The sequence below is a fragment of the Hypanus sabinus genome, chromosome 1, assembly GCF_030144855.1.
Source record: "Hypanus sabinus isolate sHypSab1 chromosome 1, sHypSab1.hap1, whole genome shotgun sequence".
NCBI lineage: Eukaryota > Metazoa > Chordata > Chondrichthyes > Myliobatiformes > Dasyatidae > Hypanus > Hypanus sabinus.
The window spans coordinates 91,917,361-91,989,449 of NC_082706.1; the positions used below are offsets into that span (position 1 = coordinate 91,917,361).

At 39.6% G+C, this 72,089-nt stretch overlaps 1 protein-coding gene across 2 annotated transcripts; it reads right to left on the reverse strand.

Annotated features, from left to right (window-relative positions):
• Window positions 1-8,059: 8,059 nt before the first annotated feature.
• LOC132395467 (antizyme inhibitor 1-like) lies at window positions 8,060-56,838 on the reverse strand. 2 transcript variants are annotated; one of them, XM_059972129.1, is made up of 13 exons: window positions 56,643-56,838; window positions 38,011-38,151; window positions 36,323-36,375; window positions 33,880-34,084; window positions 22,943-23,119; window positions 22,651-22,823; window positions 20,464-20,598; window positions 16,954-17,035; window positions 13,150-13,230; window positions 12,363-12,528; window positions 10,540-10,652; window positions 9,357-9,568; window positions 8,060-8,507 (listed from the first exon to the last, which is right to left on the reverse strand). In XM_059972129.1, the coding sequence occupies exons 4-13, from the start codon at window positions 33,985-33,987 to the stop codon at window positions 8,378-8,380; spliced, it is 1,377 nt and encodes a 458-aa protein (XP_059828112.1). In that variant the 5' UTR covers window positions 33,988-34,084; window positions 36,323-36,375; window positions 38,011-38,151; window positions 56,643-56,838; the 3' UTR covers window positions 8,060-8,377. The 2 variants fall into 2 exon arrangements, with proteins under 2 accessions (XP_059828112.1, XP_059828122.1); XM_059972139.1 differs by lacking the exon at window positions 36,323-36,375.
• Window positions 56,839-72,089: the final 15,251 nt, after the last annotated feature.

Genomic DNA, 72,089 nt, shown 5'->3' on the forward strand with positions numbered 1-72,089 from the left:
CAGAATAGCTCAAGCTGATGGTAACTCAAATAACCATGTTACAATGGTGGTGTGCATCTCTAAATGCACAACACGTTGAACCTTGAAGTGGATGGATTACGGCAGCAGAAGACCTAATAAAGTGACCACTGAGTGTATGTACTGCTGGGTGTCAATATAGCATTCTATCCAATGGGCCGAATGGATGGCTCTGTGCCCTTTATCAGCTGCTCTCTCTTCCACTGGCTGCACATTCGACTCGGTATTACCATTCACACCACACAATTGCCAGAAGAGTGACAATAACTAGCAAGAACAAATCCCCGCTCATTGATTGACTTGGTCGTCCGTGGTGTCCATCCATGACAAGAAATCTGTGTGGGAGAGTTTTAAAGTGGAAAAGCCACTGCACTGGGGCAGTTCCACTCTCTCAACCTCAGATGTCCAGGTCCAGAAGTATGAGTAGTCGGGCTGGGGCTTTTCTTGCTTGCGGTGGATGACTCAGACTTCTGTGCCTGGCCATGCCCCTCGCTTTCAATGAATCATTGCAGAACCTCCTTCCCGCCTGTTTGATCTCTGTGTTATTATTATCCACCCGAGCCAAAGCTGACTTCCTATGCTAGGACAGGCATGTCCCTGTTTCACCGGGATATGAGGCCTGCTGGCTATCCTCAACTAGTTTAGCCCACCCATCAAAGCAGTGCACCGGGGTGTGGCTACTGTTACATGCAAACAGCCACAGAGCCACAAGTGAGAGCTGGGACTAAAGATGAATGAGCTGCCTCAATAGATACACCAATCCCCTTCACCAGAGATACTGCCCCTCCCTGGTCACCACATACTCTCCTCCATGCTGTTACCATCACTGAATCCTAGGAGTGATTATTGAGCAGATACTGAAGTGCAGTAGTCAGGTGTATACAGGTTACTGTAACAGCAGATCAGATGCAATTGTATACATTGATTCTATTGTATTTCTTTGTTCTACTATGAATGCCTGCAAGAAAATAAATCTCAGGGTAGTATATAGTGGCATATGTGCACAGTGGCCTGTTCGTGGTCTTCTGCTGCTGTGGGTCGTCCACTTCAAGGTTCAACAAACCGTGTATTCAAAGATGATCTTCTGCACATCCCCGTTGTAACAAGTAGTTATTTGAGTTACTGTCACCTTGAACTTGTCTGGCCAATCTCCTCAACTCTCTCATTAACAAGGCATTTTTGCCCACAGAACTGCCACTTGCTGGATGCTGTTTGTATTTCGCACCACTCTCTGTAAACTCAAGAGCTGGGGTTCCAACCATTTTTATACAATGGACTAATACCATTACCTAAGAGGTCTGTGGACCCCGTGTTGGAAACTCCTGCCCTAGAGGCTGTTGAGTGTGAAAATCCCAGGAGATCAGCAGTTTCTGAAATACTGCTGGCACCAACGATCACATTTCTTCCCCATTCTGAAGTTTGGTCTGGACAACAACTGAACCACTTGACCATGTCTGCATACCTTTATGCATTGAGTTGCTGTCATTTGATTGCATTTATGAGCAGGTGTAGATGTGTACCTAAAAAAAAAAGTGGCCACTGAACGCACATACTTTGATAATAAATTTAATTTTAAGTTTAAACTTTTGCATTTTGAGAAATCCTGTGGTAACTCATTATCTAACTCCCCAAAGCCTATTTACCATCTACAAGACTCAAGTCCAGAGTGAGATGGAATATTTTCCGCTTGCCTAGATGAGTGTAGCTTCAACTACACTCAAGATGATGAACAGGGTAGTCCACTTGATGGGCATCCCATCCGCAACCATTCAACCACTCCTGACTGCTCCAAGTTCAGTTTCTGCTCAATGATCATCCCCAGGATTCAGTCATGGTAATTCCATTGAGGAGTGTATAGGCTGTACAGGTAGGGGTAGCACCTCTGGTGAAGGGGCTTGTCATGTCCATTCTGGGGCAGATCACTTCCCTTTGATCTCCATGGACACTCAGCACATGTAGCAGCTTTTGTACCATCTGCAGAGTGTGCAGCAGCGACTAATCAAGACTCGCTGGACAGTACTTTCCAAACAACTTCTACCAGCTGGAAGGACAAGGGGAGCAGATGCATGGGGAACACCACCAGCTGGAAGTTGCCCTCCAAGCCATGCACCATCCCAACTTGGAAATAGATGACTGTTCCTTCACATTCACTGAATCCAAATCCTGGATGCTGGATGCTGGGTTTACCCACAACTTATGAATTGCGAAGGTTCATGAAGGCAGTTTCTCAATGGCAACTATGGATGGGCAATTAAATGCCATCTTAGCTTGCAATGCCCACATTCCTTGAATGAATATTTTTTTTAAAAACTTGTACATCCTGCTGTCGATCACATCGATTACAGGCACTGTGCTTTGGGGAAGACTTGGAACAATCATTTCAATCTCACTCAGGCCCACTCCCACAGCTCTTTCTCCAGGAAATTGGTGAGCTGTCAATGCTGCCTTCTGCTCGTGTGCAGAGTGGCAAAATTTCCATTTTTCACCAAAGACTCACCTTCACAAAATCCATCTCTGACACTTCCTCTCCCTTGCTGGATCACTCCACCTGCATCTCAAAGCACAGACTGGTTACAAGAAAATAGACACCCCCAACCATCTTGAGTATACTTCTTGGATGCTGCCTGGACCAGAAAGCATGTCTTATGAGGACAGGCTGAGTGAGCTGAGGCTTTTCTCTTTGGTGCAAAGGAGAATGAGAAGTGACTTGATAGAGGTGAAAAAGATAAGAGCCCTTGGAGCGGACAGTCAGAGACATTTTTCTAGGGTGGGATGGCTAGTACAAGGGGCATAATTTCAAGGTGATTCGAGAAATGTATAAGGGGAATGTCAGAGTTAAGGTTTTTTTTTGCAAGTAAGTGGCAAGGACATGGAATGCAGTGACCGGGTGGTGGTAGAGGCAGAGACACTGGAGCACTTAAGGAACTCTTACATAGGCACATGGATGATAGAAAATGGAGGGTTATGTAGAAGAGAACAGTTAGATTGATCATAGAGTAGGTTAAAGAGTCAGCACAACATCGTGGACTGTAGAGTGCCGTAACGTTCTATGTTCCCACCATGCTTCCTGTAAGAAGTACATTCTACTCCCTCAGTTCCTGTCTCTGTCACCTTAACTCTGATTATGTGATTTTCCACACAAGTACTTCTGAAATGTTTAGTTGTCCCTGAACTGAGGTTTCCACTTTACCATAGTGGACAAAGCCTTTAACAGCATCTTCACCCTGTCTCCTACTGGAACGAGCAAGGAGGGAGCTTGTTCTCAACTTCCACTCACCAGTCGTCAGTGGATCATCCTCTGAATTTCTGCCAGCCTCATCAAGATTTCAGAATCAGACACATATTCCTACCCTTTCAGTTTTTCAAGGGGGTCACTTAACCTGTGACTCCATGGTCCACTCTTCCACCAACCACTCAGAGAACTTTCTCAAACAATTACAGGTGCAAAACCTAAGCTTTTACTCTTCCCTTCCACTGACCCAAACATTCCTTTCAGAACATAAAACATTACAGCACAGAGCAGACTCTCTGGCTCATGTTTTAACCTACTCTAAGTTCAACTTAACCCTTTCATCCTACACAGCCCTGTTTTTCTATCATCCCTGTACTTACCTAAGAGTTACTTAAATGTCCCTAATGTACTTGCCTCTACCACCACCCCTGGCAGGGTGTTCCCACTATTCTCTGTATAAAGAACATACCTTTAACATCCCCCCCCCAAACCTTCCTCAAAGTACGCCCCCTCACATTAGCTCTTTCTGCCCTGGGAAAATGTCTCTGGCTATCCACCCAAATTGCTCCTCGTATCATCTTGTACATCTCTATCAAGTCACCTCTCACCTCCTTCGCTCCAAAGAGAAAAACCCCTAAGCTCACTCGGCCTATCCTGATAAGACATGCTCTCTAATCCAGGCAGCATCCTGGGAAATCTGCTCTGCAGCTTCTCTAAAGTTTCCACATCTTTCCTACAATGAGACAACCAGAACTGAACACAATATGCTAAGAGTAGTCTGACAAGGATTTTATAGAGCTGCAACATTTTCTTGAAGGTCTTGACTTCAGTCCCCCTATAATGAAGGCTAACACACCACATGCTTCAATTTTTCTGCACTTATTTTAGTCTAGTGTACTGCATTCACAAGGTGGTTTCCTCTACATTGGAGAAACCAAGAAAAGAGTGGCTGACTGCTTTTGTGGAGCATCCGTGTTCAGTCCACAGAGCCACCTAAAGCCAGCCACTATCATTCCCTCTGTGGACTCCTGCTGTGAGGTTCACTGCCAGTTTTAAGACCACCACCTCTTCTTCCATCTGGGCACTTCTTCAACTTTAAAGTTTTCACTTTCTTCCTGTTTGTATCAGTACTGTCATCTTGGCTCTGTTTTTCTATTTTTAAAATTATGTTCTTTGTACTCTCTGCTGTCCTGTGGTCATGTCATACAACTACCCAAAGAAGCCTGGTCTGATTTTAACTTCCCCCCCAAACAGCCACATTAGGTCATTTGATTTCACTTTGTCAGAGACATTTTCGTTGGTTCACCACCCCTTTTCCCACCTTCTTAGACTAAATTGCTTCTCTCTTACTCAGTTCTGACAAAAAGTTCTTGGACCTGAAACATTGAACCTTGAAGTGGATGGGCTATAGCGGCAGAAGACTATGAACATACACTCAGTGTATTTCCTATTACATGCACTGATTTCACATTCCCTGAATGGCCTAATTCTGCTGCTATGTCTTATATCCTGCTCTATCCCACTGGCTGCACCATCAAGGATTAGCAAACTCAATTGTGAGACCCATACAGTCCAAAATGTGGCCACTTTATTGGATACCTCCTGTACATAACTACAGCGGCTAGTGAGTGCATGTTTGTGGTCTTCCGCTGCTGTACCCCTTCCCCTTCAAGGTTTGACGTGTTGTGCATTCAATGATGCTCTTTTGAACTCCACTGTTGTAACACGTTTTTTTTTGAGTTACTGTTGCCTTCCTGTCAGCTTGAACATGTCTGGACATTCTCCTCTGACCTCTAAAGACATTTTTGCCCACAGAACTACCACTCACTGGATTTTTTTTGCACTATTCTCTGTAAGCTGATGACTGATATTTGAGTTAACGAGCAGGCATACAAGTGACCACTGAGTGCAGGTAGGATTTCACAGGTGAGCATTAACATCTCTGAAGGTCTATCCTGCACCCAACATACAGTATTGGTGCAATTACAAAGGAGGCAGGCCACTGTCTATATTTCATTAGGAGTTTGAGGAGATTTCGTATGTCACCAAAGCATATAGAATGCTCTGGTTAAGCTTTATACTGCTATGCTGTAGGTATTTCAACAGTTTTCTACAAAAGCAGTGTGCACTGCTGGTAGAATGTTTTGGTTTTAGCTAGATAAGAGCCCTGCTGTTCCGCTTAGGAATGTGTGTGAGCTAATCAGGATGCTGGTAGCGGGAGAAAGCTCCAGAGAGTTTTGGTGACAGAGTGGGGTTCACAGCTCTTTTGGTGGGAGCTGGAAGGATAGCTGAGAATGCTGTGGGAAGGAGCGTCTCCTTTGCATGAGGTACTCTGTGCAGACGAATGCTCCCAAGGAGGAAGGGCCAATACTCCGGAGAGCCCATTTGTTTGAGCAAAGCTTGGAATGTGGTTTGTGCTTTTACGCAAGCTCCAAGATGAACTTTATATGCACATTTGGACCGGTTTAACTGTAATGGGCACCTTTCTTTTCCTACTAACTGCTCTATGAAGCTGAAATTTTAAAATATACTTTATAATTTTATGTGGTGTATGATCTTTAATTTCTTGCTGATTGACAAATGTGTATGGGCAGTTTTTACACTGCATTCGCTCAAATTGAATTTTCTTTAATTGGAGTATCACAACGTTCCTGTTTGGTTGAACCTGCTGTACATTACTTATGAAAGGTGGCCTTCCCACCACTGAGTTCCATGGCTGTTAGCGAGTTTAGTGAGGGGGTTACACATATTTCTACTGCTGGTAACACTGTCTGGTATGGAGGAGGGGCCACTGCACAGGATCGGACAAACTGCAATGGGTTATAGACTCAGCCAGTTCCATCATAGGCACAAGCCTCACAACCATTGAGACAATCTTCAAAAGGCAATATCTCAAAAAGAAATCAGCATCCATCATTAAGAACCCTCACCACCAAGCACAATCTCTTCTCATTGCTACCATCAAGGAGGTACAACACCCTAAAGATACAGTCAATGATTTTGGAACAGCAGCCTCCCCTCTGCTATCACATTTCTGAATAGTCCATGAACTTTTTTACTAAGTGAGGGTTCAGTGTCTGGCATGTGCCTACTGTAATAGTAGTGGAAGCACAAACAAGAGAAAAATCTGCAGATGCTGGAAATCGAAGCAACACACACAAAATGCTGGAGGAACTCAGCAGGCCAGGCAGCATCTATGGAAAAGAGTAAGGAATTTACATTTGGTGCTGAGACCCTTCATCAGGACTGGAGGAAATAAAAAAAAAGCAATAGTAGTGGAGTCAGTTTAATTGTACCATTCAAAAAGAGTATCTGTGTGGCTTTGGGGAAAGGACTTGAAAAGCTCAGCCAGCCTCTTTCCTTGAAGTTTGCTATTCATTGAAGTTCTGTGAAGCAGACCTCACAATGTTCATTTATCATCACAAAGAGATATGCAGTTGTCTGTAGGGAGTTTGTACAAGTTGCCTGTAATCTCGTGGGTTTCCTCTGGTTTCTTCTCACATTCCAAGTATATTAATCGGTCACATTGGTGTGATTGGGCGGCACAGGCTCATTAGTCCAGAAGGACCTGTTACCATGCTGTATCTCCAAAACAAATAAACCACGGCTGTTTTGTCTGCTTGTTGAAAAGCCAATAGGTGCAGACAGTGGCAATCAGACAATACTCTAACTATGGTACAGGACACTAAGCTATTCCCATCAAGGCAGAGGAAGTCATGTTATTGATTCCAGAAATCTTATTATAAATCAGGAAGTACAGTATTTCTTCTTTCCAAGTGGAATCACCATTGCCAACCACTTATATTACCTCAATGAGGCAGAAGCACATGACTCATTATTTTCTGATTATAAATATTGGTAAAAGATGGGTATAGATATCTCGCTTGTAGAAGTCTAGAATTCCTAGCATATCTAGGCTTGGATTTTTGGTGTGGAAAAGGTTAATATTTCATATACAGTCAACTCAATGTGAACATGGGTAGCAAATAATATTAAAATAGCTACACAATTGTGGCTTTTAAAAACAGCTCTAAAAATATTCAGATGAAGCAGTCAAAACCTACTGCCGACCCTCTACCAACAGATTTCTGATTGGACAATTAACCAACCCATAACTACTACCTCACTATTTTCTTTCTCTTGTACTAAATTTAAAAAAATATGTATATATTTCCTATTGTAACTTAAAGTACATTGTGTAATGCACTTTTCTGCTGCCATGAAACAACAAATTTCACACCATATGGCTGTGATATTAAACCTGATTCTTCTCTGCTGGTAAGCACTGAAGTGATGAGATGTTATGATGTGATAAAACATTTTATCAATGCAAGTGCTCCGAAGAGAAACATGTCAGTCAGCTTGGATTCTTGTCTATTATTTGTAGTTTTATATTCATCCACTTTCAATAACAGAAGGAAAGAAAACTTGAGAAACTCACCTTTAATTGTGTAGCATTTTGTATAGCAGTATTTTAATCAGCAGATTTGCACTGTAATTCAAGTTTTCTCATCTTTAACAAGCTTTTGTTTATTTCAGGGTTTGATTAACCAAAACCCTGAGGTGAACAAAAATGAAATATAAATTTTATTGGAAGTCAGTAACAGGGACAATAGATCATATAAAGTTTGCTGCAATTTTACATTTATTAAACTACAGAATGAAGCACATATTTTACACATTCTAAACATTTTACACATCAAATCGCTCTGGTTATTCTGTTAAATGGGCAAATGAAAACCTCAAGACATCTATGACAAGAATATCTGTATAAAAATTGTGAATATGTAAACTGTTTAAGCAGTGATAGGATTCCATCTCTTCCAAGTCATCCATTTTGTTGCATATTTTATTGTTGGTTTGTGGGGGAAGGGAGGGAGGGAGAGAGAAAGTAAAAAGTTACATCAACTCACAGGCTTTGTTTCAGATGGTTAAATGCTAATTTCATTTTCTCGCATGACCACTGGTAGTTATTCTAGCCAATTTCTGCCTGGTCCCGATTAACTACATCGTGTTCAAGTTAAATTTTAAACAAAAACATTAAGAAAGCAAGATTGTTCCACTGGTTTCCTTCCGTGTTGGAATGTCAACCAGACATGCGACTGAACAGAATGGCAATTCTGTAACTTAAGCACTGATGCCAGACAAACCGGTAGCCGGAAAGCCACTTTCCCGGCTCAGCTGGAAACAAGAAGGCACACATGAAGAGTTCTTCACTGATGTTTCCAGTGTTAAACCAACTTCCTGCATCCAACACCTGGGACAAAAGAAAATCAAAGATAAAGGATTAAAATAAAACAACCATCTGCCTAAGTTCAGCAGTGGTCATCACCACGGTTTCTCCCACTCCCATCAGGAAAGTTGCTATGCAGGATCCACACCAGAACCACTGGACTCAAGTTACTTCACCCAAATCATCAAGCACATCAACATCTCCATCCATTAACTCACACCGGTACGACTACCTCCTCATCAGTCACTCCTCTCCAAAGCCCCGTAATACCCTTCATCTCCCCATGCATTGCCACTTCACACCTCACTGTCCTGCTGCTACTGAGAGCTACCTAGTGTTACTTCAAGCACACACACCCAGTCTATTTATACAAGCTAACCTTGTGTAGATATACATTGTGTTTTATAGGATTGCTTTTAGATTTCTATTTATTGCCTTGTTTTTAAAATGGTGTTCTTTATGTTTATTGTGTTTTTTTTTTGTGCTGCATCAGATCTGGAGTAACAATCATTTTGTTCTCCTTTGCACTTGTGTATTGAAAATTGACAATAAACAAACGTGAATCTTGAATAAATGCAGTGATTTATATAACAATTGTGTAGTACTGGTCTGATCTTGCGTGACTGGTTGCTACACTCTGAGAAAAATCTAATTGCATAGTACTACATTAGGTGCTAGTGGGCCTTCAAAAACCCTAGTATCGAAAGGAGGCAGTGAACAGAATGCACACTTCAGAAGAAACATTTTGTTTATAGGACAGAGAAAAAGGAAATATGAACAAAATATTTACTTGAGTAAGGACAATTCAAAATTCACCACTGTTAGGTTACTGCAAGTTAATACATTTAACAGGTCTAGCTTTGGGCTACTCACCAATCACTTACTGACATCACACAGTAAACGGGCAGTTTCTGGAACTCGTTAAAGGCAGATTGCTTCAATGTGTATGCTCCCATGTTTTCAAAGATGACCCAATCACCTACACTTAATTCAGGTAGGAGACAGTGCTCTACAACCTGATCAAGCCCATCACAGGATGGTCCCCACAGGCTACTGGCAAATACAGGCTCTCCTGAATTAAGCTTCTGATGGGGAAAAATAAATCAGAATGAATTTTCAGCTATATTGGATTATCCCATATTCATCCAGAAAACCAAACAGTGCTCCAAGTACATAATTAATACCAAGGGTGAATGGAAAGATATTCTTATGTATAACTGAGGCAGCACTAAATTAGTAGCTACCTTCATTATTTTCACTCCCAATGCAAGACAACTCAGAAGCTTTACATTCCTCTGCTATCAGTTCTTTGATAACAATTGGCTCGTCACATACAAGTGTTTGATGGCACTGGGCCTGTACTCACTGAAGTTTAAGAAGAATGACGGGGTGGATTTCATGGAAACATATCGAATATTGAAAGGCCTAGACAGAGTGGACATGGAGAGGAGACCTCAGAAGAGAAAGATACCCCTTTAGAACAGAGAGGGGGACGAACTTCTTTAGCCAGGCAGTAAATCTGTTGAATTCAATACTACAGTGGCAGTGGAGGCCAAGTCATTGGGTATATTTAAAGCACAAGTTCTTGATTAGTAAGGATATCAAACGTTACAGGGAAAAGGGCAGGAGAATGGAGTTGAGGGGGATAATAAATCAGCCACGATGGAATGGCAGAGCAAACTTGATTGGCCAAATGGCCTAATTCAGTTCCTACATCTTTACTGTCTTACCGGTTCAGAAAGATATTCTGTTTAGAGATACAGCATGGTAACAGTCTGTGCTACCCAATTATAACCATGTGACCTACTAATCCGTATGCCTTTGTAATGTGTGAGGAAACTGCAACAATGAAGGAAACCCACATGACCATGGGGAGCATTACAAACTCCTTACAGTCAGTGGCAGGAAGTGAACAGTGGTCATTGGTGCTGTAAAGTGACTGCATTAAGCACTACACTTACTGTATTAATACAGAGCAAAACCGCGTTCACGTTTAATATGTACGTAGTACTGAGCTTCATACTTTCACATGCTCTCTACAAAATTGTTAACCCACCTTGTGAAGAATTGGAATGGTATTCACAGTTCCATACAAGTTATTTGCAAAACAGCCATAAACACCGTCACTTATGTAATACATGAAGAATGGCTCATCGTTCAGAGAAGGAACTAAGACAGAAAGAAATCTTTATCGATACTCAGTCAACTTTTTGTTAATTCTCATTTAGTATAATTAAATGGTCACTGTAGACTGCAGATCAGGACATATGTACACAATTCTTCGAATGAAGTCAAATTCAATCCACACCAAGAGGATGAATATATAACAATTCAGTGAATTTATAAATAATATGGTTTCAAAGGAAAAGTTAGAGAAAAATTTTGGGACTTATTGAAGGAGAACTGTCACAATGATACACAAACATATGGATTAAAAATGTTAACTTTAAGCCTTACTTCAAAGATACACAATCAGGAAAGCTAAAGAAATGAGGCTAAATCTCTATCATGAAAAATATCAGAAACAGTCTTTTGGTAGGGCAAGCGATACAAATCATTTAAGATAAATAAATGGCATTTAAGAAATTGTAAGGTTGCATGGAAAGATGAGCTTCATTAGCTAATTCCCTCCCCCTCCCCGTATCTGTAGTAATATAAATTTTAGAGTTTCCAATAGGTTCAGTCTAATCCATTGAGAATTTAAAAATCCACAGGAGAAATGTGAATTCTCTTTTCGAGAAACTTGAACATACAGAGAGATGGGTGGTGGTGAGGAGGAGAACTGGGAATGAACTATTGAATACAGGGAACTTATTTTGTATACAGGTGTCCCCCACTTTACAAAAGTTTGTTTTACGCCACTTCGCTTTTACGAAAGACTTACATTAGTACCTGTTTTTGCTAACCGAAAGAAATCCGAAGAGGATTTTCACTTTTGCAAAAAAGGCGCCCACTTTAAATTTGTGTTTACCCCGAGAAAGACTACCATAACCGCAAAGCCTTGCGCGGGCAGGTGTGTGCGCATGCGTGTATGTGCCAATTTTTGGTATGATTTGGTAGGTTATTTTTTTGGTCTGGGAATGCTCAAAAAATTTTCCCATATAAATTAATGGTAATTGCTTCTTTGCTTTATGCCATTTTGGCTTACGAAAGGTTTCACAGGAACGCTCTGCTTTCGGATAGTGGGGAATACCTGTATTATTGGTGAAAAAAATAGCATTCTATTCAAAAACTGACAGCATGAACATAGATTTTTCCCACTTCTGGTAATTTCTCCTTCCTCCCTTTCTCCATTCCCCATTCTGACTCCCCTTTTAACCTTCTCTTCTCATCTGTCCATCAGCTCCGTCTAGTGCCCTCTTCCTTCCCTTCCAAGGTTGGCCACCAGATTCCTTCTCCTTCAGCCCTTTACCTCGTCCACCTATAACTTCCCAACTTTTCACCATGATCCTGCTCCCCCACCCATTCACCTTCCCCCTCACCTGGCTTCACTTATCAGCTTACACACATTCCTCTCCCCTGACCTTATTGTGATTCCTTTCCCTTTCCTTTCCAGTCCTGAAGGATCTCAGTCTGAAACATTGTCTCTTTATTCCTTCCCATTGATGCTGTCTGGCCTGCCGAGTTCCTTCAGCATTTTGTGTGTGTTGTTCTATTCAAAAACTAATGCTACACCCAATCTTTTGCACGGGCTGATAAAAGCTATTTCCAGTATATCAAAGCAAAAAGCACTTGTCATTAAAACATACAAAGATAATAATTTAACATGAAAGTCAATTATTGGGATGGTATTACATATATCCTATATCTTACGAGTGAATTGCATACATGGAGCAAAAAGCATATTAATAATGACACAGTAGAAACCCACAGGATTACCTTCAGACTGATTCTTTAAGTCTCTTGCAATAGTCTTCTTGGCTACTATGTTAACTGCTAGTGTGAATGCAGAATTCACATAGTAGCTACCAGGTTCAGCAATAATTTTAATATCACTTTCAGGAGGGAAGTAAATCTCAAGGAGTGGATTTATGGCATCAAAAACCTAGAATTGGAGAATAGTAAGTAATGAAAACTCAGTCACTTCCACTGTGTCTAGACTCAGACATATGATCTATATATGCATATGTATTTACATTTATTGTGCTTTTTTTGTACTGCATTGGATCCAGAGTAATAATTATTTTATTTTCCTTTACTGGAAATGATGTTAAACAATCTTGAATCTTGTTATATTAATTCTTAGGTTTACTAGATATAGCTCTACGAATCAACCATTAAAGGACAAACTACTGATATACAAAATCTTTACAATTTATTTTATAGACAAGGTTTGTGCAATACGCAAACTAAGATAAGACAAATCTCTTCCAAAATTTTATGTAGTTTATTACATTATACATAGTCTATGGGAAACATTAGGTAAGCTTCCAAAAAATTTGGAGGGGTGATATGTAGTAGAGTAAACTTATCAGGCTTTTGCAAGTGAGGCTTCCAAACAGCCATTATCATGCACACAAGAACAGTTTTGAAGTTTTCCTACACTTGTCAATTGTTCACAAGCAAAGATATTGAGCTTGGAGAAATTGCTATTTTATATAAAAAATATATACAGGACAATTTTCATCCTGAATTTGGAATAAGTTAAAACAACAGATCTTCACACCTTTTCAAGTTGTAATTCACCATCCGTTCCAGAAAATCCACCTCCAATGTCAAGCAGACTCATATCAAAACCAAATTCTTTCTATAACAGAAAACATGAGGAAACACTGAAAGTTGTATTCAATTGTTTTAAAACAAAAATCTTGATTTGTAAACTGCACTTCCTTTAAAATGATATAAATATAAAAGATAAAACTATGAACACATTACCTCAAGGGTACAAGTTTTTTTTAAACAAAATATAAACTGAAAAGCATGGTTAAGTTGGGTTACTGGGCTGTTAATTATAACAACAGCCACAGATAGCAATGATTTTCAACCTGACCCTTCAGAGTGCAGAGGCAGAAATTTCACGATGTCACACTGCACAATATTTGCTGTATTTCTCTTTTCTATCAAATGCATCCAATTTCAATATATACCTTGAAATGACAGTAGATATGTAAGCCATCAATTTACAATTATTAAAATTTGGTAAACCATTAGCAATGTTTTGAATAGCACCCTCTTTTGGATTAATTTGAACAGTGGCCAATCAGAGATTGGGAGCGACAGAAGAGATGAAACATGTCAGCAAATGTACATATTAAAGCAGTGCTTTATGGGAGTTTCAGTGTTTGAACAATGGCCAACCAGAGATCCGGATTCATTAACAAGGGTAAATAAAAGTGAGGTGGGGCAAGCAGAGCGGCCTTTGTTGGAGTGGATAGTGTTAGAGAGGGGATATGAATCTTCAGCTCTTTGAGACTTCAGCAAGAAGATTGAGTGAGAGATGGCAAAAAGTTGTAGGTAGATTTTTTTCCAGTTTATTTATTGTTTCCTTCTTTATAATTGCACAGATGGAGCAGTAGTGATGCCAAACATGATGTGGGAAGGCAGCGAGATCTGCAGTGCTCCGATGACTACAACTGCAAGTGTATCCAGGGGCAGCTTCTAACAATTTGTGTTAAGGAGTTGGACCTGCAACTGGATGAACTCTGGGGTGGCAGACAGGACACAGAGGTAGTTACACCTAAGGTGCAGGACAGAGGAAACTGGGTGACAGTCATGAGAATGAAAGGGGTTAAACAGCCAGTGTAGAGTACCCCTGTGGCCATCCCCTCTAACAGCAGGTATACCACTTTGGATACCTTTGGGGGTGGGGATGACCTAGCAGAGGGAAGTTACAGTGCCCAGGTCTTTAACACCAAGTCTGGCTCTGGCTCAGGGGCAATAGAGGCAAGAAGAGTCAAATTGTGCTGGTAGGGGATTTGTTATTTAGATGAACATAAAGGAGATTCTGTGGACGAGAATGAGATTCCTGGATAGTATCTTACCTCCTGGTGCCAGGGTCTAGGACATCTCTGATCGAGTCCTCAGCATACTTAAGTGGAAGGGTGAGCAGTCAGAGGTTGTGGTCCATAAAGGTACCAAGGTACATAGGTAGGAAGAGGGATGAGGTACAGCAAAGTGAATTCAGAAAGTTAGGTGCTAAATTAAAGGATAGCATCTCTAGGGTTGAGATCTCAGGGTTGCAACCCATGCCACATGCTGTGAGGCCAGAAATAAGAAGCGCATTCAGCTTAACTGTCACTAAGGAGTTGGTGTAGGAGGGAGGGCTTCAGATTTTTGGATTATTGATCCCTTCTAGAAAAAGTGGGATCTTTTCAGAAGAGATTGCTTGCACCAAAACTGAAGGGGATCTAATGTCCTAAAGGGAAGGTTTGCTAGTACTGCAGACAGGTTTAATTGAGAGTTACAGGGGAATGGAAACCAGAATGCTAGAACAGATAGTGGAGAGGTTGTGAAGACAGATGTTGTTAAGTCTTCACAGAAAGTCTGGAATCAAAAGGTTGAACATGGTGGAACTAATGTTCTGAGCTGCATATATTTCAATGCAAAAAGTACCGTTGGGAAGGCAGATAAGCTCAGAGCATGGATCAACATATGGAATTATGATATTGTAGCCATTAGTGAGACTTGGTTGCAGGAAGGGCAGGACTGGCAGCTCGGTGTTCCTGGGTTGTTGTTTTAGATGTGACAGAGTGGGAGGGATTAAAGGGGAGGGAAGCATTACTGGTCAGGGAAAATGTCATGACAGTGCTCAGCCAGGATAGACCGGAGAGCTCATCCAGTAAGGATTTATGGGTGGAACTGAGGGACAAGATTGGTTGGACCACGTTAATGGGGCTTTAAAATATTCTTAGCGATTGGTGAGGTAACAGAGAATGGAGAAAAGCTAATGTTGTTCCACTGTTTAAGAAAGGCTCTAATAGGTTCAAGGTTTATTTTATTGTCAAAGTATACATGTACAACTCTGACACCTTGTCTTCTTAAGATAGCCATGAAATACACATGAAAAAGTAAAAGAAACAAAACTCAGACATCTGAATCCCCCATCCTATCACTGCATAAAAAGAACAGCGACAATAACAATCCCAGACCCCCTCCCCAGAAAAACCAGGAAAATTATAGGCCAGTGAGCCTGACACCAGTAGTGGGGAAGTTTTTGTAAGGTATTCATAAGGGACCAGATAAATGAAGATTTGGATAGGCAGGGACTGATTAGGGACAGTCAGCATGGCATTGTGTGTGGTAGGTCATGTCTAACCAATCTTATAAAGTTTTTTAAGAAAGTTACCAGGAAAGTTGATGAAAGCAAGGCAGTGGATGTTGTCTACATGGACTTCAGCAAGGCATTTGACAAGGTCCTGCTTGGGATGTTTGTCAAGAAGGTTCAGTCACTTGGCATTCAAGATGAGGTAGTAAATTGGATTAGATACTGGCTTTGCAAGAGAAGCTAGAGAGTGGTTGTTGATGGATGCCTCTCTGACTGGAGGCCTGTGGCTAGTGGAATGCTGCAGGGATTGGTGCAAGGTCTATTGTTGTTTATTATCAACAATCTGGATGATAATGTGGTTAACTGGATCAGCAGATTTGCAGATGACACCAAGACTGTGGGTGTAGTAGACAGCAAGGTAGACTATCAAAGCTTGGAATAAGATCTGGACACCAGCTGGAAAAATTGACTGAAAAATGGCAGATGGAATTTAATGCAGTCAAATGTGATGAGTGAAGAAGAGGAAAGGGATCTGGGAATACAGGTTCATAGTTAATTGAAAACTGCATCTCAGGTAGACAGGGTCGTAGAGAAAGCTTTTGGCACATTAGCCTTTATAGATCAAAGTATTGAGTACAGGAGGTTTTATGTTATGTCGAAGTTGTACAAGATATTGGTAAGGCCTAATTTGAAGTATTGTGTGCATTTTTGGTCACTTATCTACAGGAAAGATTTAAAAAAGAATGAAAGAGTACAAAAAAAATTGAAGGGGTTAGAGCTTTATTCCCTGGAACATAGAACATTGAGAGGACATTTGATAGAAGTATACAACATTATGAGAGGTATAGATAGGGTATAGTGGCAAGCTTTTTCCACTGAGGTTGGTGAGGTTACAACTAGAGGTCAGCGATTAAGGATAAGAGGTGAAATGCTTAAAGGAAAACGAGGGAAAGCTTCTTCACTCAGAGGGTGGTGAGAGTGTGAAATGAGCTGCCAACGCAAGTGGTGGATGTGATTTTGATTTCGATGCTTAAAAGAATTTTGGATAGGTACATGGATGGGAGGGGTAAGGAGGGCTACGGTCCAGGTACAGGTCGATGGGACTAGGCAGTTTAAATGGTTTGGCATGGACTAGATGGGTCAATTGCCTGTTTATATGCTGCACTGTTCTATGATTCTAACACTGCACAGTAAAAACATCACACTTCAGACTGTATCTTGTTAATATAAAATGGTAAAGAATCCACAAATTAACATGATACTTACACCCATATCAAAGATGCAACGAGCATCAGATAAAGCGTGCAGGTAAGTCTCTATATTGCTTTTTGGATGTGAAACATGAAATCTGTTGAAAATAATAAATATATATAATATTCTGGATTCACTGGCACTTAGTACTGGTCATTTACTCATCTGACAAGCCTCTTTTTAATCAGATTTAACAATGAATAACTTAGATGTTTCTAATTTTTTAAGCCCACATGTAACATTTTTTAAAACATTAAGTTTCTAAAGTAGCCTGAATTGATCTGGCCTTAATTTAGAGATTTTTGTCCTACCCACTCCTCTCCCATCTCCTGAAACTGAAAACTTGTTTTCACTTTCTTGGTAATGACAGCGTTTTTAACCTGAAACTGTTCATTATGCTTTCCATAGATGTTGCCAGATCTGAGTGTTTCCCGCATTGTTTGTATTTCATTACTTAACTTTAAATCATTGTGATTTAATTATATAGCATAGGAATCAAAGTTATCTAAATTCAACTGCCTTGTCTATCAGAGCTGCGTATGAAAATAAAACAAAATATTGAACGCTTAAATGGCCAGAAGAAATGGTTACATTTTCTATTTAAGAGTTGTCTAGTGAAATAAAGTATTAAAGTTGTCACAATGTTTATACCATTGTTAGTAATAAAAAAAACCCTTAAAATTTCACCAAAGCACTTAGATATAAATGATGCTACGAAGCCAAAGCCACCTTTGGAGCATCTCCAGATATTAAGCACATACAGTGGCCACTTTATTAGACAGCTCATGCACCTAATATAGTGGCCATTGAGTGCGCTCGACATATTGCGAATTCTGAGATGCTATTCTGCACAGAACCGCCATTCACTGGATGAAGGGTCACAGTCCAAAATGTCATTGTTTATTCATTTCCAGAGATGCTGCCTGTTTCTCCAGCATTTTAATGTCTCTTGCTCACTGGATGTTTTTGTTTTTCAGCATCATTTTTTGTAAACTATAGAGACTTGTGTGTGAAAATCCCAGATCAGCAAATTTCAGATCACTCAAACTGCTATCGATTACTAATTTAACTGGTTCGGCAAAATTGTGGGCCGACTGGCCGTTCCTGGGCTATATTGTTCTCTGTTTACCCTGCCTAGCACTTATCATTCCATGATTAAAGTCACTTAAATCACATTTTTTCCCCATTTTGGTGTTTGGTCTGAACAACAACTGAACCACTTGACCACATCTGCATGCTTTTATGCACTTGGCTGAGTAATGAAGCATAAACATTTATATTCCAGCTAAAGCATGTACTACAACACAAAACACAGACTTAATTAGAAAATGCATAAACTAAAAGGTCGTGTTTAAATTATTCAATGGTGATAGGGTAACAGACAGTAGATAAACAACAAAATAAAAACAAGGACACCTCCATTGCCACCGCAGTAGCTCTCCTACATGGATGCAACAGTTTCTGTGCAAGTTTCAGACTGTGTTGTCAAGGTGAAAAATACAAGCATTCCTGATCCTGCATTAACATCCCAAAATCTGAATCCCAACTCTAGATGCTACTGGCCCACATCCCAACTACTGATATTGTATTACTGGCTAGCATATGGGATCCACATTAGAAAGGATAACAATGACTATGAAGTTCTTTATTGTAATTTTATAACTCAAACTGCATGGCGTAAATACAATTACATTTTTTTTGATGTTGACCAAAATATATTGTTCAAAATATTTCTATGTTGAACTACAGTGGTTATATCCCATTTTACCAAAATCAGAGTGTTTTTGATTACACATTTATTTAATTAAGATGACTACTCTCAGTGACAATCCCACAGCATACACGGAGTGAATGAATAAACTATGGGGCTTCCCATAATCATGCACAACTGTTCGGTATTTTCCAGTCTCTGTTATATTAATTTCTCTGAACTCATATTCCTGAATGCATGCTCCAATTTTTGTAATGGCAAGGATGATCAGATTAAAATGGGAGGGAAATAATGTATTTTTAAAAAATATTGTCAATACAAAGACAAAATTTCACTTAGAAGATGAGTGACTACTTAAAATTAAAAACTACAATATAAAGCATAATAATCAATTAACCTGTAGACTGGAATGCATGGTGAACACGTGCTTTTGCCAACCTACAAACTTGGAATGTTCAAGTTCATGTGATTGGAAAAGTAATTTACAATCCCACAGAAGTCATCCAGGAGCATAGAACATTACATTATTCTAGAATATTACAGCACAGAACAGGTCCTTTGGCCCACGATGTTGTGCTGACCTTTTAACCCACTCCAAGATCAATTGAACCCTTACTTCGTACTACTATTAAGCCCCCCATTTTTCTGTCTTCCATGTGACTACCTTAGAGTTTCTTAAATCATCACCCCTGGCAGTGTGTCTGACACACTCACCATTCTGCCTACTTCTGATACCCCACCCCATACTTTCCTCCAATCTTAAAGTTATGCCCCTAGTTTCATCTATTTCTGCCCTGGCAAAAAAAAGTCTCTGGCTATGCCTCTTATCATCTTGTCCACCTCTATCAAGTTGCCTCTCATTCTCCTTTGCTCTAAAAAGAAAAGCCCGAACTTGCTCAACCCATCTTCATAAAACATGCTGTCTAATCTAAGTAGCAACCTGGTAAATCTTCCCTGCACCTGCTCTAAAGCTTCTACATCCCTCTTGAAATGAGGCGACCAGAACGGATTATTCCAAGTATAAGCTAAACAGGGTTTAAAAGTGCTGTGACCATGACTTGCGGCTCTTGAATTCAATCCTGACTAATGAATACCAACACACAATATGCCTTTTTAACAGCCTTATCAACCAGTGTGGCAAATTTAAGGGATCCATGGACGAGGACCCCAAGATCCCTCTGTTCCTCCTCACTGCTAATTATGCCATTGACGCTATATTTCAAGAAATTGTGGAAATGCTGATGGAAGCTGGAAGCCAGAAAGATCTCACAGGTATTTTAAAATATGCAATGAAAAGCTATCCAATTTTTCCTTCTGTGCTACCAGAATTCCCACACAGATTTAAATACCAAGAAGTTTGCTGCGCATTTTATGTTCCGCGTGGAAAAACTCAAATTTTTATGTCATGGGCGACAAGCACAGATCAGAATATCTGTATAAATCAGGAATGTGCTATACATTTAACAGATCACTGTTTGATTTTAAATAAGCAAGCATAGCACATGGCTCAGTTTCATGACGTCTTACCAGAATTTTGTAGTATTTGTTACTTGTGCACGGAGCAAGAACAACGGCACAGTAGAAATGATTGAACTTTTTTACTGAGTCATTAGTAATATCATACACTGGCCAACTTAGTGTGGAAGCAATGAACTGAGCCCACCAAGATGAAAGCATGTGACTTTGAAAGCTCACGCACAAAAGAGAAAGCTCTGCACATAGGAGGCCCCATCGATTCACTGCACAATCAATCGGCTGCATGCACAATCGATCCAATACAGTTCATTATTAGATTTTTTTAAAATTCTGCTCACCTTACACCAACCACCTGAATCCCTAGTTCTTTGGCAGATTCCAAAAGGTGCCTGCAATCCTTCAATGTAGCTCCAAACTTCATACCCATCTCATTTTCTTCATTTGAAACTGCAGTTGCAATGTCTACCAAGAGCCTAAGAGAAGAGGAAGATGATTGGGGCACAGTTGGTTTATATCATCATATTTGTAGCTTGAAGACTTTCAGAAGTATGATGAAGATTATGTTGGCAGAAGCTCCCACTTCCAAGCTCCGAATGTGAACCTAAATGAAAACAAATCCTGCGCAGGAGAGAAAACTGATGATTAGGGTCTCGGCATGTAGCTACATGTAAAGGACAGGGAGGAGAATAAATATGTAGCAAGCCAAGACTGAATGATTCATCAAGAGTTGACTGGATACTGTAACAAAAGACAAGAACAATAGTGCACTTAATTGATTAGCTGACTTAAGTTTACCAATTAACAAAAAGTTGTTAGTTATTCTATTACTGATTTAACAACTCAGTACAACTCACTCAGCACTAAATTATTATACATTATCTTGACTAAGGTGGCAATATAAGGGATCATTAGTATCTTGAAATATGAGCATGAGGTGAAATATTCCATTCCAATCCAAACTCCTGATTGAAGGTATGAACGTGTAGAATGGGCAAGGAAAACAAGCCGCTGTGTTGTGCAGGCTTGACATAAGTAATGAACATCAACTTTGATGCTAAATGCTTTCTGGTATCTTGTCTTGGAACTTTACTCTTTGGTTTGGGCGGGGGAAATGAGAGGTGGAGCATGCCCCTTCATAATTTCAGCTATGCTGTTTATTACTCTGAATGTTATTGTGAAAGCGTGACAGATTCTTTCTCATCAGATTGTAATGTTATAAAACTTTCTAGGCTAAAAATACAATTCCTGGTAGCATATGGAGTATAGCAGAACAATCTATTATCCAGTTCTGAAACACATCTACTACATATCATCTACAGAAGTGTCAAGGACATCGAGGGAAACAGGTAAATTTTATGGAGCAGCATTTCTTAAAGCTATTTTGAAGTCAAAGTCCAATCAATTTACTTCCATAACACATATTTAACTTTTACTTAATTTTCATAGGGATGAACATAATAATAGTTAGCACGTGTCTTCTGCTCTCCTAGTTTCATATTCAGAAGGCTGCTGTCACCTTTAGGAAACATGCAACTTGGCAGTGAGTGACTTCAGGTGCCAGAGAAACAGTAGAGTAGCAGATTGGCAAGTACTGCACGAGGACATCCAGTTCCTGAATTGTGGCACTGACAACATTTCTACTGTTTGTGACTGCTAAATACATAAACTCGTCACGTGACCTGGGATAAATGAAGACACTCTTGGGTGGAGTGGCATCTAAAAAAATTGCCTTGCATCTATTCAAGCCTTCTTAGTGACAATTATTGCCAAACTTTCTGACAAGTAATGTCTAAATAAATTGGCCCCTTGGGTAAAATAGTGATATATTTTCCAAACATAATGCAGAGGGTTCAGTTTTTAAAATGTATAAATCAAGACAAGATAATGTGTCTTTTACCAAGAAATACAATGCTCTGCAAGACCTGAAATTATCTTATTCAGCAGGACCCAAAGAGGTTTTGGATGCATATATTTATTGCAAAATATCAATGTTCATACGTAAAACATTAACATAAAAGGAAAAGCATCTTAAAAAAATGTTATTTGGTAAATATGGAGGGTCTTGGGTGCATGAAGCATTATCTGGTAATGCTCAAGGAGGTGGGGTGGGGGAGGCAGGACAGGAGAGAGGGGAGGCTGCCTGGGGTGATGGTAGAGGCAGATACATTTGGAACTTCTAATAGATGCTTAGACAGACACATGAATCTGAGGAAAATGGAGGGGTATAGACCGTGTAGGCAGAAGATTAGTTAGCCATTTGATTGTGGGCCAAAGGGCCTGTTCATATGCTGTATTCTATTTGTGCTTGTATTTAAATCAGATGGATATTTTAAGGAATTTATGACCCAGTTTTAATTTAAGGTGACACAGGTTAATTCCTAAACTAGCAACTCCCTGAACAATCAACATTAAAAGATTTTACAATGATATATATTGCTTAATAGCAGTACAAGGAGGAAAAAAAAAATTTTTGTTTCTGTTACAGAACATGCTAATGAGTATTTTAGCTAGCATTATACACTTACTTAGCACTGGGATGGTTACGTGCAATTTTCAGAAGTTCAGCCTCGTTATCACAACTCATGATATTTATTCCCTTTCTGGCTGCATACTTAATCTGGGAGACCTGCTTGCATGGATTTATATAGATGATATTGTCAGGTGTTACGCCCAAGCTTTGCACAAGTGTTATTTCATTCTGTGTGAGAAAATACACAAGATCTGAGTAAAGTATCTGTGCTCGTTTAATTTAAAGAACATTTCAGAACTACGAAATAAAAATGAGAGAATGCAAACTCAAACTATAGCAACAGTCACCTTGTTTGCACAGGCAAAACCTGTTCCAAGAGCTGCCAGGACTTCAATTACAGATTGACTGCTGTTACACTTGACAGAGTAAAATGGTTTCACGTGCGTCATCACGTTCTGCCATCGAATGTTTTTCTTCATAACATTCCCAAGATCAGCAACAAAAAAGGCATTCCTTTCAGTTTGCTAAAATTGATTATAAAAATATTAGTTTCAAATGGACTCTGAAAATATGGTTTCAGTTATCTTTTTAGCAGCAACAGTTATAGAAAATAAGATTCTCTAAACCTTGATTACTTCATCTTCTGGAGAAACTTGACCATAAACAAGATTATCACAACCAAATTTGATCGGCTTTTATAACCAACCTGAATCCTATCTGGCAATCCTCTTAAAATGAAGGTGTAAATGTCAAATTCTAGTAAAATCCTTTTTAAATTGTCTACTGGGACCATTCACAGTTACCAACATTAATGAAAAATAAAGGGGGGAGGGTTATGTAAAGACTTCTAACTTGGATACCTTTTACTTGATTAGCCAGTTATTTTTTTGTGTGCAGAGTGTTTAAATCAGAGACCAGTTAGTCTAAATTATATTGTTCCCAATTTTCAATCTGCCAAAAATGACCAAGAACTGCACCTCTATAGAATTATTTTTCTTTCACAAGAGAAAATGAAAGCAAAAATAATAAACATTAATATAAAAGGAAAAGCATCTAAAAAAAAAAGCAAAAATAATTTAGCATATTTACATTAAATAGAAACGTCTGGATTTTGAGTCAAAGACAGGCCATTTGAGTTAAGAAAATTCTATCTTACACCATTTTACAACTATGACCCAAAGCTTTGAGACATGGAATAAAGTCTGCTCTTCTCAACTTGTGATATTTTGCTCATGCATATATGGCTGCATTTCACGTTCTGACAGTTTTCTAAGAAAATATTCTCCACGCCTGAGGGTGTTTCTACCATTTTACATGCAAACAATTTCTTAGAAAAGCTGTTGTGGAACAAATCAGAATGCATCAAATAAGTACGACATTTTGGTGTCTTATAAAATTAACAAACTTTTAAGCTGTCACAAATGATATATTAAAAACTCCAACATAGAAACAAATTGGTTTAAATAATACTTTTAGCATGTATTTTCCCTAATCAAATTACTTTTTTATAAGAACAGAACGGCATCCGTTAGTTTCATGAGACCATGGATCTGTGCCCTCTCCAGGCCACAGGCCTGGGCAAGGTTGTATGGAAGACCGGCAGTTGCCCATGCAGTGAGTCTCCCCTCTCCTCTATATATTTAGTTAAGTCACAGATACTGTACCATATTATTGGGGGGGGGGGGGGGAAGAGAAGGACAGGGGATCACATTCCCAGAGAAAAATTCATGCCACAATTTTCAGAACTGTTAATTTCTTTTCCCTTTGAATCCCATGTTATGTGGATATGAATTCCTACAGAATGTTATGGTTTTCATTTTAAGCCATTTTATCGGTGATGAGCAAGTGACCCAATTCTTTTATTCAACAGCCAAGTTCAACATTCTACACAAGACAAGGATTGTCAAACAGAAACAGATTTTGCAAAAAAACTTAGTTTTAGTCACTCAATGCTATGGAGGAACGCGATTTAGATATAATTAATTAATCTTTATTTATTTATTGAGATATAGTACAGAATAGGCCCTTCTGAACTTTCAAGCCACGCCATCCAGCAATCACCCAGTTTAGTCCTAGTCTAATCATGGGACAATTTACAATGACTAATTAACCAACTAAATAGTAAACCAGAGCATCTGGAGAAAATCCACACAGTCACGGGGAGAACATACAAATTCCTAACAGACAGAGGTGAGATTGAACCTGGGTTGCATGTACTGCAAAGCATTGTGCTAACTACTATGCTACTGTGCCATGTCATAAGAACATAAGAGATAGGAGCAGGAGTAGGCCAATGTCACCATGTTGACTGGGTCAAAGTATTATCAAAGTACATATTACTATATCCTACCTTGAGATTCATTTTCTTGTAGGCATTTACAGGAAAGTAAAGAAATCAGACATCCCACCTCTCCTGGAAGTTTTCCGCATACTGATAGCCGCTCCCTGATGCTCACAAATTACATACAATATCCCGGAAATTGATTTTTTTGAGAGCGAGAGAGAAAGAGAGGGAACGAGAGCAAGAGACAGCACCATGACAGAGCATTCCAAAAAAAATATAAAACGTACTTCACCCCAGACTACACTAAGGTGTAGTATACCTTAGTATACTAATAGGGGTATACTATTATATACCCCTAATAATAGGGGTAAAAAATGATGACAGTGTTGCTCGCTGCACTGTTTGCAACAGTGACTTTTCTATTGCCCATGGTGGGTTAAAATGTAAGACATATTGAGGTGAGTTTAACAGGTGTCACTTGTTCATTAGCATAGCTAATGTTATTTAAACTAGCCAGCTAGCTGCTAAGGAGCTACTCTATTGCAGACATCCCACCTTTCCTGGGAGTCTACCACAAACTGATGGTGCTCTCTCTCTGAAATGGGTTTTTGCAGGGTGGGATGTCTGAGAAATACAATAGAATTTATTAAAACCATATGCAAGCAAAGACTGACAAGCAACCAATGTGCAAAAGACACAAGATACAATAAAGAATATTGAGAACATAAGTTATAGAGTCCTTGAAAGAGTGTCTATAGGATGCGGAATCAGTTTACTGTTGTGATGAGTGAAGTTATCCACAATGGTCCAGAGCAAGTCATGCCTTCTCCAGTCTATGGGCACGTGAACAGATATGAGAGTACAGCACTGCCACACATTTTATCTGCAAGACTCATGAATTAGGAAAGGATCTAGAAAGTAGAGATATTTCAGGAAAGGGTATAGGGCTTACAGGAGAAAGCTGGTGTAGGTGTTTGGGGGAAAGGGGTTAATAGGTTAAAGCATGGTGACTCAGTGGAAACGGTGCGAAGACCAATGGATTAAAGAGCTTTCCATGTCTGCCATGGCTCCCTACAATGCAGAATATCAGGGAAAATTCCTGGCTGATAAAGAGCTCAACAGCAATGCATTCAAGTGTCTGTACATAGGATGTGACAAAGTGACTTGACTGTAGCGGCCGATTCAATTGACATTGCAACATCACGTCCAAATTAATACCACATTGTACTGACTAAAATTGACAAAATTTGTTGTTTCATATTTTGTATTTTTCTCCCCCAGCATGAATTCTGTAAGAACAAATTGCACCAAAATGCTTAAAATAAACCAAACAAAAGTTGAGTTCATAATCATCTATTCTCCTCTAATATACATCACCACAAACCTGTTTAGAATGCTGTGTTCACACTCTTTGCTGGAGTGACAGAGAATAATTTCTAAAACCTTATAGCCCCAGATTCAAATATTCATCCAACTTCTCCAGCCAATAAATCTAAGAAAGCATTCCATGTTCTGTAGCTTTCCTCCATTTTTTTCCCTCAGTGATTACCTTAATATTAACTCTTTTGAACCCTGAAACAGAAGTCTTGCTAGTTCACCTTACATAATCCACAAAGATTATTCTTTAAAAATAAAATCATTTTCACATTTCCTTTGACTTCCACAACTCTGTGAAATATACAAGTCTCTCCTCATAGCTATAGTTCCTCTGATATGGATCAAACATTACTTGCAAAATCTCTGAACTGGTCCTTGCTTAGACAGGAATTAATACCAGCCACGACCAACCTCACAAAGCACTTCCTCATAGTAGAAATGACTGCTACAGGTGATACCCATTAAGGTAGCTCGCTGTGTTCTTCTTGGGCACTGGTATGATTGATGCTCTTCTGAAGCAGGTAGGAGCCTTCAACTGCAGCACTGAGAGACTGAAGACTTCTGTGAACACTACAGTAAGCTTTTCTTGAAACCTAAAATGTCTATGTTCAATCGATATTAGCACAAGTCAGAATATGCCAAATTTAAAAAAAATACATTTAAGGACAGAGGCTAAGATTAACAAATGGCAAAAAACGATATAACCACAGCTGGTGACCAATTTAATCCACCTCTCTTGTCCTCTGGGGTATTTGTTGAGGTTTTAAGTCACATTCCCTCTTACTCTTCCCTCACTGTCATCCATGTTATTTGTAGCCCTAGCTCTCAGGACTCCAACACAATTAACAATTACCTGCAGGCTCTGATGTTCTTATGCTGACTGCAACATTTAAACAGTTAGCTCGGAACTCATGAAACTCACTCCAGGCCAAGCAACCCAAATATTCTAACAAGGTTTCATTCATACTTAAGTTTCAGTTACATTTAGAGCTTCTTTATTGTGCACAGTACATGGTTAAAACCACACAACTATTAATTTTATACCTAATTAAAACCTCCAAATTAACCCAAAATAAAGTGGAGCACATTGCTCATGCTGTGTGTAATCCATCTGCCCAATTCACCAGTGCCTCCCACGCAAAACTATAGATAGTATTAAGTTAACTCTGGTGATACTTTTCCAAAAACCTTCTGGGGTAGTCCATCTAGAATTGAGATGAGTGACTTTTAAATTCAATGTAGGTCACTATATAGAACTCAGAGATTCATTTTAAGTGATTTTGTTAACACTCTATTCTTCATCAATAAACACATACTAAAATCAATAATTTGTGAAGGCTGTTAATTCACTGTTACTATCTGTAGGTGTTCATTTGTGTCGTAAGGAAGACAGCAATGAATGATACTGAAAATTACCAGCTCTCAAATCAGGATATCCAGAATAGTGAAATACTCTGCAAACTCTAGCACAGAATTCCAAGAGACTAGTTCCACATATGTTAAGATTAACATTGAATAGCCTATCAGCCAATCATTGCTAATGACACTGTAGTCAGTGTATCATAAAAAAGTGTTACAGTACTAATTTGGCATTTTACAGTGCAAGTCATCATTCAATGTATCATATCTGTCTCTTTCCAACATTATCTTGGATTTTGTCTACCTTTAATGAGTGGTTCTGGATTTAACAGCCACTTTTCACCTCACTCCCAATTTCCAGGATCCACTCTGCTGCTAGACTCCCCTTTCTCTGAGACTAAAGAGCCCAAGTTTAAACTAAGAAAAGCTAGCTAGAAAAACATGACCCTATTCAGTTTTAGAGGCTAACAAAAATGTGAAAGGGAAAATCTATGCAACCAGTTCACGTGTTTTATTTCAATTTCTAGTACTTTAATACACTTTAGATTTTTAAAAGTCAGTTTCCCTTTTTTTATTATAGTTTTTTGTATTTGTGGTTTTCCTTTTGCACATTGTTTGTCTCGTCTTTGTGTAGTTTTTCATAAATTCTATTGCATTTCTTTGTTTTTTCTGAATGCCCACAAGAAAATTAATCTCAGGCTAGCACAGTGTCATACGAACTTTAATAAATTTACTTTGAACTTTGACTCGAGTGCGACTGTTACTGGATAAATAGTTTAAACATTGTAGCAGCTAACAGACCAAAGTGAGAGGTGTTTTTGAAGGTCAATGTTTTAGTCCAGAGGATTAGTTCAGCAGGCTCTCTGTGTCTATAGCATGCTGGTTTAAGTGGGAGGCCAGCACATGTGCCAAGTTTATGCAACTGGCTGGAACACGATGATTCATTTTCCTAAATTCTTGTCCTCTGTCACATATCTATCCATTGATGGAAATAACTTCGTAGGAAATAGAGAACCTTGAACCTTAAAAAGTTCACTTTAAAACACAGCAATTATAAGCCCCCATTGTTTTCTCTGCATGAGCTTCACCAGTATCCATAAACTGGCATCTCCTTTTGAATCTTAAGGGTGATTTGTTGCTTTTGTTGCTATTGACGGTGTTTTTTTCTGCGGGGGAGGAGGTGAGAAATTCTGGGGTCTGTGAGTTTTGTTTCTTTTCGTGTGTATTTCACGGCTATCTAGTAAAGACAAATATCAGTTGTATTGTAAATGCATACTTTGATAATAAAATGAACCTTTGAAAAATCTATTTACCCATTAAGAGAATCAAAGAGATTCTCAGTTTCTCATGCACCATACTAATGAAAGGCTATATTGGTCATGGAGGGTGTGCAATGCAGATTTACCAGAATATTTATATTTCAAAGGTTAAAGTACCAGAAAAAATTATTTAAACAATGGCTGAAGTTTTGAAATTTAGGGGGTTAAGGAATGATAAACCCTTTTGAGGAGAACCAACAAGGTCAGAGAGGAACACAGCATAGAACTAAGGATACACATACAACAAGCAGGAGGAACTCAGCAGGTCGGGCAGCATCCGTGGAAACAGGGTTAAACATTCCACAGATGCTGCCCGACCTGCTGAGTTCCTCCAGCTTGTTGTACGTGCTGCTTTGACCACAGTACCTGCAGTGTACTTTGTGTTTATAGAACTAAGGCTTTGATCCGCTGAGTTTGTGCCAATCAGCAAGCACCCATTCACATTATCCCAACACTAATCTAGACTATTTCCTATATAGGTAGCAAAATCAAAATCAGAGGTGCAAAGGGACACAAGAATCCTAGTACAGGATCCCCTATATGTTAACTTGCAGGTTAAGCCAGCAGTAAGGAAGGTAAATGCAATGTTATCATTTACTTTGAGAGGACTAGAAGATAAAAGCATGGATGTTATGCTGAGGTTTTATAAGGCTATATTTAGAGTTCTGAAAGCAGTTTTGGGGCCTCTTATCTGAGAAAGAATAGGCTGCATTGGAGAGAGTCTAAAAGAGGTTTATGAGAATGACCTGGGCAGGACAGGGTTAAGATATCAGGAATGTTTAATGGCTCTGGGCCTGTACTATTGGGGTTTAAAAGAATGGGGGGGGGGGGAAGAGAAGGGAAGAATCTTATTGAAAGGCCTACATAGAGTGGATATTGAGAGAATGTTTCTCATGGTCTAATTCTTGCCTAGATTCAATTACTAATCTTAATACTGCAACCAATCAACCCTCCCAATCCAAGCATCTTTGAAAAGTTGTAGAAAACCAGCACATGGAGGAAAAAGCCTCAGGAAGAGCATGCAAACTGCAGAGAGCACCCAAGGTCAGATGAAGCCAAGTGACTGGAGCTGTGAAGCAGCAACTCTACCAACCATGCCACTGTGTTAAAATTAAAACCAATAAATAATTAACTCATTTTGTTGTGGGGGAGGAAGAATGGCATGAAATGTGCCTTAAGACTCTATGATTCAGATTTGACCCCAAGCTGTCTATGTGGAGTTTGCACATTGACTGTGTGGGTTTCCACCATGTGTTGCAATTTCCTCCCACACCACGAAGGCCTAGGTTAACTGGGTATTGTAAGTTACCTGTTAGTGTAAATAAGTGGCAAATTAATCAAGTAAGCATTTATAGGCAAGTGAGATTAAATATATTGCAGAGGTAGAGAAATAAGCATTATTGGAGTTCACTGTTGAGCTGAGATGAACCCAATGGATTTAATAGCCTCTTTATGTGGAAAAGTCGCCATGGTCTGCTAACCTCTCCCATTTGTTGTCGAGATAATTCAAACTCCTGCACTAAATCTGACAAATGTCTGTATAATGTTGTCTGCAGGTCCTGTCAACCTGCACCCCTGATCTCATTGATCCTCAACATCCTGGAGATGACCTTCAAGATTTGTGGAAATAAAACCTCTGGTGACATGCAGCTACGGCCTCCGCACAAATGCCCCAATGGTAATCAAAACTGTTGCTTAACATTTGTCTTCTGCAAAAGCCTATGTTGTCTTTTTTTAAAAACAGTTTTTGAGTTACTCGAGTATTAGCATATAGCTTGAAAGCCCCAACATAAAGTTCACAATGGAAAGCTGTAAGTAGTTGAATGCCGCATATTACTTAGATGACATTGATCCACAAAATCCAAGGCGACCTTCTAAGTTCAAGAAAGAACATAGAGAGAATAAGCTCTTTGCTGTATTTTCAGTACTCCAGTTAAGCAATTAATCACACTTACAAAGCTAAATATGGCTGATACATTTTTTAAAACGTATTACAAATTTAAAGCTGAAGGAAATGTGTCTAAGTAATTTGTATTAACTGGCTAGCATTTGATATTGTTTGGTAAGTCTGAAACTCAAATCACCAAAGATGCAGTCAAACAGAAACAGGTTATTATTTTCAAACTTGTAGTACAATTCAACAAGATCCTGGGCAATTTATAACCTAACTCTACCCACCTGTTCATTAATCCAGCAATTAACAATATCAGATTTAAAATTAAGTTGGTATATATAACTTCAAAGGATTATCCCACATTTCCATTACTGTTCATGTGAACAAATGTTTTCTGACTATTCTGCTCAACAGCTTAAATTTGGTTTTAACTTTGGCTTCCCACAAATGGATGGTTCTTTCCATCTTACCTGACAGTTGCTTCAAAATCTCAAGAACCTTAGTCAAATGATTACTTAAATCACAATAATCCAAAAGATACAAGTTTCATTTTTATAAGCAATCATCAGTTGAACCCCATCAGTATAATATTCTGATCAACCTATATTACCTGTCAAGACCAATTTCGTTTCAGAAGCGTAGTGCGAGAACTGTGCACAGAATTTCATGTTCAAAGTAAGCTTATTATCGAACATATATACTGTACTACCGAGATCCATTTTGCAGTAGGCATTTACAGTAGAAGTACAATAGAATCAATTAAAAACTACACACATTTTTCATTCAGCCAACATCAGCGGTGCTATCAGCAAACTGAAATATTGCATTGGAGGTATTAAATATGACATATTGCATGTGACATCCAACCAGAGCTTTGTGGTTATAACAAAACTAGCAACTTTCCAGTCATAAGATGGGTGTTCCATTAGCCTCCTGATTTTTTAAAATGTATCTATTTACCACATCTTCATGATCTGTTGTAGCTTTTCATTATAAAATGCATATGTCTATTTTGGCACAAAAATGAGTTAACTTGCTCTGAAATTCATCACCCACAGATCACTCTAATCTCTCATGTTTTCATGCTGTTCTATTGCTACTTGTTACATTCCCCTTTTTCGGTGCCATCACTGGATTTCAATACAAGGTGCTCCATGACTGCACTGTCCAAGTAAATAAAAATACAACTGACAGCCAAAGCTCAGAGGGGATCTCACCGATCAGTTATCAATATAACCTTTTGAGAGTCACCCAGATAGGACCTTGTTATTCAGATTCAGGATGATCTTGGCCAATAGTATTTTCTTTCTGAACATGGACATGGTAAAATGTAAAGGCAGTGAACAATGCTCAATAAAATCAGGCCTGATGAAATCACATTCGTAACTTTCCAATCCCAATTAAAAGGGGATTTGATGATTATGGTGAATACATGTTCAATTTTGACACCTACTTCCTTTCCACTGACATGCTTATGTTTACCTTCTTATTCACCAATTCCTCTTAATATACTCTCCTTTACAATGAAGATTGACGATGAGAAATCAAGAGGCCTGCCATTTCAGTTTCTTGATTTTCACTGTTACTGTGTCACTCATATTACTCGATACCTTTGACATCGGTAGCAAATTTCTTGTGCTTAATTTTTGCATTTTTTGAAAATATGGCCTTCTATAGCTGTTCCTGGATTTAGACTATTCTTTGTCTTTTTAAATGGTGCATCATCTCTATTGACAACATTAAATAGATCTTTTACCTTTAGAGGTGATAGTCTGGTTCTATACCAAGATTTTAAAAAATCTCCCATTGTTCATCTGCAGTTTTATCTCATAACAACACTAACTGGCTTGCTATCATCAATAACTATAACCTGGCAAATGAAGCATCAAAACCTAGAAACTTGTCTCCTCTTTTCAAGCTGAAACAAATTTAATCACAGCCACACAAGTGAGCATTGTTCCAAGCCACCTTGATCATAATTTGATACACATTATAAGTATTCACCTGAATCCATTGATAGTACTTTTATCACATGGCTTGAGTGTTGTGGGTGCCACCCCTTGAGAGATAATGTAAAATTATAATCTATAACAGTTAAATGACCTGCCTAGCTTAAAACTTTAAACTATTATGCCTTTCAAACTACTCCATTTAATCCTGGTAATACACTTTATCTTTCTATTCATTTCTCATTTATGTACTTACCTAATTTCCATTAAATGTACCCTTGCTCTTTGCTTTAAATTCCATACTTAAAATACACTCCTACAGAAGCAAACACCTACTTTCGTCAATAAATACATTCAAACCAGAAGTTTGAAAGCTGTCTATACTCAGTCACTCACAGATTAGATTCAGAATTACTTATTACATGTATATCGAAACATACAGTGAATTGCATCATTTGCATTTACAATCGACACACCCAAGGATGTACTGGGGGACAGCTCAGAGCTATTACTGTATATAGTCTCTACATAATACAACACAGTGTTGCATAACATTGGCAATACATCGAAAAAAATTACTTTTGCATTAAACTTACAACGGATTTACACAAATGGGGAAATTAGAGGCAAGGCAAGCTTTTCGCTACATACACAAAGAATGTTCACAATCTTACCTACATTGTGCTTGATAATTGTATAAAACCTTTAAAGATGCAAGTATTACATCTGTTAGAGTAAAAGCGCTTTTTAGGAATAATGTGATAAAGACTCTTCATTGAGATAGGTGTGTGTGATACAGCAGAGCAAGGAACAGGTTTTCCAAACCAGTAAATTGATTTGCATCATCACACCTCAGTAATTAGAGGCTACAGACTTAGACTAATGGGGAAATTACAGAGATGAGGCACGCTTTTCTCTACGTCAAAAAGACTGATCGAAAATACACTTGTGAAAAGGTAGTAGGAACATAGATATTACTGTATTAGAGGATTGAATAGATATTCAAAGAACAACCTTTGCAGCAACATGTGAGACCACAGGCTAGTTCTACTCTTCTGTACAGTGCCAATCCATATATTTAACTGCATTACAATATTCTTACCTCAAGCATATGATCACGAATATGGTTGTCAATTACATCATTAAGTGTGGTTTTTTCTTCCAGAAGGTCAAAGGGGTAGCTTTCTTCAAGTTCAACAAATCCTTTCATTTTGGGGTGATCCACAAAGCCAACACTCCTAAACCAAACACCAAGTGAAGGTCCTCACCGAGCCTTCAATATCGGGGTTTTTAAAATATGCAACAAACTGTAAAAGTAAACCAGATCTTAGATTACTAAGGATTTTATGCCTTCTCTTAAACAAATGGAAACTGAATCAAAACAAAATATATCTAAATACCTAAAAGGTATTAGCTATCCAAAACATTTCCTGTAACATTTGCCCCATTATACTTCAAATGTTCAAAATATGTTTACTCATTAACCATGAGCCGCAACAAATGGGCTACTTCCACCTGTATATTTGTTTAGATTCAAAAAGATATACAGAGTTTATTGCATGTTATTCAATGGTATTATTTTCTATGCAATGAATATTCATGTTTACACCATGTGCCAGGGTAAAGAATGTGGACAAAACAATACAGTCTCTCAATCAGCATATTTGCAAATATCAAGAGATGAATTCATCAAAAATGTTATTGACAGAAGCACACATTTTCCTTACCACTTGTAAAAGCAACTGAAAATACAGGCAATATTTTTTAATGTGACTTTTCAGAGACAGCAAGCAATATTTTTCATGCATACTAACATTTCAGGTCTGACTGCAGATGGTGAAAATATATATTTATGACAAGCTTTGGCAGATGTAAATTGTGATTTTGTTAATTAAATAGCTTACATTTGTCTATTATGCTTCCCAAGGGAGTTCAACAAATTATTAAATGCCTTCGGGGATTCAATGGTTTCTATTTTCAAGGTTAAGCTTTAAAAATATTATAGTTGGAAAACAAAATGAAAACACTTTAGATTGAATAAAAACAGAAAAAGGCTGGGAATGTACCTGTCAAGCAACATTGGTGGAAAAGGAGAGCTAATGTTGCACGAATTGAAATGTTAATTTTGGCACTCAATTCAAACAACATCACAATGTCCCCATCTTTTTGGTCTTGCTCTTTGTTTCTCACCAACTTTGTCCATTTCAAATATTCTATTTGCAGAACAATGACATATTTTGAATTTATTGATAGGTGGGGAGAGAACAGAAATCAGAATCATGGACAATGTCTGTCACAGCAAGTGGCCATTTATTCCATTCTGTCTTAGCTAGTAAACAACCACATCCCACCTTCTATAACCTAAAAGAAGAAAGCATCCTACATGCCATATATTGGCCAGTCCTATTACCTTATAATAGGACAATTAGACTGGGACTGAAGATTCATCCATTCCTTCAGACCAGTTGATATTCACCCATTTATTGTATATCCATGTACCTTGTTGAACTTCAGCTAATGTATTCGAGTAAAACACAAAAAATCTTCGAAGAACTTAGTAAATCAGGCAGCATTTATGGAGGGAAATAAACAGTTAATGTTCTGGGCCAAGACCCTTCATCAGGACTCATCAAATCCTGAAGAACTGTCTCAGCCCAAAACATCAACTGTTTATTTCCCTCCATAGATGCTGCCTGACCTGCTGAGTTTCTCCAGAATTGTGTGTAACTCAAATTTCCCGCACCTGCAGAATCTCTTGCATTTAGCAAATGTATCTCAGAATTCCTAGAATTCTCAGTCTTAAATTCCTAATGACATTTTTCTGTCCAACTATCCATTTACTATCTTCTCTTCCTGCAATCCATAGCTTTCCTTAATGTTAGTTTTTAATGTCATCTGTACATTTAACTCTAATTCATTTCTAAGTATTACAAAAACCTAGTGTTCAGTACTGAGCCCCGTGAAAATCCACAGCTAAGTATTGCAATCACTAACACCCAGCAACCTTTGCTTCCTGCCACTGAACTTTATTTGGATTTAATTTGCCATTATCCCTTGGAGCAAATGGACCTTTACTTTTCTGACCAGCCTATTACGTGGGGCCTTGCCAAAGGTTTTGTTAAAGTCCCTATAGTCTAAATCAAAAGCATTTCATTCCTCAAAACAGAAAGCAGCTGAAACACTCAGCATCTCACACATCAGCTACAGTGTGCAGAGATAACATCTGAGTTGGAAGAACTGCCCTCATTGATCCTCCGTAAAATCTTCACACAGGAGCTGGTGTAGTGTTCTACACTCTATCTAAGAAATCAGTACTGATTGTCCTTGAATGACTTGTGCATTTCTTATTGAAGGTTTATTGTATCCTACAATTTTTCCTATCTTGTGTCTTTAAGCAACAGAATTGTTCGCAGTTGTCCTTTTTTCTGGCACCACAGTAAACAAGGATTGGAAGATTGCAGATAAGAGGCTCCACAAATTTCACCCCAGCAGTTTCCAGAAGTCACCACATCCCTTAAACCCTTCTCTTAATTTATTGAACCTACCCTATATGTCACACATGCTTCCTCGACTTCAAGACTGGCATCATCCCCCTTTTCTGTGAAGATAATCAGAATATTAGCAACCTCAGTCATACCATTGATCTCCACACACTATTTATGGTTCTGAATATGCCCTGTTTTCATAGCCAACTCACTCTTCAGGATTAATTTTGAATTATCTGTTTTTACTTGATATTATTTCTCATACTTTCCTCCTTCCCCCATTAATTTCACTCCCGGGTTTCTGCACTTCTAGGTTTTCTATTGGTTCTATTGGTTCCTCAGTGACCAACACAGGATTTTTTTTGCCATAACTCACTCTCTATGCACTTCACCATCTGAAAGGAGTCTAGAGCAGGGGATAGGAGGTATTCTTGATTCAACAGTCCAACCTTACTCCTTTGTGAGAATGTGCTTATACTGCTAAGGGAAAAAATACTAACTACAACATATAAGATATGTTATACCTACTGGTTCAACTGTGCAAGGGTTCAACTCACCAAATTCCACAATCCTGTTCACTTCAAATTTTAAGGCACTTTATCACCAAGAATATAGATGAAGTGTCACAGTCCAAAACATCGATTGTTTTTCCCTTCCATAGATGCTGCCTGACCTGCTGAGTTCATCCAGCATTGTGATGTACTCTGAATTTCCAGGATCTGCAGAATTTCCTTTATTATATCATTTAGCCTAGTTTTTTTTCCAAATTTATCCATGGCTTTGCTAAGTGCCATTACTGGAATCTCTGTAGCTCCCACGTTGTCCATTCATACTTCAAAACCATGACTAACCAGTCCCCCCCTCCCCCCCAAATGCCAAGCCACTTATGAATGCTCCACCCAGCTTCTTCTGTAAGGACTGATTGTACTGCTTCTAAAAGCTCCAACATTATCTTGTACTGCCACATTTATCCTCAAATTTATCGTCAAATACAGGGTTTACTGCACACTTCTCACCCTAATACAACATTGTCAGGCATTTCCTTCTATTGTGATGTGCAGAATGAGAATTTGATGTTTTGTGTATTATATAAAAAAAATTTAAAATTCTCACTTCTTGCTGCTGAGTGTGGCTGTGCACTAATGGAATGTGACAAAATGTAAATTTGCACTTTTGCTTGTTCAGTTTTGGTTTTGAACTATTAAGTTGTTAAAACAAGGCAAGGACAATGCAACATCTGGACCCCAAGTGTTTACTTACAAAAACTGTCTTTATAGTAACTTAGTTCTCTATTAATGTAGCAATTTTGACTTACGTTACAAAGAATATACCCCACCTAAAATATTACCTTGTCACAGCACACAATCTCTCGCAGGCACCATCACTGAGCAACTTACTGTGAGAATTTGACTCTTGCTTCAAAGATCAATTGAAAAAGATTTGGTGGTAACAGGAAGCTCACTACCTAAACTGAATTATGAAATACAAGACTAATTTATTCAACAAAACCTCATTTGCTTTCAATTTCACCAAGTGTTCTACAGAATACAGCATTAGGACTGTTATCAGCAGACAGAGCATTAATTTATTACAACATTGCCACTTGCACGGTAGATTTGCAGTTCATGAAGTTACACAACTCATGATTTTATTCACTTATGATTTATCATGCAAGACAACCTCTTCTAGTCCATCAATATGGTCAATGCAAAAATAAGTCATTTTGATTCAACTCTAACAAGACTTACATGGACAAGTTGGGAGATGGAATACCACCACTATCAGCTGGGGTCCCAAGGAGGCTCGGCGTTAAAGTCAAACTGTTCTCTGTAGAGCGCTACTCCCAGACCTTCTGGATAACTGTTATATACCCGATCAGAAATTCTGCCCTGTAACAAGCAATTATATAATATTAACACAAGCAGACAAACATAATGCAATTGGTTCAAAACACCCTCCGATTATTCAAATTAGTAGCCCAATTACAGACTTTAGAAAGATATCAATAAGATCAAAAGAGTGCAGAGAAAATTTACAAGGAGGTTGCCAGGACTTGAGGACCTGAGTTATAGGGAAAGGTCTACAATTGGAAAATACATGCAAAATTACTTGTGGTAACCATACCTCCACAATATTGGAATGAATGACATCAAAAACATACAAGACTATTGAGGGAAAACATTTACTATGTTCTGCCATCTGTAAAGACAAATGTATGTACATGGAACTTCTGAATTTAATATTACAAGGGCTTATTCTTATGTAAGGGTCATGTATTTGTAACTTAAGCACAACCTGAACACAGATGATCTGGATGAATTAAGGCACTTACAAATTTGCAGATTCAAAGGTTGGTACCTTAGGACAGAAGAATCCTGGTACCACACACCCTTCAAACAACAATTCTCATCCACCCTGTCAAGCCTTGCTGCAATATCATGACTCATTTTTCTAGACCAGAGGTTCACAACTTGTGGTCCATGGACCCTTCAGTTAATGGCAATGGGTGGGGTGGGGAGGGGGGGGGGGGGTTCCAAGGCATAACAAAAAGTTGGGAACCCAAGACTGGTGTACAGGTCAGTCTGCTTCATCTCTCTTCCTACAGCAGTATTGCCATCCCATTTTACAACTTGTATACCATTGCCATGTTCTTATCCAGTTATTTGTGTCAGTACAGTTGGATACATTACACTTGATTTCCCCATTGAAATCACTGACATAAACTGCAAACAGCTGTCGTCCCAGCAATGCCCCATTGCTATACACTCTGCTCACACATGACTATTTGGCCAAACACCTGAGCAATCACATCATCAAGATCACCAGTGACACAACAATGGTAGGATCATCACCAACAATGATGGCCGAAGGTGAAGGAGTGTAAGAACTTGAGGGCTGGCACCAGGCAAATAACCTCTTCCTCTAATGTCAACAAGACAAAGGAGATGGTTATTGACTTCAGGAGAACTTGCACTACTCCCTTTACATTGGTGGTATAGCAGTGGAAACTGTAAGCAGTTTCAAACTTCTGGGAGTGCACCACGCACAACCTAGCATTGCCCCAGAACACATCCCAGTCAAGATAGTTCACCAACATCTCTACTGTTTGAGGAGGCTGAAGAGAGCTGCACTTTGCACATCCATACTCTCGTCATTCTACAGATGTGCAGTAGAGTATCCTGGCAAGCTGCAACACTGTTTGGTATGGAAGCTGCACTGCAGTAGACAGGAAAGCTCTACAATGGGTAGTCAAAAATTGGTCAGCGCATCATCATTCGGACCAGTAAACCCAGCCATCAAGGACATATATACAGAAAGGTGCTGGAAAAGGGTCAATAACATCATGAAGGATCCCACCCAGCTGGCTCATGCACTCTGTCCAACTCCATCAGGGAGGGGGCTACGTAGTATCCACGCCAGGACCACCAGACTTTAAAAACAGTTACTTTCCCCAAAGCAGTAGGACTGATCAACATTTCCATCCACTAACTCCACCACTACCTTATTTTTTTTCCTGTCGGTCACTTTGTGTACAGCTGAGCATCACTTATGGACATATAATTACATAAGCTATCTTTATGTATTTTATTTATTGTATTTTTTAAATCATTAAGTTATTTTGTGTTTTTTGGACTGCATTGGATCCAGAGTAACAATTATTTAATTCTCCTTTATGCCTGCATACAAGAAATTACATTAAGCAAAAAAATCTTCTGCCCTATTTCATTGCTCCATCTCAACCAGCTCAAGATTTTCCAAGCTAATTAAGCTATTTCCTCTCCATTGTCTATCAACCTTACTTTGTTATGAACAGAATCCAAGCATTTTGCTATAACGCCACTGACTTTGAGGTAAACACCCTCAATTGACATCGATCACAACCATGCTAAAGGGTGATGGATGATCTGAAAGTGCTGATACTTTCAAGACCGGTTGAGGCTGGTTCCAACTTTCCATTAACAAGCCAACTTGAATGTGGCCAATTAGAACGGAGCAAGTACAGACACTGTGGTAGCAAAAATAAATTCATAAGGAGTTCTAACAAATCAGCATGAAAGGTGCAGATTCTCATAACACAAGTGCAAATGTGGATATGAGAAGTGCCCTCATGTCCATTCATCTGAAGGGATGCTCAAACTGTTCCATGCTTTAAGACATCACCATCCCAAAAAACATTTTTTCTTACCTTTTTTAAAGACTTTTGTAAAATCAAGGGTTCTAAAGACCTATACCAAGGCTCCTTTTCCAGTGGTGCAGTATTCCAACATAAACCCCTGGCGACAGTGCTGCTGTTTAATTGTGAAGCAGACTTGATGGGCTGAATAGGCAAATTCTGCTCCCATGTTTTATGGTACTACATGCAGTAAGGAATGCCATTTCAGAGTCAAATGCCAATGACAGTTTGCGAGAACTAGAATGACAAGATAGCCAACTGGTGCATCAGTGCATCTTGGGAGGACATAATCCACACTTCTGTGGGTTTACAAACCTCAAGAAACCTTTAAAGGATGGTAAGTCTGGATTTGAAATAGGATGGCACGACAGAGTTGCTGCAATCTCATGCCAAAGAGTTTAACAAATTAACATCTGTTAAACTCATAGCAATGATCACAACAGAAACAGAGGCTGTCAACATAACACCAGCATCAAAACAGCTATGAAAAGGCTTTTGAAAGACTTTTCCACATTAAACTATTGAGAGCCAGTTTAAAGGGAACAACCCCTTAGGATTCAATGTCACTGTATGATACAAAACACAGATGAATGAGAGTTGTTGAGATTCCCAGGATGTTCCTTACACTTCATATGTTACCCATGGAAAGTTATCTGAAGAACCCTCATCATCAACACTGCAAATTCCATTCAGCCAAGATTCCTCAACCTTTTCAACACCACTAATGCTCTGCCTCTCACATCCTGCTCTGTCATCTCAACATACCTTGAAAAAAACACTAAATTACTGATATTTTAATTTAAAGTGTAAGAATTATTTAAAGTGCTATTTGATTCTTTTATTTACATGCTTACATTGTTTTGGCCAAAATTCTTAAGCTGTGGTACCCAACCAGAGGAAAAAACTTGACTTATAAAATTTATCCTAATGGGATGCATTCCTGGAAATTATGTCCCTTGTAAATCGAGGAATTACTGTAAACTAGTCTACAAATTTGAGGGGGATACATGAGGAAATGAAGGTACATGTCAATGAACAAGCCAGAACAACGTACTGTAGCCTAGAAACTGCAAGGGAGGTATGGATTTGTAAATAGAGACAATGAATCAAAAAGACAAAGAAGCCAAGCTACATTTTTGCAAGTTATTGGATGGGCCTTGGAACACTGTGCATAATTCTTGGAACCACATTTTGACGTCTTAAACAATGAGATGAGATGGAGGAGGTTTGACTGAAAGATAGCAGGAATGAAGTACTAGACAATATAGCTATTGCTCTTTGGGCAAAGGAAATCTCATTACCAACATTCAAACTAATGGTGCAAAACAATTCCTTATGGGATTTGAGCTAGGACAGAGGCAGGTTTAAAATCCTGCAAAGACTAGGGAAACACTTTTTAAAATCTGGAACATAACAGTTTACTAAAATGAGTTTCATCATCACAGGCAGAGGAATACCATTACTGACAAGTCAGAATCAGGTTTAATATCAATGGCAAATGTGAAATGTATTAACTAAGCAGCAGCAGTACACTGCAATACATGATGAATATAGAAAAATAAATCAATTTTATTAAGTATACATATGTAGATTATATAGTTATATTAAAAATAGTGCAAAAACAGAAATAATAAAAAGTGAGGTGGTGTTCATTTCTAAATGTCCTTTCAGAAATCAGATGGCAGAGGGGAAGAAGCTGTTCCTGAATCACTGAGTGTATGCCTTCATGCTTCTGTATCTCATTCTTGATGGTAGCAATGCAAAGAAGGCATATCCTGGGTGATGTGAGTTCTTAATAATGGATGCCGCCTTTCTGAGGCACTGCTGCTTGAAGATGTCTTGGATATTATGGACGTTAGTACCCATGATGGAGCTGACCGATTTTACAACATTCTACTGCTTCTTTTGATCCTGTGCAGTAGCATTCCACCCCCTCCCCCCAAACCACACAGTGATGCAGTCAGTTAGAATACTTTCCATGGTACGTTTGTAGAAGTTTTCAAGTGTTTTAGGTGACAAATCAAATCTCCTAATGTAATATAGCTGCCGTCTTGCTTTCTTTGTAACTGCATTGTTATGATGGGGCCAGGATAGCTCGTCAGAGATATTGGCACCCAGGAACTTGACATTGCTCACTCTGTCCACTTCTGATCCCTTTATGGGAATTGGAGTCAGATACCTTCTTGGATACTTATTGCCTTTCCTTCAGTGCACCACAATATCACACCCAGGTACACATGGTAGGTACCAGTTCAACCAGGTACCTACCATGTCCAACTGTGTAATTTAAGTGACATTAAGGAAAGAAGGGATTAATTGAGATGGAAACACGAATTAGGAAAGAAAATTAGTAAAGGCATTGAAAGAGGAAGTAAGCATTTTAAAAGGAGTCTGCATAGTCCTCAGCCCTTCCACCTTCTAAAGACTATGTACATTCCCTTCATCAATGGTGCCCCATCATTGCAATATTAATCTTTTTAGAAAAACCCCTTGCTAAACAATGAATTACACCACTTCAGTTACAGAAATTCTATTATTATCACTATTCATGGTAAAGGAATACATTTTTAATGGATGAAAAGAGAAGCTGAAATTTAATAATGGGGATGCACTGTGACTCCAACCACTTGGGGTGGGCTAAATGGTAAAAGGTTGTAGCCAGTAAGTAGAAAAGTGAAAAATAGAGAGAGCTGACTGTGAGGACAGAATCATCAAATTTATATTTAACCATGCTATATTCCAGATTCTTTCTAGTTGCTCACATTCTTCTTTGAACTTTTGACTTTTAACTTATTTATCTCAGCACTTATAATTTATAGGATTTGCTTTCTTTCGTCTCCTTTCTTCCATTATATTTTTGATTTCATCTGTCATCCATTTATTCTTTAGATAAACCAGGAATGCGAGCAACTAGAAAGGATCGCTATTACTGATCCAAAAAGATTACATCAACATATCAAGAACATCACTGGTAAAAAGCTCCTCTGTTCTTCAGGTGGTTGTTTGAAAAAAAAGGACAGTACCATTATCATGGAAAAAGATGAGATTATGAACAGATGGACTGAGTATATTCAGGAATTGTTTGAAGATAATCGAGGTGAAAAACCAGAAATTAAGAACATTGAATCAAAGTTCATAATGCAATAAATAAGATGAAGAAAGGAAAGGTAACAGGTCCTGATGAATTAGTAATAGAGCAAATTATCACCCTTGAAGATTATGGTATTACCAGAAGAGATGAAAAAGTCAGTATTTATCACTCTTCCTACAAAACCTGGAGCAATAGAATGTGAATTACATAAGACCGTAAGTTTAATGAGTAATATCACCAGGATACTTGTAAGAATTTTGATGACAAGAGCTAAAAGTAAGATACAAGCTGAAATAAGTAAAGAACAACGAGCTATCCAAGTGCAGAAAGATTTGTTTGTTTTATCGACTATACAAATGCATTTGATAAAGTGAAGCACAATAAGTTATTTGAAATATTACAGGAAACTCTAGTTCTGGATTTGGAAGACCTCCCCCCAATCAGAAATCTGTACTGGGAACAAACTGTAAGAATAGATAGAGAAGTGAGGAAGTTTACGAAAGTCAAGAGAGGCGTTTTCTCCCCTGATTTGTTTAATGTGTAGAGTGAAACAATGTTACAAAAAATAAGAGACATCTTGGGAATCAAAGTTGGTGGTGAAAACATCAATAATTTCAGATATGCGGAAGACACTGTGTTAATTGCAAGTATGGAGGAATAACTACATATTGATATAGTTGTTGAAGAAAGTGCAAAAATGGGTCTATCCATCAATTTCAAAAAGACAGAATGTATGGTGATATCCAAAGCAGCCAGAGAACTGGAAAAGAATACCAATGAATTGATCCACTTGACCCAAAACAGAAGTGTGGGGGCCATGGCAGTCAAAGCTCAAACTGGGCATGGCACCTGACGATGACAACTGTGCAAATTACATCGACAAAGCCAGATCTGAAAGAGGCCATTTTCCACATGAACAAATTTTCTGGAGATAATATAGAAAGGTAAATTATTAGTTGAATCAGTGGCAGAGTCTACAGGACCAGCAATAGGAAAAGTGGAATGCACAGGAATGAAATTGACAAGATTAGACTCCAGCAAGAACACTGGACAGCCAAGTTGAAATGAAGGTTTGCGAGGGATGTCTGAGAGTCCACAGGGGCCTCAAAGGGTTCTTTCAATCAAGTAGCCAGTGGACACACACAAGAAATAGCAGGAAAGTTGAACTTCAGTGATGGATCAAAATGTGTACAAAATTGACACTGAGAAGTGCAGACTATTTTTGCTTAGGTAAAAGATTAGCATCACCTTTTTTAAAACTAGCATAAAAGATGCCAACTGAATGCAATAGTTAAGATGCACAATTGATAGTTATTTGCACAACCTTTCAACAGTCCATCACCTTGTATTGCAGTGCAGAATTCATGGTTGACTATAATCACCACACAAAACGTTACTGAGTAATCAATAAGAAAGGTGGGAGAAATCAACTCCTGAAATAATTCCCATTCTTATCCAAGTGCCAGTTGTAGTGACCTTGATAGTTTTGGTAAAGATACCAAATGACATTTGCGTACCATTAAGATTCACATAGCATGGAAACCAGTTCATTGTGGACCATTAAGCACAAATTTCTCAAATCCTCTACATTCTCATCAAGTTCCTCCCGACTCTATCAATCATCTACAGGGGACAACGAGCAATCTCCGATTAACCTGCCAACCCACACCTGTTTGGTATATGAGAGGAAATCCACATCGTCACAGGGTGAATGTATAAAGTCCACTGGGGAAAGGACTGGAACTGTGAGAAGACAACTCCACTAGCTGTGACACCATGCTGACCAATTGCAAAGTATACAAAGCCTTATTAAGATACTTAATTATAGCACTATCATTTGACATTAATGAGAATTAGATTACTGTCAGAATAGTTGCATTTAACACTAAGCTAGTTTTTGAAAAGGTTTATTGTAAGTTACAAAGAATCTCTTTTGAAGTTTATTTTACAATTTTGTTCCATTTATATTTCCAGTTGTGAAGGACACACAAAATAATCTGAGATGACACAATAAATACAGTTATTAAATCTACATAAAACAAAATACACTCCAATTTTCAGGATTCTTTGAACCATATCACACTCGAACCAGTGAGAATTGGAGTTTCTATTACCTGGCAGGAAGTTAAGTGTACTTTAAACTGCTAATTACATTTTGTGTCCTTCTGATGCAACACACCCAATTTGCTTCAGTGTAATGTCTAAATGACAAGTCTCAAGGTCAGGTTAACTGCTGTCTACCTGAGCTATTAATCCAGCTTCAGTACAGATATTTTGTAACATGGCTCATCCACTGACTTCTTCCTTATTTTGCAGATGCATTTGTAACAAGTTTCCAAGTTACTTACAACAGCAACTCCAAGTCCATCCCGTCCAAAATCATATTCAAACATTTGCTTGCACAGGGACAGAAGTAGACTATTTAGCTTCATTATCTGAATTCAATAAGATCATGACCATCTATGATCTGCTGCCCACACCCTTTAATACTTTGGGGTAACAACAAAAAAAATTTTTTCAGATTTAAAAATGAAAATTAAGATTTAAGAAAGTGATGGGTAAAGCCTCGTCCAACACAGGCACTTACCCACATCTATAACGAGTACTGCCACAAGAAAGCAGCATCCATCATCAAGGCCAAGCTCTGTTCTCACTACTACTATCAGGCAGGAGGTACAGGAGCCTTGGATCGCTCATCACCAGGTTCTGGAACAGTTATTACCCGACCACCATCGGGCTCCTGAACCTGCGTGAAAACTTCACTCAGAACAATTAACTAATTCTATAACCTACAGACTCACTTTCAAGGGCTCTGCAACTCACGTCCTCAGTATTATTTATTTATTTTTAAATTGCACAATTTGTCTTCTTTTGCACGATGGTTGTTTGTCAGTCTTTATATATTGTCTTTCATAAATTCCACTATATTTATTTATTTTCCTGTAAATACCAGCAAGAAAATAAACCTCAAGGTGGCATACAGTGGCATATACAGTGCCTTGAAAAAGTATTCAGCTCCAACTCACATAAATAAGTATTACCACCAGGGATTTCAATTAATTTAACTGATCAATTAACCCTAATGCACTGATGCAGTTTTAAATTTACACCACACGTAACAGTAAATAAAAACATATCCTTTCCTATAAAGACTTCGCAAAGCATCATTTAGAAGATGCTGTAAAGATGCAACTGGAGATGAAGTTGGCTCCACAATCTCCAAGGCCTTGTACAAAAATAGTAGAGTGGCAGGAAAAAGCTCTTGCCCATCACTTTGCCCAGCAGTTTAAAGAAGCTCTTTGCCAAGTATCACTTAGAAGATATTGTAAAGATGTGGAAGAAAGTCTTGTGGTCAGATGAGACTAAAGTGAATTTTTTGGCTTCAAAACCAAGTGGAACATGTGGCAAAAAGCTAATATTGCACATCAGCCAGGGAACACTTTCCCTATTGTAAAATGTGACTCATGCTCTGGAGATGCTTTGCAACCGCAGGGACTGGATATCTGATCAGGATTGATGGGAAGATGAATGTTGCTACATACAGTGAGATCTTGGATAAAAATCTGTTAGCATCTGCCAGAAAGCTTAAACTGGGGAGGAAATTTGCCTTTCAGCAGGACAACAACCCAAAGCACACTTACAGAGTAACCTTGAAGTAAATTCAAACTTAGAAAATTGATGTCCTTGAGTGCTTCAGTCAAAGTCCTGACCTTAATCTGATTCAACATCTCTGGCAAGATCTCAAGGTGATTGTCCATCGTCACTACCCAACTAACCTGGCAGAGGTTGAGCAATTTTGCAAGGAGGAATGGGCAAATCATGCTCCATCCTGTTGTACGAAGCTAATAGAGACTTATCCAAAACGTCTACTGGCTATAGTAGCTGTGAGAGGTGGGTGGTTCAACTACATCAAATCAAGTTTATTGTCATTTAACTATATACATAAGCACGTAGATAATATATAGAACCATATATATATAAAACCAGATGTTTCTTTGAACCAGGGTGTAAAGCACAGTAGCACACATAACACATGATAACTTATGAAGGTAAAGATAAAATCTACAGATGAATCACACATAAACAACAAACTAAAGTGTATAAATTTCAAATACTGGAAGGTATGGAACAGATTAACCAGTGGTACTTTGAAGACAATGAGGCCAGGAGTTCAGAAGCCTGGGGGAAAAGACTGTTTCTCATCCTGACCATTCTTGCCTTTATGCATCATAGTCTCCCGCCTGATGGTAGAAAGTCAAAGAGAACGCTGGATGGATGGACAGGTGGGATCCTTAATAATACTATAACCCTGTGTATGCAGCGCTCCAGATAAATGTCCCCGATGGATGGTAGGGAGACTCCTATGATTATCTCAGCTGTTCTCACAGTCCTTTGTAGGGACTTTTGGTCCAATGCTCGACTACTTCCATACCAGATGGAAATGCAACTTGTTTGGATACTCTCAATCGTGCTCCTGTTAAGATGGGGAGTAGGAGCCTCACTTGTCTTTCTGTTCAGGAGGTGATATTATGAGGTCATCCATGATGCAAAATCCCCAGAACTTGGTTCACTTAACTCTCTCTATGGAGGAGCCATGCATTTGGAGAGAGAGATGGTTTGTCTGCACCTTCCTGAAATCCACAATGATTTCCTTTGTCTTCTCAAAATTCAGGCTTGGGTTGTTCTTCTCACACCAATCCACCAGCCACTCCACTTCCTCTCTATACTCCATCTCATCAACATTCTTAATAAGGCCAACCATGGTTGTGTCATCCACAAACTTGACGACACGGTTTGAGCTGGATCCTGCGACAGTCATGCGTTAGCCAATGTACCAAGCAAAGGGGGGGGGGGGGGGGGGGGGGTCAAAACTTTCAACTGCTGAGATTTCAGTTTTAGAATTCCTAGTTTTTCATGCTTTAACAATTTTCCCTGTTTTATGTGCTCTACTGTGAAAAAAGGAGCATGTGATTCACAAATAAAAATTCTCAGTTTATCAAGATCCCTGGTTATAATAAAGGTTTGGGGGCTGAATACTTTCACAAGGCACTATATATACTTTGATAATATATTTATTTTGACTTTGATGAAAGACAGCAAATTTCTATTATCCTCTGTGAGGGTTCCTAAACTTCACTCCTGAAATTCCTGGCTCGCCTTGTTAATACTCTACCTTCTGGTCCTAGTTCCCCAGCAAGGGGAATAGTTTCTCTCATTTTTTTAATTTAATTTTATTTAGAGAATAGCTTCTTCTGGCTATATGAAATGCACTGCCCAGCAACCCATTGATTAGGCAACAGAGCCCAATCACAGGACAATTTACAATGGCCGATTAACCTGGCACCTCTTTGGACTGTGGGAAAAAAACCAAAGCACCCAGAGTAAACCCACACGTGCACTCTGACAATCTCCAAGCTAGGGTGCTGTATCAGAGGGATATTAGGACAGCATACATCCTCTGTTTCATGGAATCCTGGTTAGCCCCTTCTGTACAGGACGCAGCAATTCAGACTAACGGGTTCACTATAAGACTGTTGAGTCTCTCAAAAGCAGAACTGGTGGTGTACGTCTCATGATCAACTCCTCATGGTGTACTAATGTGTTGGTGACGTCCCAATTTTGCTATCCAGACCTGAATATCTTGCAATTAAGTGCCGTCCATTTTACCTGTCCTGGTAGATTTCAGCAATCTTTTTAGTAGCGGTGTACATTCCACCCTAGATGATCCGAGCAACGTGATCAACATGCAAGAAACAGCCTTCAGCATCATTTTGGGGGAGTAAAAAGGCCAGCTTGAAAAAGTAGTTAAATAATCACTTGTAGACTTGCAGCTCCCTACACAATTCCCTTGACCATTTGTCCCCCCATCCCTTCCCACCGATTTCCCTCCAGGCACTTATCCCTGTAAACGGAACAAGTGCTACACCTGCCCTTACACTTCCTCCCTCACCACCATTCAGGGCCCCAGACAGTCCCTCCATGGTGAGGCAACACTTCACCTGTGAGTCTGCTGGGGTAGTATACAGTCGGTCCTCCTCATCCGTGGGGGATTGGTTCCGGGACCCCCCTCCCGCGGTCACCAAAAAACGCGGATGCTCAAGTCCCTTATTTAACCTGTCTCAGTGCGGTGGACTTTAGGACCTAGGGGAGCCCCGGACCTTATTTAACCTGTTTCAATGCAGTGGACTTTAGGACCCGGCGGAATTCTGAATCAGTAGTGTTTCTGTTCATGAAAATAATCACGATCACAATTGAAAATGAAGAGAAAAAGAATAATAAACTGATCAAAAAGAGGTGAAATGCCATCAGTCATTGAAAAAGTGTTAGGCTACAGTCCGTCAACGATCAGAACAATTTTAAAGGATAAAGTGAGAAAGGCCCTGCCCCGATGAAAGCTACAATTATTATTAAGCAACGCAGTGGTTTAATTATTGAAATACATATGTTTCAAGTGTTTTATATGCATAGAAAGCTAAAATATATACTATATACTAAGACAAATGTTTGACTGACGCTAAATAATACCGAATGTACCTGTTCCGACTTACTTAGTAAAAGAACTTATGTTTTCTTTCGATCCCGATCCGCAGTAACCTATGCACATCCTCCCATATACTTCAAATCATCTCTAGATTACTTATAATACCTAATACAATGTAAATGCTAAGTAAAATAGTTGTTATACTACATTGTTTGGGGAATAACGACAAGAAAAAGTCTGTACATGCTCAAACAACAACTGCTGGAGAGAGAACTTCTGAGTTTTCCCGATCCGTGGCTGGTTGAATCCGCACATGTAGAACCCACGGATAAGGAGGGCCGACTGTACTGTGTCCAGTGCTCTCATGCGGCCTTTTATATATTGGTGAGACCCGACGCAGACTGGGAGACTGATTTGCTGAACACCTAAGCTCTGTCCGCCAGAGGAAGCAGGATCTCCCAGTGGCCACACATTTTAATTCCATGTCCCATTCCGATATGTCAACCCATGGCCTCCTCTATTGTCGAGATGAAGCCACACTTAGATTGGAGGAACAACACCTTATATTCTGCGTGGATAGCCTCCAACCTGATGGCATGAACACTGATTTCTCTAACTAATTAATGCCCCTCCTCCTCTTCTTAACCCATCCCTATTTATTTGTTCATTTATTTAATTAATCAATTAATTAATTTTTCTACTTCCTTTTTTTCCTCTCTCTCTCTTTCCCTCTCACAATAACTCCCTGCCTGTTCTCCATCTTCCCCTGGTGCTCCCCACCTTTCTTTCTTCCAAGGCCTTCTGTCCTATGATACTCCCCCTTCTCCAGCACTGTATTCCTTTTGCCAATCAACTTTCCAGCTCTTAGCTTCATCCGTCCTCCGCCTGCCTTCTCCTTCCTTTCAGGTCTCCCCCCCCCCCCCCCCCCCCCCCGCTCCCACTTTCAAATCTCTATTTCTTTTTTCCGTTAGTCTTGATGAAGGGTCTTGACCCGAAACGTCGACTGTACTTCTTCCTATAGATGCTGCCTGGCCTCCTGTGTTCCACCAGCATTTTGTGTGTTGCTTGAATTTCCAGCCTCTGCAGATTTCCTCATGTTTACTTGTAGACCAAACCAGTTTTGTCAAAAACCACCTCCCCTTTTTTAACATATGCTGTCTTTTAAATATCTTATAATCACCTTCAGTTGGGATTCCTGAATGTGTTATCTCCTTGGACGCAGAGAAAGCATTTGATTGTGTGGAATGGAATTACCTCTTTGCTGTTTTAAAAAAATTTGATTTTGGACCAAGTTTCATCACGTGCATTAAACTGTTATATTCGTGTGCCACTGCCTGTTTTGACCGACTCTCAGCAATCCCAACCTTTCAATCTCAAGACGTGGAACCTGCCAAGGGTGCCCCATAAGCCCCTTACTTTTCGATCTGGCCATAGAGCCACTGGCGATTGCGTTCCGCAGTTATGCAGATCTGATGGGGATTTGGAGGGAGGGAGTTGAGCACAAAGTCTCCCTTTAAGTTGACAATTTATATCAAACTTTTTATATCAAACCTGATTACCACCTTACCCCCCATATTCTCACTCCTTAACAAATCTAGCCTGTTTTCAAGATATAAACTTAATTTACACAAGAGCGAACTTTTTCCAATAAATGGAGAAGCACAAGTGTCCGAATTCCACAACCTCCCTTTTAAGGTAGTGAATAACCAATTTACTTACCTTGGAGTCAAAAGTAACAAGGAATTATAAGCGTCTTTTTGGAGTAAATTTCACTAATTTGTTAAATCATACTAAACAGAGCCTAGCATTGTGGTCACGCCTGTCCATGTCCCTGATGGGCCAAATTAATGTTGTCAAAACGAACATCGTTCTTAAACTCTTATACCTTTTTCAATTCATACCAATTCTTAGGGCTTGCAGGACTGTACTTCCTACAAAGTGAAACCCAGCAGCATGAATGGCAGTGATGCTTCACCAACAGAAGAGCAACGCCTTTTATGTCTGCTTTGAAATGGAGAATATAACTACAGATGTGAAGAGCCGGTGACTCTGTGATATGGCCTGGAGGCCAATGTCAGGCTGTCTTTCAGGAGGACGAACACTCGCAAGGCAGCAGGCACTGATGGAGTACCTGGTAAGGCTCTGAAAACTTGTGCCAACCAACTCACAGGTGTACTCGAGGACATTCACAAACTCTCATTGCTCTAGTAGTTCCCATCTGCTTAAAAGAGCAATAATTACACCAATGCCCAAAGTGTGATTTGAGTTGCCTTGAAGACTTTCTCATCATGTAGCATTCACATCTACAGTGCTGAAATAGTTTGAGAGGTTGGTCATGGCCAGAATCAACTCCTGCCTCAGCAAGCACCTGGACCCACTGTAATTCACCTATCACTACAGTAGGTCAACAGCAGACGCAATCTCAATGACTCTTCACACAGCCTTAGACCACGTGGACAATACAAGCACCCATGTCAGGATGCTGTTGACTATAGCTCAGCAATAACACCATCAATTCCTACAGTCCTGATTATTAACAACGGAATCTTGGCCTCTATACCTCCCTCTGCAACTTTATTCTTGACTTCCTAAGTGGAAGGCCACAATTTGTGCAGATTGGTAATATCTCTTCCTCGCTGACGTTCAACATTGGTGCACCTCAGGGATGTGCGCTTAGCCCACTGCTCTTCTCTCTCTATACCCATGTCTGTGTTGCCACTCATAGCATCAGGCGCTTTAAAGATCTTTTTAAAGACAACTGGTTTGCATCATTTCAACAACTGTCTGCAAAGTTTAACTTACCCAACACTCAAAGAAGACTTTAGGAATGAAAATTGGTATGGATTGAAAAAGGTATAAGAATTTAGGAAAGATGTTCATCGCTGTCTGGTACAGTATGGGGCTACTTCACAGGATCGAAAGAAGCTACAAAAAGTTGTAAAATTAGTCAGCTCCATCTTGGGTACTAGCCTCCACAGTATCCAAGACGCCTTCAAAGAGCAGAGCCTCTGAAAGGCAGCCTCCATTATGAAGGACCTCCATCACCCAGAACATGCCCCCTTCTCATTGTTACCATCAGGAAGGAGGTACTGGAGCCTGAAGGCACACACTCAATGATTCAGAAGCAGCTTCTTCCCATATGCCATATGATTCCTAAATGGGCATTGAACTCATGAACACCACCTCACCTTTATTATTGTTTTTCACTATTTTAACTATTGAATCTATATATATATATATTTATTGTAATTGATCTACTCATTTTATTTATTCTATAGTATCACGTATGGCATTGTACTGCTGTCGCCAAGTTAACAAATTTCATGACATATGCCAGTCATATTAAACCCAAGTCTGAAGAAGGAATGTACAAACACAGAGGACGCCAGAATTGAACAGTGAAGCCCCAAGCTGTAATCGCATCTTGCTAACCATTATGTTCCTCAGCTCCCTTCAGTATTTAAAAAAAATATGAATGCATTCTGTAACTTAGAAGCTTCTCCAATTTTAACTTTTAGAGTTTTGGCTTCATTCTGATAAATCTTACATCTCACTCCATGAATACTTTCCTTTTAAGGTCTTCTGTCCAAATGTGCCCAAAATATTCAAGGTTAGGATTGGAACTTTGTACTGAGCTTTCAATTCGTTCTTCTTAATGGGGGCCAGCACTGCACTATCTACTTCGACAAACACAAACCTTTAAGTGCCTAACTGCTTGACCAAAGCTTGTCATGAACGGACCTTGTGTTTGGTTTGGATTAATCTTGAAATATGAATGTTCCTTGGGCTCAAGTCGATTTAATGTAACTCTTTATAAGTAAATTTTAAATATTATCTTTTGATTCATTACATCACTGTGTGGCAGCAGTGTATACAGTAAATAAGATAAGGGGTTTTGTGAACTTGAGCTGGGAGGCAGCCTGGATGTGGGCAGCAAATCAGCAGCCAATGTAAATGCCTTCAGTAAAGTCAAGAAAAAACTGTAAAGCAAATAGAACCTCAAACTGAAGCACCAGTCCTTTGCTCAGTAGTGACTGTAGTCCTGGCTATCTAACCTGATCCCAACATGACCCAATGATCTAAAAAAACTACCCCTCCTGGTTGGGTCAGATTTCAATTTTATTCCCTGACAAATCTCTGCCACAAAACTTATGGGCTAAGGCTACGTACTGGTCAGTCTTTTAGATCACTATATACTCTGTATTTTCACCATTTAGGAAATAGGTGATTGTTTCTTTAACCGTCCAAAGCAGATTATCTCATATTTTGCCTATTAAAATTCATTTGCTAGATCTATTAATATCTAACGTTTCCATATATACAACTTACATTTGTCTTGCTGTCATTGGAAAATCTTACACGGGTGGGGCTAACTATCCCATTATTTGGGTAATATAAGACAAATAATTGCAGGCAGCATTGGCAATATCCTGCCAGTCTGAGTATTTGTCGATTATCCACTCTAATTTCCTACCGAGGGGCATATATATTCTGCTCTGACTTATCAATGCAACAGTAACAAAATTGAAATGACGCTTTTCCTTTCGAGTTCATTTTCTTTTCGGCTCAATTGTCACCCGTTGATTTAGCATCCCGTTAATGAGTAAATAGAAAAGGCCAACTTTCCTGGAGGGGTACTATGCCGTAATTACGCAGGGCAGCGATGTGGTAAAATGCAAAGTTTTATACTTCTGCATCTTAAAACTGAAAAATGAAAATGCATGGCTACTCGAGACATTCACGTAAACTCTGCAGGAGTTGACTCGCTGACAATACTCAGAAATATTGATTTGCTAGCCAGACACTGCACTGCCCTGTATGCCCTGCTCCGTTCCGCCTGGCCTGACTCTTCATTACCACACGCACAGCCGGCATTATTGTCCGCTGGTAACAATGGTATCAATCTGGCTCGTGCCGGTCCCAACCGGAACACTTCCACCACTATTAATTCAAACTAAGAATAACAGGCACACACTTTCCACTCATATTGCGCCGGCGCCTTTTCAAAGCCAGAAACGGATGGGCGGACAGAAATTCAAACAAAACATGCAATTATGTTATTCCAATGTCCTAACACAAAACAAACTCTTTATCTAAACTATCCCTGTTTATATTGATTCCAATTAAGATTTCAAAATATTAATGAAATGGTGGTGGCATTTCAATATAGATGATGATATTGGAAGCTTAAAAAGTTGATGGATGGTTGTGGAAATTATCTGTTCGCCTTTCCCCCCGCAAAAAAATCTGGCTGCAATCACTGGAAAATTTCTTATCGTCAAAACAAACAATCGGAGAGGGAAACGCCACCATTTAAAAACATTACAGCACGCCTCAAAGTTTCCATCGTTCCCGTTATGTCGGAACCATGGTCTTTGTATTTTTTTCCTTCTCAGAAGAGGTAGTTTTGTACGAGTGGATGGAGAGCTCTGGAGAGGTTGCCAGCCCAGCTCCCAGGCACCGAGGAGCTCGGAATACTGTCTCCTTCACAGGAGCAAGTGCTGCGGCAGACTCGCCCCACACAAGGGGAGGCGGGCGGGCAACCATCACTGCATTACTCTGTCTTTGTAACGCAGATGACCCTTTTTCGGTCCGGTTATTAAAGAAATAAGGGCCCCTTATATTTGAAAGGACGTGCTGGCATTGGAGACGGTTACAAGAATCCCGGGAATGAAAGGGTTAGGGCTTTTGATAGCTTGGGTCTGTACTCCCTGGAGTTCGGAAGAATGGGAGGGGGGAGAAGGTGTCATTGAATCCTATCGAATATTGAAAGGCCTGGAGTGAATTTGGAGAGGCTGTTTCCCATAGTAGGGGAGTCTACAGAGGGCACAGCCTCAGAATACAAGGACGAGTGGATCGCTGCAGATGTCCCTTTGGAACAGAGATGAGGATGATTTTTTAGACGCTTTAGATGGAATTAGTTGTCACAGAGAGTTATGGGGTTGAGAGGGATAATAAATCACCCATGATTAACTGATAGAGCAGACTCAATGGGGCGAATGGCCTAATTCTGCTCCGGTATCTAATGTTAATACCGGGGATGGTGGCGAGACCCTTTGCACAATCGAGCAACGAAATGGAGGCCAGCATCATTTCTCATCTAATATGACATTTCAGGAAGGTACTGCTCGTCGCCCAAACGTATGCAAATTTGGCGGCATGGTCGGGATGTTTCGATTTTAACGCAACGCTTTATTTTCAAAAATATAAATTCCGTTTCCAAACGCCGCCAGCGGGGAACGCCGGCCGCCCACGTCACGGCCCACGCTGACGTAATGCCGATTGACAGCCCCGGTCAGCGAGTCAGCAACAACGGGAGGCGGGAATGCCGCAATGGACACTGGGATTTCCAGTCTCGCCTTCAATGTGGGGGTACCCGAGGCCGAGCAGCTGTCTGCCGACTCGTAGATTCCCTCCACCCGCAACACCCGCGCCCGGCCCCGGAACCCACGGACGACCCACCGCAACACTATCAGCCCCGCACAACATACACAAACGTCCACCCGCTCATCGGCACGAAAATGTTTGTCACACCGACCCCATTCAAACAGTCGGTTCACACACAAGCTTTTCAGAAACATGGCATCCCCTCCTTCACGAAACGTATTTCCAACACACACCCGATAGTACTTACGCGAAATAACGGCCCAAAAGATTTGGTAAAGCGTCTTCTCTTTTTAGGCGGAATTTTTAAAAAGTAATTGGGGGACGCACAAGAGAAAGATGACGATCGCCCTTTGCCATAAAAATCTTGCCCCGGCCGATTAGGAAAGAGCGACGCATACAACCCAACAGTGGCGATGGACAGCGTGTAAAAGGAACAGCCTCCCGCCCAGCGCAGCCTTTTAAAGCCTCGGTCCGAGGACCCGGATGCTGATGCCACCCCGCCCCCTCCCTCCTGGTTACCACAACAACCACCCGCCTGTCCATGCCGGGCAGTGGGCAGCGGCTGGTCAGCCTGGCCCGGGGAAGGGCCGCTGCTGACAGCAGCGTCTATAAATACACCAGTCTGCTTCAGATAGGGCTTCGGTGCCATGGTACGTTCACAACGGGACGCGACGGTGCGGATTGACCTGCTCAGTTCCTCCAGCATTTCAAAGTTCAAAGTAGATTTATTACCAAAGTGCGTTTATCTCGCCCTGAGATTCTTTCATTCCTATGTGTCACTCTGTAGTTCTTTTATATAAATAGAAATAAGTTTTTTAGAACTAATAAACAGGCGACGTTTCGGCGTCAAGATTTTTCATCCGGACTGATGAAGGGTTTTAGCTCGAAACGTCAGCTGTTTATTAGGTGCTGTCTGAATTCCTCCAGCAGATTGCGTTTATTGCTCTGGGTTTCCAGCAATTACGGTAGTGTACTACCGCAGAAGGCCACATGAGTGGCAACAGTGCTATTATTGTGGAGTAATGTAGTAAAACTGTATTGAAAGTTTTGACAGTGAATGTATGGAATGAAAAGGCTTTGAACAGTTAATTCTTGTAATTTTTAAATATGAATAAAATTTATTTTGATTTAAAAAACAGACTGGCGGATACAGGTTGAACTGAGTTCCTCCGGCATTTCAAAGTTCGAAATAAATATATTATTAAAGTACATTTATGCCACTTCGCTTATTCAGTTGTTTATTCCTCTCCATAGATGCTGCCTGACCAGCTGACCTTCCTCCAGCATTTTGTGTGTTGTTCTGAGTTTATAGCATCTGCAGAATCTCTTGTGGTTTGGATTTCCTGCATCCATGCCTGTGGGTAGAAGTTGACATTCAAGTGTGAAATTGGCTTCTTTGGGGAATAAGAATAAAACTTATTGCTTTTGAGCATGTGTTGGAATTGATTTATCTGGAGTAATGCATCCAAAATGCTGGAGGAACTCGGAAGGTCAGGCAGTATCTAAAGAGAGGATAAAGAGTTGACATTTGGGCCAAGATCCTTCATCAGGACTGGAAAGGAAGGGGAAAAATTGAGATTCTGCAGAGTAATATAGGATACACACAAACTACTGGAGGAACTCAACAGCTCAGGCAAAAACCTTCCCCTTTCCATTCCTGATGAAGGGTCTCGGCCTAAAGCATCAGCTCTTTATTCCTCTCCGTAGATGCTGCCTGACCTGCTGAGTTCCTCAAGCACGTTGTGCACGTTGCTCTGGATTTCTGCAGAATCTCTCATGTTTAAAATGTGCCTTAAAATGTACATACTTGAGTTGCACTGATCAGCTTGGTGTGTTTTCAAGATTCAAGATTGTTTATTGTCATTCATGAGTATAAAAGTACAATGGAGAACAAAATGTTACTCTGGATCTTATGCAGCATGTAAAAAGGGCAACAACTGTAAATACCTAAGAATAACCTCTGTACATAGGCTGATTGTATGTACATAAAGTGATGCTAGGTACAGGAGTATTTGTATACAGGTTGACTGAGAGGAAATGATAAAGTAGTGGTGATGGGGCGGGTTAATGGGATTTCTACGTTCTCCCCAGATTATACACGTCAGACTTATGTACAAGCTTATATGCAGGGATGAGTGTTGGGGAGACTGGTGGGGTGGACCTGCTGGATGTTATTGATGATCTTCTACTATGTATGAACTCTGTTCACAGTGAAGTTCCACCTTGTGAACTGCTTGGATTATGAATGGCAACAGAGTTGTGTCATGACCTGGGGAGGACCTGTACCTGCACCACCCAGGTGAAATGCAGGGACTAATGTCAACAACAATATGTGGTCTTTCTGACTTCACAGAGGGATCAAAATCAACTTTATTTGCCATATACATTTACTGACATGAGGAATTTACTGCCGTGTTTTAGTCAGGCTGTGACATGCAGCAAAAGAAAAACTTTGAACAATTAGTGATCAGTGGAGTCACATGTGATGTACTCCTAAGCGGTTGTTATGGTGGGTTCCCTTGATTTAGAACACTTGTTGCGAGCCTTTGTTTGATGTGGGGAGCCTGATGCACAGGCACCACCACAGAGTCCTTGACAGATTGGGGTCATGATCCAGTAGCATGGAATGCTAGACAACTGGACGCATTTCGCTACTGTTGTCTTCCTCCAGCTTCACTGCCGTTGCGATGTTGAGCTCTTGATTGGATCACCCTTTGATCTTACTGCCATGGGTGACCCAACCAGGAACTAAATGGCAGATTGCTAAACTCCAGACAGCATCACTTTCAAGATCACAGGCACTTATCAGCCCCTCCAAGGTGATGATCCTCAGAGAAGACAATTATCTATAACTCTTCATTCTTTAAAAATGAAGCTGAAGGTTAAAAGATGGATATGAAATAAAATGTGCATAAATACCTGCATCTATTTACATATAAAGAGCATTATAAAAGTAGTTTAAAGTGTTCACAGAGCAGTATCGGGAGTAACAAGTAGAACAGGGGTTCCCAACCTGGGGTGTGAGATGGAATTTCAGGGGGTGTGACAAAGAGTGGCTTGTGTCCTTGAGTGACGAGTCACGAGTCATCACTCAGCCAGCTGCCAGTGTGTCTTGAGAAGTGGTAGTAATGTTTGTCCCAAGCACACTCCGGTCTCCCGCTGCCCAAGTCGAGAGGCGTAAACTCACTCCAGTCTCCCGCTGCCTGAGTTAGCATTGAGGATTCTCATCAGTGTTACCTGGGAGTTACACCTCAGAGTTGAGTCTCATCGATGTTAGCTAGAAGGTTACATCTCAGAGTTAAAAATCATCTCATTATGCCAACATCTTTATATATACCGAATCAACCATCGAGCAACGACTTCGTGTTAAAACCAAACCCGCAGACAGTAAGTAAATTATTCAATTATAAAATTTTAAAGAGCCGCATTTTGATGAAAAGCTGTTGAAGTCATTCATTTATATTTATCTCAAAACACTAAAGAAGTTTTTGAATTTCAAAGGTTTTTTTCTTGAATCGTTGATAATTTTGAATTGAGTTAGTTGAGGAGGTATCATGGTTAGCACTGAGGACTTTGGATCGTGTGATGGGAGATCATGTCTCTGGTAATCATCGAAAATAGGTGTGTAAATTCAGTAGAGAGTAGCCTAATAAGTCGCATTGTGTCCCCATAGCATTTCCACCTGACCATTTATCTTGGTGTAACCGCAGATAATATCGTAATATAATATTCAAAAGCATATTTCTCGTGATACTTTGCTATAGGTGTGTCTGGTTGAGTAAAGCGGTCATCCCTGACTTAGATAGTTTTTCTCATTAGCTCATATTTTTCTCTTTACCCTTAACCCTTCATCATGTCAAAAAGAAGGAAATGGTATGATGACTATCTATGCTTTGGTTTCACTTGCACAACAGGAAATGATGACTTGCTAAAACCCTAGTGCATTCTTTGTAGCGTTGTGTTTTCCAACTCAAACCTGAAGCCATCCAAGCTTCAAGAGCACTTCAAGAACAAGCATGGCGGAGCTGATGTTGAAGAACATGATATTGGGTCATTGAAAAACAAAAGAGCTTGTTTTGATTCACAAGGAACTCTTCCAAAGTTACGTTTTGTTTCTTTTGAAAAGCCACTATTTCTTGCTTCATACCAAGTGGCATATAAAGTGGCCAAATCCAAGAAGCCCCATACAATTGCGGCAGATCTCATCAAACTATGTGCACTGGAAATGGCAACAATTATCCTGGACAAAGAAGCAAGAAAAATATCTGAACAGGTGCCCCTATCAAATAATGTCATTCACAACCAAATCAGTGATTTAAGTGAAGATATTTTGGACCAAGTCATCTCAGATGTCAGAGCTAGTCCTTTTAAAATCTCTATTCAGTTGGATGAGTCAACTGATATCTCCAGTTGTAGTCAACTCATCACATTAGTGAGGTATGTCAATGATAGTGCTGTGAAGGAAGATTTCCTGTTTTGTAAAGATCTGAAAACAAACACAACTGCAAAGGATGTGATGCAGCTGGTGAAAGACTTCTTTGCCAAACATGATTTAGATATCAAAGTCAATGATTCTGTGTGCACTGATGGGGCACCTGCAATGCTTGGAAATAAATCTGGCTTTTCTGCATTGATGAAAAAGGAGATTCCAGACTTGCAAGTTACCCATTATTTTCTTCATTGGCATGCTTTGGCATCAAAAACATTGTCTCCAACTTTGAAGAAAGTCCTTGATACTTGTGTGAAGATCATCAACTGGGTCAGGAGGCGTGCTTTGAACCATCACATCTTCAAATCATTTTGTGAGGATCTGGGAAGTGAGCATTCAGTTTTGCTTTTTCACACAGAAGTCCATTGGTTGTCATGAGGATAAGCTTTAACCCGCTTCTTTGAACTGCAGGAAGACATCAAAGTTTTTCTGGAGGAGCATGAATATGATCTGGTTGGGGCAAAGGAATCACAAGAATTTGCCCAAATGCTGGCTTAATTAGCTGATACTTTCACTCGTATAAATTACCTGAGTGTTTCTCTTCAAGGAAAAGGGATAAACATATTGAAGGTTTGTGAAAAGTTGAATGCCTTCAAAGAAAAGTTACGTCTTTGGCATCGAAGGATGGAAAGAGGCAGTCTGTCAAATTTTCCTTCACTAGAAGAGATGGTTGATGATGCTGGATCCATAACTCCTACTGTGCATGAAGAATTGTGGCTCGTTTGGAAATGCTGTCAGAATCGTTTGATGGATATTTTGCTGCTGGAGACCTGAAGATTTCAGAAGAATTGATCATGAATCCATATTCCGACAATTTGGAGAAAATGTCAGATGATGAAGAGCTGAAGGAAGATCTTATTGATTTGCGGACAAATCAAGCTCTTGAAATGCAATTTGAAAGCAAGACTTTGGAGGAGTTTTGGTGTGCAGCACTGGATATGTTCCCAAGACTTGGTGGAAAAGCACTCCATGTCCTCATTCCATTTGCAACAACATACTTGTGTGAATCTGGATTCAGTTCTCTTTTGTCAATCAAGACAAAATCTAGGAATCTCCTGAATCCACAGGCAGAGCTGTGGATCGCAGTCAGCAAGAAAGTTCCACGTTTTGACAAAATCATGAATGAAAAAAAAGAGCAAAAAAGTAATTGAATTTTATGTTCACAATTGGGATTGATTTTACTGTTTACTTTTTTTTATGAATAAATTAGAATCTAATTGCTCAATTTATATTTGCATTTTATGCACTGAGTTAAAAGTTTATTTTTTTAAGTTCAATTTGTTCACCTGCAGTTCAATTTGTTCAATTTGTGGTTCAAAAATTAGAAATTAGACTTCATCTTCAAATGTGATATTACTTTTGTCGGGGGTGTGAACATTAATCAAACATTTCCTAGGGGTGTGGGGCATAGAAAAGGTTGGGAACCACTGAAGTAGAAGGTGGAGGGGAGGGTGCTAAAAGTATTTGACTCTGCTTATCAAGAAGAACCTTGGAACATGGGGCTTCTGATACATGAATACCTACAGCAGAAACCTCAAACATGTGGTATTATTTCTCTAATACAGTCTCCACAAATTTATCTAAATTCCCTGGCAGGCTAAGTAAACTGATATCAGTGTCCTCTCACAGGCTAACATACCCAGCATTGAACCCCTAAATCCTCTCCCAGTAGCAGGATACCAGACTCCCAAAACAGGATCTATACTCTAAACTTTGTCCCAGCAAGATATTACTACTGCAGATAAATAGGTAGCATCACATACTAAATGCTGGGGGAACTCAACAGTTCAGGCAGCATCTATGGAGAGAAATAAATATTTGATGTTTCAGGCTGTGACCCTTCATGAGACAAATAGATGCAAGGATATTCTCAACGCCTGCTTGAAAAATAAGATTCCTTAAAGCCCATGTACATTCAAAATCAAAGTGGAGGAGGACGAATGAAAACACTGAGAACTTTGAATCCATTTGTCAGAAGTGCAACACTTTCCAAAATATCTATCTATCCTCCCCATCAAATACTTTCTGTCCCAGCTGAGGCACAGACTGATTCCACATTAGCCATCTTTGAGCTGACCAAACAGGGTTGGAAGCAAGCTGCCTTGATCCCAAGGAACTGCTTAAGGTGTGTGTGTGTTTATATTTTCATAGAAGTTGTTACTAATTGCCTTAAGCTGCATTTGTTACATCTTAATTGGCTGGGTCCTCTAACAATTTTGTCAAAGTGGATTATGTAAATGACTTTTTTTTAAAAAACAATGTTGCTCATTAAGAGTACTTATGAACCAGTACACCGAGATCAGGTTGTACTGATAATTTGGAACACACTGCCTTTTCTCTGAACCCAAAAGGAGTCATTGGTTGTTCAGTGCCATCGGTCCAAAAGAACTAAACAAAAGCAGCTCCTTTTTATATTATTTTGTTGCAGTTAATAAAACCAGATCAAAAAGGCAAATAATATGTATCAATAGATCATACTTGTTCCCCATTCTGATATTGGTGTGAACAACATCTGAACCTCTTGACTATGTCTGCATGTTTTTATACATTGAGTGGCTGCCACATGACTGGCAGATTAGATATTTGCATTAACGAGCAAGTGTACCTAATAAAGTGGCCAATGAGTGTAGTTTCAGTGTTCTTGGTTAATATTTTGATTTGCAAAGTATTTGATATTCATGCTGTAAATACAATACCTTATCTGAATGTTTTCTCCCAGATCTATGTAATGTTAGGTTTGCAGGTCCAGATAACTAATATACAAATTAATAAGCTCTTCCGTTTGGCCTCCATTTTGGTTTATTGTTTATATCTCATTCCAGTCCCATTATGCGACATTACATTTTTAAATGGGAGCCAAGTGGTGTGCGGATTGGTGGTAACATCTCCTCCTTGCTGACTATCAACACTGGTGCACCTCAGGTGTGTGTGCTTAGCCCACTGCTCTACTCTCTATATACCCATGACTGTGCGGCTAGGCATAATTCAAATACCATCTATATATTTGCTGATGATACAGCCACTGTTAGTAGACAACAACGAGACATGGTGACGAGAGGGCATACAGGAGCAAGATATGCCAACTAGTGGAGTGGTGTCACAGTAACAACCTGGCACTCTCATCAATAAGACAAAAGAGCTGATTGTGGATTTCTGGAAGGGTAAGATGAAGGAACACACACCAATCCTCATAGAGGAATCAGAAGTGAAGAGAATGAGCAGTTTCAAGTTCCTGGGTATCAAGATCTCTGAGGATCTAAACTGGTCCCAACATAACAATGCAGTTATGAAGAAGGCAAAACAGCAGCTATACATCATTAGGAGTTTGAAGAGATTTGGTATGTCAACAAGTACACTCAAAATCTTCTGTAGATGTACCGTGGAGAGCATTCTGACAGGCTACATCTCTGTTGGGTATGGGAGGGGTGTTATGGCACAGGATTGAAAGATGCTGCAGACGGTTGTAAATTTAGTCGACTCCATCTTGGGTACCAGCCTACAAAGGAGGGTTTCACCTGTGATGGACTGGGTTGTGTCCTACCACTATTTGTGGGATTTTTCAAGAGCACTGGTGGTTCCTTACCAAGCTGTGATGCAACCAGTCCGCATATTCTCCACCATACATCTATAGAAGTTTGTCAAAGTTTCAGATGACATTCCAATTTTTAGATGCAAGCTTCTAAAAAATTAGAGGCACCCCTGTGCCTTCTTTGTAATGGCACCTATATGTTGGAACCAGGATTATCTACAGCTGATTACCTACAGAAGAGTGCTAGGAGAGTACAGCTCCAATGGTGACATTATTAACCTTGATGATGAATGGATGGGATGGGTCAGGATATTGCAGCACTGGGGCACAGTGAAGATTGATGCAAAATACTTAGTAAGTTTGTCCGCCATTTCCTTGTCCTCTATTATTACTTCTCCAGCATCATTTTCCAGTAGTCCGATATCTACTCTCGCCTCTTTTTTACAGTTTATGCATCTGAAGAAACTTTTCATATCCTCTTTAATATTATTATCCTCTATAATATTACCTTCATATTCCTTCTTTATGACATTTTTAGTTGCCTTCAGTAGGTTTTTAAAATCTTCCCAATTCTCTAACTTCCCACTAATTTTCGGTCCATTATATGCCCTCGCTTTGGCTCTTATGTTGGCTTTGACTTCTCTTGTTAGCTATGGTTATGTCATTGTGTCTTTGGAATACTTTTTGTTCTTTGGGATGTATATATCCTGAACCTTTCATTTGTTCCCAGATATTCCAATCATTGCTGCTTTGCCATCATCCCTGCCAATATTCTCCAATTAACTTAGGCCAGCTCCTCTCTCATGCTTCTCCTTAGGAATTTTCAGGGTGAATTTTATCATATTATGATTACTTATCCCTCAAGGTTCCCTTGTCTTAAGTTCTCTGACCAATTCTGGTTTGTTGCTCAACACCTAATCCAGAATAGCTGATACCCTTGTGGGCTCAACCACGAGCTGCTCTAAAAAAGCCATCTGGTTGGCATTCTAGAAATTGGGATCCAGCACCAACCTGATTTTCCCGATCTGCCTGCACATTGAAATCCTCCATGACTATTGTAACGTTGCCTCTTTGGCATGCATTTTCTATCTCCCATTCTAATTTGTAGATAACATCTTTACTGCTGTTTGAGGGTCTATATATAACCCATCAGGATCTTTTACCCTTGTAGTTCCATAACTATATTCACAATGATTCAACACCTTCTGACCCAATGTCACCTCTTTCTAATGATTTGATTTCAGTTTTTAACAACAGAGCCATGCCTCCCATTTGCCTATTGCCTGTCCTTTCAATACCATGTGTATCCTTGGATGTTAAGCTCCCAGCTATAATCTTTTCTCAGCCATAGTTCAGTGATGCCCACAATGTCATACTGTAACTGTCAATCTGTAACTGTACTATAAGTTCATCTGCCTTACTCCATATACTTTGCACATTTAAATACCTTCAGTTCTGTATTCACCCTTTTCGATTTTGTCCACCTTTTACATTGCAACTCATCCTGTTGACTGCAATTTTGCCCTGTCATTAGCCTCTCCTTGCTAAAAGTCTCACTACACACTGTATCTGTAAACCAACCCACCTTAGTTTCAGCACTATCACTCCGGTTTCCATTCCCCTGCCAGATTACTTTAAACCCTTATGAACAGCTCTAGGAAACCTGTCCACAAGGATATTGGTCCCCCTTGGGTTCAGGTGTAACCCGTCCTTTTGATATAGGTCATACTGTCCCCAAAAGACATCCCAATCTGACATCATAAATCTGAACCCCTGTGCACTACCAGTTCCTCAGCCATGCATTCACCAGCCAAATCATATGATTCTTACCCTCACTGGCGCATAGCACAGGAAGCAATCTGGAGAATATACCCTGTGGGTCTTGTTTTTCAACTTTCTACCTAGCTCCTTAAAACTCCCTTCAGGACCTCCTCACCTTTCCTACTTAGTGTATGTCATTGGTGCCAATATGTACCAAGACTTCTGGCTGCTCATCCTCCCCCCTGAGAATGCTGTGGACCCTATCTGAGACATCCCTGACTCTGGCACCTGGGAGGCAACATACCATCCACGTGTCTCTGTCATGCCCACAGAATCTTGTTTCATTTCCTCTGACTATGGGATCCCCTATCACCATTGCAAACTGCTTCACCTCTCTTTTCCTGTCAGTCACAGCACCAGCCTCAGTGCCAGAGACCGGGTCACTGCGGCTCTCCCCAGTCGCACCCCCCCAACATTATCCAATATGGTATACTAATTATTGAGTGGAACGGCCACAGGTGTATTCTGCACTGGCTGTCCATTTCCCTTCCTTCTCCTGACAGTCAGACCAGTTACCTGCTTTCTGCAGGCTAGGGTGACTACCTCCCTGCAGCTCCCATCTATCACCTCCTCATTCTCCCATATGAGCCAAAGATCATTGAACTGCAGCACCAGTTCCTTAATACATTCTCTCAGGAGCTGCAGTTTGGTGTATCTGGTGCAGACGAGGTTATCTGGGAGGCTGGAGGTCTTCCAGAATTCCCACATCTCACACACAGAACAAACGACTGCCCCTGGAGCCATTCTCACTGCACTACTATGTCCTAACAGATGAGAAATGAAGAATCAAGAAGAAAAAAAGAAACTTATCAGATACCTCACACAAATGTGATCTCGCCTAAACCTGATGAGCCAAAGCCACTCCAAACACCTTATTTTTATTTGCCCATTCTAATGAACATTATTTTTATTCACCCATTCTAGTGATTGATTGCAATCCAACTCCGAAAAACTGCCACAAGTTTCTGCCTGTTTAATCTTGCGAGTGAACCTAATTGAAAATGTAGCTCTCTTCTCATACTCTCGATCAGTGATTGATTGCAGTCCAACTTCCACATCACTTTGACAAGATGCCACACATGAGGCTGCTTCACAAGTTAAGAGCCCATAATATTCCAGGAAAGATACAAGCATGGATGGAGCATTGGCTCATTGATAGGAGACAAAGAGCGGAAATAAAGAGAGCCTTTCCTGGTTGGCTGTCAGTGACTAGTGGTGTTCAGCAGGGGTCTGTGTTTGGACTGTTTCTTTTCACATTATATGTCAACGATTTGAATGCCAGAATTGATAGCTTTGTGGCCAAATTTGCAGATGATACGAAGGCAGGTGGAAGGACAGATTGTTTTGAGGAAGGAGAGATGTTACAGAAGGACTTAGATAGATTAGGAGAATGGGAAAAAAGTGGAAGATGGAATACAGTGTAGGAAAGTGTATGGTTATGCACTTCGGTAGAAGAATAAAAGCTTAGACTATTTTCTAAATGGAGAGAAAATTCAAAAATCTGAGATGCAAAGGAACTTGGGATTTCTTGTGCAGAATTCCCTAAAGTTAATTTTCAGGTTGAGTCAATGGCGAGGAAGGCAAATGTGATATTAACATTAATTTCGAGAGCACCAAAATATAAAAGGAAGGGTTGAAATATTGAAGCTTTATAAAACATTGGTGGGGCCTCACTTGGAGTATTGTGAGCAGTTTTGGGCCCCTTATCTTAGAAAGGATGTGCTGACATTGGAGAGGGTTCAAAGGGGGTTTATGAAAATGGTTCTGAGATTGAAAGTCTTGTCATATGAGGCTTTGGGCCTCCACTCACTGGAATTCAGAGGAATGAGGAATGGCAATAAAACCTATTGAAAATTGAAAGGCCTTGATAGAGTGGATGTGGAGAGCGGGTTTTCTATGGTGGGGAAGTCTAAGACCAGAGGACACATCCTCGGAATAGAGATGAGGAGATTGCTGAATCTGTGGAATTTATTGCCACAGACACCTGTGGAGGCCAAATCATTGGGTATATTTAAGGTTCAGGTTGATAAATTCTCGATTAGTCAGGGCATGAAGGGATATGGGGAGAAGGCAAGAGATTGGGACTGAGAGGGTAATTTGTATTTCTTTGTTCTGCTGTGAATGCCAGCAAGAAAATGAATCTCAGTGTAGTGCATTATATGGAAACATATATGCAATTTGATAATAAATTTACTTTGAGCTTTGAATTTTGAGAACTAGATGGTTGTTTATTCATAGAGCCATCTTTCACCTCTGCAACTAAAGGGGGATGTTTTGGGTGTCTAAAGATTGTATTCGAGGAGGTTTTTGAAATGGATACCACCATTGAAGATTAAAAGCAGTTTTGCTAGTTCTATGTGTATATACAGTTTCTCCCAGCTTACACACGCCTGTCTTATGTGTAGTTTATATACAGGGATTAGTGTTTGGGAGTTGGGAGGGGTGGTCATGCTGTAACACCACAAACTATTATGTTTAGCAGCTTTATGCCCCTTTTCCTTTCTCTGACAGTTTTCTTCCTTCCATAAAAGTCGTTCAATCAATACGGGTGTACAATTTCTTCAGTAGTGGTCAATTTCAATCCAGTATAAATTCTTATAAACATAAGAGGTTCTGGAGCTGCTGGAAATGTGGAGTAACACACCCAAAATGCTGGAGGAACTCAGCAGGTTGGGCAGCATTTATAAACAGTCAACATTTCAGGCCGAGACCTTTCATCAGGACAGGCTATGTACTGGCAGGGAGAGAATTACACACTCGGCTCTCCTTTTCGTGAGACTGCTAGCCAGTGGTGGAAGCTGGAAGTGAGAGTGACAAGCACTACCCACTACACCTACACACTAGATGTATCACAACAACCATTTTGACACCATTCTGAAATAATAGCATGTTGTTAATTACCAAACTGAAGAAACATACAGCACAGTGGGAGGATCATCTGACCAATTATAGGCAAAACAATTTAGTCTATTCCTTTGCCACATCTCTTAGTTTGATCCCTTATAGAAGATGGTACTTCTATTGCATTTTGGAATTGCATTGATCTCTTCCACTTCCAAAATGCTTTTAAACAGTGATTTCCAGATCCCACCATATGATGGTTAGATATTTTCCCACAACTACCATCAGGGAAGAGGCCACATAGCATCCACACCAATGGTTGAGATGTCCCAATCATTTTGATTCCATTCCCCATTCCAATTCTGACATGTTGGTCCATGGACTCAAAAAAAATTACTTCTCCAAGCTGTCAGGTTGATCATACCCCCACCCCCCCCAACCACTACTTTATAATTTACTGTCAAGGTCACCTTATGTACAGATACTCCTGTTTCTAACATCACTTTATATGTACAATCAGTCTATGTATATAAGCTAATCATATGTATTTATATTTATTGTTTTTATTGTGTTCTTTATGTTTATTGGTGCTTTTTTTCATACAGCATTGGATCCGGAGTAACAATAGTTTTGTTCTCCATTGCACTTCTGTACTGAAGAATGACAATAAACAATCTTGAATCTTGAATTTAATCTTTCCACTTTTTTCCTTGAATCTTGTACTTTAGTAATTGACCTATCTTCTACATGAAGTAGTTCCTTCCTCTTTACCATGTCTCAACTTACAAGTCAAAGTACATATGTGTTGTCATTTACTACTTAGAGTATATAGTAATATATATACATACTCTGACAAAACATTATCATGACTGTATGCTCAATAATAGCTGTGTGTATATGTGTGTGTATATATATACACACATACATCTCTGTTAAACCTTTCTTCCATCACCTTCATTGCAACAAAAGTAAGTCCGACTGAGCTAATCTTGAAACTAAAATTCTTTATCCCTTTCAACATTCTTTTCAATCTCTCCTATAGCCTCTATAAAGCTGTCACCTAAGGAACTTTAGTCATGGCCTAAATAGTGTCTTGCCTATTTGTAGCATGACCTTGCTGTTTATGTATTCTATTGCTCAGCATGGACTTGAAGATTCCTTTCTTCAAGCATAGTCCAGTCCCTGTCTGCTTTGTTTGTGTGCCCCAATGCATTACTTTACCTCACAGTTATCTGGATTGAATTCAATTTTTGCCCACTAGACCAGTCCTCCAATCATGCAATTCTTTATTATTAATTATAATTCTAATTTTGATATTACTTGCAAACTTATTTTATTGTGGTTATGCCACAAAAAAGGAACTGAGCACTGAACGTTACAGAAGCCAAATGTATGCAGTTTCCAGTCTTGTATACCGCTTCCAATATGCAATACTTTGGAGGAGGGGGTATTGTTTGAGTATGTAGAAACAGGGTGTTTTAAGGGAGGGGATAATTAGCAGGGCTAGTTGTATAAAATACACAATATGAAGTTGTGTATTCACAAACCATTCATGGTAGAACCAGTTAATATGGAGCAGGTTCTTTCAATGCTGGAGTAAAACGTATTGGAGAAGTGGTTGAGGGAAGTCCAATTAATGTTGCACCTCTTAAAAAGTACTCACTTCAGCCTGAGAGCATTAAGTGTTTGTTTCATATGTTCCAATTAATAAGGGCCTGTTCCACCAGGCCAATGCAGAACTTATCACAAGATCAGTTTTCATTAATTAAAATCATTTTACTTTGTAGCAATGATAATATCTGTTCAAATTCGTAGAAAATGCATTTCAAAACTTCTTTGAAATTTACTACTAAGTGGTAGTCACAGTTTAGCATATTGGTAGCGTGATGATATAACAGTGCTAGTGAACCAGATTCAATTACTCCATTGTAAGGAGTTTGTATGTTCTCCCCATGACCACATGAGCTTCCTCCGGGTGCTCCAGTTTCCTTTCACATTCCAGAGACGTACAGGTTAGTAGGTAAATTCATCAAATGTGTGTAATTGGGTGGTGCAGGCTTATTGAGCTAGAAGATCCTTTTACTCTACTGTATCTCTAAATAAGTGTAATGCTCTGGGTAAGATTTCTAATACTATGCTGTGAGGTTTTTGTACTTTAGTAGTTTTCTGTAAAGTAGTGTGTGTTGCTAGTAGAATGTTTTGGCTTTGGCTAAAGATAAGGAGCCATATTATCCAACTTAACAATGTTGTGTCAGCCTATCAGGACTGTCAGGATGCATGTTGTAACTTTCTGTCTAATGGGATGCAAGAGAAGTTCTTAGAAAGTTGGGTGGGAAGAGATTTCTGAAGGACAGTAGTGTGGTTTGGGATCTTTTGGCGGGAGGGTTGGAGAGAAGAACACCAGGGAAGACACCAAAGTCCCATCTGAAAGGGAGATCCTAATGCAAGAAATGCTTTGTGAGATGAAGGATTCCAAGAAGGGAAGTTCTACCTGTGGATTCAGTGCCATGAGTAAAGCAATTCACCCAGTTACCACAGAAAAGAGCTCCAATGTTTATGTGCTGTTATTTCCTGGTGACCAATAATTGTGTATTTACACCACATTCACTATAATCAATGTTCCTTAATCAGAACATCCCAGCTGTCCTGTTTGGTTGTGTTATGATACGGCAACAATGAATATGGAATTGAGACAGGTTTTTTTTATAAATAAAGAAACATTTATTTAAACTCAGCTCAACAACAAATGAAAAGTAAACAAATGACTAACTTAACTGGAAGTTAATTGCTATACGGCAACTCAAACAGTTCTTAAAGCGATAAATGCAAACACAGTTCTTAAAAGTGGTAAATGCGAAAGTCCAAATGATTTACACAGAGAATTAGGAGAGACTTTCCTGAAGTAACAAATTCCTCGACGACATGACATTACTGCTGATCCCAGCCAAAATATGCCTTGCCCAAAGGATTTACGACGAAGGAAATAAAAATGGCTTAAAGGAACTGACCTTTTC

Coding starts and splice junctions, on each gene's coding strand:
- LOC132395467 (XM_059972139.1), bottom strand. CDS start 33,987: ATGAAAGGATTTGTTGAACTTGAAGAAAGCTACCCCTTTGACCTTCTG. Junction 22,824..22,942: donor GTTTTGCCTGTGCAAACAAG/GTGACTGTTGCT, acceptor TTTCTCACACAG/AATGAAATAACACTTGTGCA. Junction 20,599..22,650: donor CGTAACCATCCCAGTGCTAA/GTAAGTGTATAA, acceptor CTCTTCTCTTAG/GCTCTTGGTAGACATTGCAA.